At 42.1% G+C, this 72,089-nt stretch overlaps 1 protein-coding gene and 1 long non-coding RNA gene across 6 annotated transcripts; one reads left to right on the plus strand and one right to left on the minus strand.

Moving 5' to 3' along the window:
• Nucleotides 1-408: 408 nt before the first annotated feature.
• On the minus strand, nt 409-21,335 carry LOC133081639 (uncharacterized). 3 transcript variants are annotated; one of them, XR_009698884.1, is made up of 8 exons: nt 20,822-21,069; nt 19,997-20,100; nt 18,776-18,869; nt 16,798-16,838; nt 12,474-12,541; nt 5,597-5,642; nt 1,733-1,847; nt 409-1,236 (listed from the first exon to the last, which is right to left on the minus strand). It is a non-coding gene; the product is annotated as an uncharacterized LOC133081639 (long non-coding RNA). The 3 variants fall into 3 exon arrangements; XR_009698885.1 differs by lacking the exons at nt 5,597-5,642; nt 20,822-21,069 and adding an exon at nt 21,216-21,335; XR_009698883.1 differs by lacking the exon at nt 5,597-5,642.
• Nucleotides 21,324-47,949, plus strand: GNL3L (G protein nucleolar 3 like). Of its 3 annotated transcripts, none has more exons than XM_061177927.1 (16): nt 21,324-21,417; nt 23,663-23,731; nt 30,343-30,404; nt 31,218-31,325; nt 32,066-32,182; nt 32,926-33,009; nt 33,566-33,701; nt 34,627-34,730; nt 36,772-36,916; nt 38,918-39,005; nt 39,492-39,666; nt 39,753-39,895; nt 40,180-40,316; nt 42,133-42,260; nt 45,795-46,014; nt 47,631-47,949. In XM_061177927.1, exons 2-16 carry the CDS (start codon nt 23,713-23,715, stop codon nt 47,711-47,713), a joined length of 1,749 nt encoding a protein of 582 aa, XP_061033910.1. In that variant the 5' UTR covers nt 21,324-21,417; nt 23,663-23,712; the 3' UTR covers nt 47,714-47,949. The 3 variants fall into 3 exon arrangements, with proteins under 3 accessions (XP_061033910.1, XP_061033911.1, XP_061033913.1); XM_061177928.1 differs by lacking the exon at nt 21,324-21,417 and adding an exon at nt 21,420-21,490; XM_061177930.1 differs by lacking the exons at nt 21,324-21,417; nt 30,343-30,404 and having other exon boundaries at nt 23,676-23,731.
• Nucleotides 47,950-72,089: the final 24,140 nt, after the last annotated feature.

Below are 72,089 nucleotides of genomic sequence, written 5' to 3' on the forward strand. Positions count from 1 at the left end.
TAAAAATGTTACTTTTGTTAAATGTAACTGGCTTATTATTTTAAAATTAATATATTTAAGCTTTCTCAGTTTTAATTTCTAATACAGCAAGTATCAGTTGGTATAACCCACATACGCCAAAGCTTTTTAGGGTCTGCAGTGATTTTTAAGAATGTAAAGGAAGTCCTGAGACCAGAAAGTTTGAGAATCGCTCCCCTAGAGAAATCCTCACATGTGTGTACTGGGAGACACTACAAGAGTGTTCACCAAAGCCTGTTTGAAACAGCAAGAAACAGAAACAAGAAAATAAGATGAATAAATTGAGACATATTTATACAATGGAATACTATAATTAAATAAATGAATGAACTCCAGCTACACGTATCAACATGGATAAAACTCAGGAAACCTAATACTGATTCAAAAAAGTCATGAAAGAATATGTTTATATAAAGTTGAACATTCAAAATTATACAATATATGGATGCAGTAATACGTTGTAAAACCATACAAAAAAGCAAGGCATGAAAAATGACACTGGTTACCTCAGGGAGGGGAAGGAGATGTGACTGGGGAGGGCTACATGGCAGGTTTTGTCATTCAGAAATGATTTGTTTTTGAAGCTGGGTGATGGGTACAGGTACATAGGTATTTGTTTTATAATTTATTCAAACTGTACAGATATGTATATTATAAAATTTATAATGTATTATCATGAAAAATAAAATTTGAAAAGCAGGAATAATTGGATAGAGTGCTGGTGGGAGGGTAGATTGTTACAGGACCCTCCCTGAGGTCAGAGGGAATAAAACACTGCCCCCTATCCTGCTAAAGTGGAGCTAGGTGTGTAGGCAATTTCCTTGTGAAACATGGCTGTGAATGGGAACAGAGCCCAGAGAGCTAAGGTGATGGTAGGAGGTGGGGCAAAGAATGATTTTTCTAAGATTGGAGATACTAGACTTTGCTTGTTTGCTGCTGGGAAAGACCCAGAGACCATAGAGAGGGACTGGACGGGAACACAGAAGAGAAAGGGAATAATGGAAGGGAAAGGAGGGGCTGGGGTCTGGGGCACTGGGCCTCAGAGAGAAGGAGAGGTCCTCAGGCCCTTCATTGTAACAGGAAGGAATGAAACAAAAGATCAACACAGATACTGGGAGGTTTAGGGATTCAGTGGTGGGAAGATGAAGGTCCTGGAACAATTCTCCCATGTCTGATGGCTTTTATTTTGTCACTGAAGCATGAGATAAGATCATTTTTCTGTAGAGAGAATAGAAATATTAGTCAGTCTTTCTTAATAGCATGGTTGATAGAAATTTTTTACTATTGATAGTTTAGAAAAGTTTCAGCTTTACAATAATGTACATTTTTAGGACTATCGTCAAATTTGGGAAAACCTGTTTAGTTTCTTTCATATATGAGCTGTAAGATGTCAGGGCATTTCAATTTTCTTATAGAGTGAAGAATACACATCTTCAGTACTCTTTGATTTTTCGCTGATTGTTAAGCAGGGCCTTGCAAGAGACAAATGAGGGACCCTGAAGCTTCACTGACCTCTCTGTAAATCTGTCTTTGGCCTCTTTGAACTACTTTCTCCTCCAGGAAGCATTCTCTGATTTTCCCTGGCTGAGGTTCTCCCACAGGGCTTTATTCCTGTCACTCACAGGACTTTTCTCACTCTCTCTGAGGTAGCCAGGTCATCCTCCTTCGCTAGATAGAGGGAGCTCCAGAGTGTAAGGAGTCAGGACACACTTACCTTGGTTCAGCAGTCTTCCATCAGTCTGTGAGTGAGTCTTCACTGGAGCAGTGTGGCATGGTGGTCAAACATGTAGGCCTTGGAGGCAGGCAGACTGGAATTTGATTTTTTGCACCTTGGGTGTACAGAAAGAACAGGGTTCATCCTAATCCTTGGTTCATGACATACTCTCACCATTGGTCCAGGCTGGGGCTTCACTCCTAGCTCCTCTGTGTGACCCTGGGTAAGTTACTCATTGCTCTAAGTCTGTTTCCCCATCTGTAAACTGGGGATGATAATAATACCTACTACATCAGAGTTGTGAGGATTCAATAACATAATCCATGAAACGCATGCACAGTCCCCAGTACCTAATGTTTAATAAATGGTAGCCCTCCACATGATTGGGAGTATACTGTAGGTGGAGGATACAGTATTGCATAACAAAGGCCCAGTCCCTGCCTTCCTGAGCTCACAGCCTATTGGGTACCACACAGCCCAGTGCCAGCCCTGATATATCCGAGACTTGTGAGTGGTTGCTGAATCAAAATTACTTCATACTGTGCCTCTATTTCTTTTATTTTTTACTGTCACCCCAGTTCACCATCACTGTCACCACCTTTCAGATGTCTCCCATTTCTCTTATTTTGCTCTCTCTTGTCTTTTTGTTTACATCTCTCTGGTGGTTTCTCTTTCCTATCTCTCCTATTCTCTCTCAATCTCTCCCCTTCTTGCTCTTGCCCTCACTCTCTCTCCATTGCCTCTGTTGGGGGTTGCCTTGTCTCCATCCTGTCCCCATCTAACTTATGGTTCTCCTCTTGGTCTGTGTCTCCATCCTCACATATATAATACCATATTACCCTACCTCATCTGTTTCTGAATTTGTGTTCCAAAATTTCTGTCTTTTCTGTTTCTCTTTCAATTTCCTTTGGCTCCTTGGCCTCTCTTCTGTCTACCCCTCTGTCTCTATCACTCTGTACCTATTTATCTTATCTCTGGCTGTCTCCCAGTTCTCATCTTTCTGTTTATGTTGCTGCATTCATCTGTCTCTGTTCCCCACCTATCTTTCTCTATTTCTATTCTCACCTTTCTGTTCCAGTCTCTGTCTTCACCCCAGCCTCACACCCCCTCACAACTAACATTTACATTCTCTTTGTTTCTCTCTCACACACATACCCCTATGTTGGTCTTCTTGCCCTTGTTTCCCTCTTTGAGTCTCTCCTCATCTATCACCCCTTTTCTACCTCTGTTACCATCTCTCTTGCTGGGTGGCTCTCCTCATGTGCCTGCCTCTTGTTTCCATCTTTCTGTCCCTATGTGTGTTTCATCTGTTTGCTATATTGTCCCCAGATCCCTGTCTGTCTCTATCTCTCTGTCACTGACAGAGTAGTCAAGAGTATGGCCTCTGGTGTTAGATTGTTTGGATTCCAATCCTAGTTGTGCTGCTGACTTGCTGTGCCTCAGTGTCCTCATCTGTAAAACAGGGCTGATAACAGTACCTGCTGCAGTGTTACCAAGAGCATTAAATGAACTAACACATGTACAGCTTGTAGAACCATGCCTCAAATATAACAAATGCTCAAAAATATTAGCTCCTATAAATAAATAACAAGGACCTACTATAGCACAGGGAATTGTATTCAATATCTTGTAATAACCTATAATGGAAAAGAATATGAAAAAGACTATATATACCTATATATTTACATATATATATATAATTGAATCACTTTGCTGTACACCTGAAACATTGTAAATCAACTATACTTCAATTAAAAAAATATTAGCTTCTATATCATCAACCTCTTCCTCCTCCTCCTCAACACCAACTCCGTTTCTATCTTTGTCTATCTAATCCCAGTCACTCTCTTTATCTACCTGGCTGTTATCATCTCTGTGTCTCTCTCTATCCACCTGGCTGTTATCATCTCTGTGTCTCTGTCCTCATGTTTTATGTAACTGCCTTTCTGACCCCAATCTCTGTGTCTCTGTCCCCATCTCTCTCTCTCCCTACATCCCAGCCTCATTTCTGTCAGACCCTCTTTTTCTACCCTGCCCATTCCATCTGTCTGTACATCTCTCTGTCCCCAACCTTCTTTGCTTCTTTATCACCATTTCTGACTATCTGTTCCTACCATTCAGGCCCTATTTCTTGGTCTCTGTCTCTTTATCTCCTTGTTCTCATTTCTCTATCCCCCTGTTCCCATATCTATCTTTGTTTATCTATTTCTTTATAAAAATCTTATTCTGTTTCTTTCTCCTCATCTCCCTGTGTCTTCTTCTGGCCTCTCTGGACAATTTAGATTGGAATTGGTCTGGTAGATAATGTGGAGCTATAAAAGGGTTTAGGAGGAAGCAGTAGGCCTGGCAAGAGGCAAGTGGCAGGGTGTGGAATTTCATGGCTCTGCCAAATCCTCCTGAAAGACGTGGCCTCTGAGGTCAAGGTTAGCATAAACCCCCTCAACTCAGCCTCTTCAAGAAAGACAAAGAATGCTGCAGTTATTGGGAGGACCAGGAAGGGGTATTTTTCTGAGTGAAATTCCATCCGGAAGCTGGAATCCAGAGCATTTCCTGTTGTAATGTTTCTTCCAGACTTGGAGAGTCTGAACTTGCCACGTAGCATGTGCACTGCATGCATATATTTCTACAGTAAAACACAGAGATGCATACATAATCCCCCACCCTCAGAGATGAAGACATGTGCAGACACATAAAGATACACATAGAATCAAGAACCCTCACAGTTGCAGACACTCCAAGACATGGAAAAGCACACAGAATGAATTACCAGCTGGCAGAGATGCTGATGTACACAGGGACATTGAGAGAACCATGGAAATACCCCATCACAGCTCACGGACCCATGCAAACAGATACAGAAAAATAACTACACAGAAAAATTGTTCTTTTTCAGCCTGACATTTTCATATAAACAGAAACACACCAGAGCATCATGTATAAAAACACACATTTATAGAAGTGTGCACATTCATACATAATCACAAATATCCAAAGCAACAGAGAATCACATATAGCCATTGATTTGCTGAAAGTGTAGAGGTAGCCAAACTTCCTCTGGCCCCCAAATGACAGACATGCTGCTCCTCTTGTGCCCCCCTCTCTGTGAAGGCACCACCAAGTACTCAAGCCAGAAACCTGACTGCTAGGAACTATACAGAAATAATTGGAAAGATCTAGGTAAAGTTTTTTTCCTAGAAAAATATAAAATGATAAAAATGGCATAGGAAGTAGAGAACTTGAATAGACCACTAGGCATTAATGAAACTGAAATGGTAGGTAAGGACATCCCTTCCCCCCAAATCCAGGCCCAGATGGATTTACAGGTATAGTGTGCGGGACTCTCAGGAGTTACTTCTCTTCTTATATAAGTTATTCCAGAAAATAGAAAAGGAGAGAAAGCTGCCTAGCTCATTTTATTTGTCTAGTAAAATCCTGAAGTCTTGATTTTAAAAACAGATAAGGACAATTAAAGAAAATTATAGGCTCATTTCACTTATGAATATAGATGCATAAATCTTAAATAAAATATTAGCTAATGGAATTCAACAGTATTTAAAAAATACATCACAATCAAATGGAGTTAATTCCAAGAATGCAAGGAGAATGCATTCAAACTCAGAAAAATCAATGTAATTTACCATATGAATAGACTAAGGGAGAATAATCGTATGAGTATCTCAATTAATGTAGAAAAAGTATGTTACATGCCTACTTATGATGAAAACTCTTTAAAAAATACGAATAGAAGGCAAATTTCTTAACTTGGTGAAGGTTACATACCAAAATTTTACAGCATATTTTGCAGTAAATGGAGAAACTTAAGATGCATTTCCTTGAAGATTAAGACTAAGACTAGATACTTACTCTCACCAACTACTGTTTAACATAGAACTGGAAGTCTTGTTTAATACTATAAAGGGAGAAAAAGAAATGAGACGTGTAAGGACTGGAAGAGAAGAGATAAAACCAACAGATTCAACTGACATACTATTAGAATTAAAAAGAGTTCAGCAAGGTTGCCAGGTACAAAATCAACTTATAAAAATCAATAACATTTCTATACATTAGCAATAAACAACTAGAAAAAATAAGACACCTAAAATTAATCACTAGACCAAAGTATAAACTTTTCTAAATGTCAGGACAACTAAAAAAAAATGAGAAAAAAAACCACATTCACAGAAAGACAGACAAGATGAAAAGGCAGAGGGCTATGCACCAGATGAAGGAACAAGATAAAACCTCAGAAAAACAACTAAATGAAGTGGAGGTAGGAAACCTTCCAGAAAAAGAATTCAGAATAATGATAGTGAAGATGATCGAGGAACTCGGAAAAAGAACAGAGGCAAAGATCGAGAAGATGCAAGAAATGTTTAACAAAGACCTAGAAGAATTAAAGAACAAACACCTAGAAGAATTAAAGAACAAACAGAGATGAACAATACAATAACTGAAATGAAAAATACACTAGAAGGAATCAATAGCAGAATAACTGAGGCAGAAGAACGGATAAGTGACCTGGAAGACAGAACGGTGGAATTCACTGCTGTGGAACAGAATAAAGAAAAAAGAATGAAAAGAAATGAAGACAGCCTAAGAGACCTCTGGGACAACAATAAACGCAACAACATTCGCATTATAGGGGTCCCCAGAAGAAGAGAGAGAGAAAGGACCAGAGAAAATATTTGAAGGGATTATAGTCGAAAACTTCCCTAACACGGGAAAGGAAAGAGCCACCCAAGTCCAGGAAGCACAGAGAGTCCCATACAGGATAAACCCAAGGAGAAACACGCCGAGACACATAGTAATCAAAGTGGCAAAAATTAAAGACAAAGAAAAATTATTGAAAGCAGCAAGGGAAAAACGACAAATAACATACAAGGGAACTCCCATAAGGTTAACAGCTGATTTCTCAGCAGAAACTCTACAAGCCACAAGGGAGTGGCATGATATACTTAAAGTGATGAAAGGGAAGAACCTACAACCAAGATTACTCTACCCGGCAAGGATCTCATTTAGATTTGATGGAGAAATCAAAAGCTTTACAGACAAGCAAAAGCTAAGAGAATTCAGCACCACCAAACCAGCTCTACAACAAATGCTAAAGGAACTTCTCTAAGTGGGAAACACAAGAGAAGAAAAGGACCTACAAAAACAAACCCAAAACAATTAAGAAAATGGTCATAGGAACATACATATCGATAATTACCTTAAACGTGAATGGATTAAATGCTCCAACCAAAAGACACAGGCTTGCTGAATGGATACAAAAACAAGACCCATATATATGCTGTCTACAAGAGACCCACTTTAGACCTAGGGACACATACAGACTGAAAGTGAGGGGATGGAAAAAGATATTCCATGCAAATGGAAATCAAAAGAAAGCTGGAGTAGCTATACTCATATCAGATAAAATAGACTTTAAAATAAAGAATGTTACAAGAGACAAGGAAGGACACTACATAATGATCAAGGGATCAATCCAAGAAGAAGATATAACAATTATAAATATATATGCACCCAACATAGGAGCACCTCAATACATAAGGCAATTGCTAACAGCTCTAAAAGAGGAAATCGACAGTAACACAATAATAGTGGGGGACTTTAACACCTCACTTACACCAATGGACAGATCATCCAAATAGAAAATTAATAAGGAAACACAAGCTTTAAATGACACAATAGACCAGATAGATTTAATTGATATTTATAGGACATTCCATCCAAAAACAGCAGATTACACTTTCTTTTCAAGTGCACACGGAACATTCTCCAGGATAGATCACATCTTGGGTCACAAATCAAGCCTCAGTAAATATAAGAAAATTGAAATCATATCAAGCATCTTTTCTGACCACAACGCTATGAGATTAGAAATCAATTAGAGGGGAAAAAAACGTAAAAAACACAAACAATGGAGGCTAAACACTACGTTACTAAATAACCAAGAGATCACTGAAGAAATCAAAGAGGAAATCAAAAAATAGCTAGAGACAAATTACAATGAAAACATGACAATCCAACACCTATGGGATGCAGCAAAAGCAGTTCTAAGAGGGAAGTTTATAACAATACAAGCCTACCTCAGGAAACAAGAAAAATCTCAAATAAACAACCTAACCTTACAGCTAAAGGAACTAGAGAAAGAAGAACAAACAAAACCCAAAGTTAGTAGAAGGAAAGAAATCATAAAGAACAGAGCAGAAATAAATGAAATAGAAACAAAGAAAACAATAGCAAAGATCAATAAAACTAAAAGCTGGTTCTTTGAGAAGATTAACAAAACTGATACACCATTAGCCAGACTCATCAAGAAAAAAAGGGAGAGGACTCAAATCAATAAAATTAGAAAGGAAAAAGAAGTTACAACAGACACTGCAGAAATACAAAGCATCCTAAGAGACTACTACAAGCAACTCTATGCCAATAAAATGGACAACTTGGAAGAAATGCAGAAATTCTTAGAAAGGTATAACCTTCCAAGACTGAACCAGGAAGAAATAGAAAATATGAACACACCAATCACAAGTACTAAAATTGAAACTGTGATTAACAATCTTCCAACAAACGAAAGTCCAGGACCAGATGGCTTCACAGGTGAAGTCTATCAAACATTTAGAGAAGAGCTAACACCTATCCTTCTCAAACTCTTCCAAAAAAACTGCAGAGGAAGGAACACTCCCAAACTCATTCTACGAGGCCACCATCACCCTGATACCAAAACCAGACAAAGACACTACAAAAAAAGAAAATTACAGACCAATATCACTAATGAATATAGATGCAAAAATCCTCCACAAAATACTAGCAAACAGAATCCAACAACACATTAAAAGGATCATACACCATGATCAAGTGGGATTTATCCCAGGGATGCAAGGATTCTTCAGTATATGCAAATCAATCTATGTGATACACCATATTAACAAATCGAAGAATAAAAACCATATGATCATCTCAATAGATGCAGAAAAAGCTTTTGATAAAATTCAACACTCATTTATGGTAAAAACTCTCCAGAAAGTGGGCATAGAGGGAACCTACCTCAACATAATAAAGACCATATATGACAAACCCACAGCAAACATCATTCTCAATGGTGAAAAACTGAAAGCATTTCCTCTAAGATCAGGAACAAGACAAGGATGTCCACTCTCACCACTAGTATTCAACATAGTTTTGGAAGTCCTAGCCATGGCAATCAGAGAAGAAAAAGAAATAAAAGGAATACAAATTAGAAAAGAAGAAGTAAAACTGTCACTGTTTGCAGATGACATGATAGTATACATAGAGGATCATAAAGATGCCACCAGAAAACTACTAGAGTTAATCAATGAATCTGGTAAAGTTGCAGGATACAAAATTAATGCACAGAAATCTTTTGCATTCCTATACACTAATGATGAAAAATCTGAAAGAGAAATTAAGGAAACACTCCCATTTACCACTGCAACAAAAAGAATAAAATAGAGGCTTCCCTGGTGGCGCAGTGGTTAAGAATCTGCCTGCCAATGCAGGGGACACGGGTTCGAGCCCTGGTCTGGGAAGATCCCACATGCCGCGGAGCAGCTGGGCCCGTGAGCCACAATTACTGAGCCTGCGCGTCTGGAGCCTGTGCTCCGCAACAAGAGAGGCCGCGATAGTGAGAGGCCCGCGCACTGCGATGAAGAGTGGCCCCCACTTGCCACAACTAGACAAAACCCTCGCACAGAAACGAAGACCCAACACAGCCATAAATAAATAAATAAATAAAATTAAAAAAAAAAAAAAAAAAAAAAGAATAAAATACCTAGGAATAAACCCACCTAGGGAGACAAAAGACCTGTATGCAGAAAACTATAAGACACTGATGAAAGAAATTAAAGATGATACCAACAGATGGAGAGATATACCATGTTCTTGGATTGGAAGAATTAATACTGTGAAAATGACTACCCAAAGCAATCTACAGATTCAATACAATCCCTATCAAATTACCAATGGCAGTTTTTACAGAACTAGAACAAAAAATCTTAAAATTTGTATGGAGACACAAAAGACCCCGAATAGCCAAAGCAGTCTGTTTTTTTTAAAAATTTATTTATTTTATTTATTTTATTTTTGGCTGCGTTGGGTCTTTGTTGCTGCGCGCAGGCTTTTCTGTAGTTGCAGCAAGCGGGGGTTACTCTTCCTTGCGGTGCACAGGGTTCTCATTGCGGTGGTGTATCCTGTTGTGGAGCACGGGCTCTAGGCGCGTGGGCTTCCGTAGTTGCAGCACGCGGGCTCAGTAGTTGTGGCTCGCGGCTCTAGGGCACAGGCTCGGTAGTTGTGGTGCACGGGCTTAGTTGCTCTGCGGCATGTGGGATCTTCCCGGACCAGGGCTTGAACCTGTGTCCCCTGCATTGGCAGGTGGATTCTTAACCACTGCGCCACCAGGGAAGCCCTAGCCAAAGCAGTCTTGAGGGAAAAAAATGGAGCTGGAGGAATCAGACTCCCTGACTTCAGACTATACTACAAAGCTACAGTAATCAAGACAATATGGTACTGGCACAAAAACAGAAACATAGATCAATGGAACAGGATAGAAAGCCCAAAGATAAAGCCACGCACCTATGGTCAACTAATCTATGACAAAGGAGGCAAGGATATACAATGTTGAAAAGACAGTCTCTTCAATAAGTGGTGCTGGGAAAACTGGACAGCTACATGTAAAAGAATGAAATTAGAACACTCCCTAACATCATACACAAAAATAAACTCAAAATGGATTAGAGACCTAAATGTAAGACTGGACACTATAAAACTGTTAGAGGAAAACATAGGAAGAACACTCTTTGACATAAATCACAGCACGATCTTTTTTGATCCACCTCCTAGAGTAATGGAAATAAAAACAAAAATAAACAAATGGGACCTATGAAACTTAAAAGCTTTTGCAAAGCAAAGGACACTACAAACAAGACGAAAAGACAACCCTCAGAATGGGAGAAAATATTTGCAAACGAATCAACTGACAAAGGATTAATCTCCAAAATATATAAACAGCTCATGCAGCTCAATATTAAAAAAAAAACAACCGAATCCAAAAATGGGCAGAAGACCTAAATAGACGTTTCTCCAAAGAAGACATACAGATGGCCAAGAAGCGCATGAAAAGATGCTCAACATCAGTAATTATTAGAGAAATGCAAATCAAAACTACAATGAGGTATCATCTCACACCAGTTAGAATGGGCATCATCAGAAAATCTACAAACAACAAATGCTGGAGAGGGTGTAGAGAAAAGGGAACCCTCTTGCACTGCTGTGGGAATGTAAATTGATATAGCCAGTATGGAGAACAGTATGGAGGTTCCTTAAAAAACTAAAAATAGAATTACCATATGACCCAGCAATCCCACTACTAGGCATATACCCAGAGAAAACCATAATTCAAAAAGACACATGCACCCGAATGTTCATTGCAGCACTATTTACAATAGCCAGGTCATGGAAGCAACCTAAATGCCCATCGACATACAAATGGATAAAGAAGATGTGGTACATATATACAAGGGATTATTACTCAGCCATAAAAAGGAACGAAATTGGGTCATTTGTAGAGACGTGGATGGATCTAGAGACTGTCATACAGAGTGAAGTAAGTCAGAAAGAGAAAAACAAATATCATATATTAACACATATGTGTGGAACGTAGAAAAATGGTACAGATGAACCGGTTTGCAGGGCAGAAATAGAGACACAGATGTAGAGAACAAACATATGGACACCAAGGGGGGAAAGTGCCGGGGGTGTGGTGTTGTTGTGATGAATAGGGAGATGGGGATTGACATATATACACTAGTATGTATAAAATGGATAACTAATAAGAACCTGCTGTATAAAAAAAATAAATAAAATTCATAAATTCAAAAAATAAAAGAAAACAAAAAAAATTGAGTGTTAACTGATAAAAAAGTCAAACAAAATAGACTACATAGTAACATGATTTTAATATATAAAAATATAGCTAAAAAAGAAAATGAAACTTAAAATAATGTGACAATATTAACACCAAACATCTTTTGTATCAATAAATATAAATGGTCTTAGCTCATCTATTTAAAGAAAAACATTTTTCTATTGGATCCCTGAGCAAAACCCAACTACTGTATTAAAGAGTCAACTAAAACAAATAGATTCAGAGAGGTTAAAAATACAAGAAGGGCAAAGGTGTACCAGTCAAATGCAAATCAAGAAAGCAGAGGTTGTAATCTTAATTATCAGCCAAGTTAGAAAGTCAGAATGAAAGGCATTAGTTGACTGTCAATGTCATGAAAAGGAAAGACTAAGGAACTGTCCACAGGTTGGAGGAGATATGATGACTAAATGCAATGTGGGATTCTGGTTTGGAGCCTGGAACAGAAAAAGGATATTAGTGGAAAAACTGGTGAAATCTGAATAAAGTCAGGAGTTTAGTTAATAGCAATGTAGTAATGCTAATCTCTTAGTTTTCACAGATGTAGTCATATAAGATATTAACATGAGGGGCAACTAGATGAAGGGTTCTATAAAACTAAAATTATTCTGAAATAAAAAGCTTACTACAAAAAAGCATTGAGACAAAAAAGGCCACAATTCACAATGAAAATATAAAGTTATGAGTATTTTTGTATCAAATAACATAGCAACTTTCACAAAGCTGAAATATTAAGAGATACAAGGAGAAATAGATAATAGATTGAAACACACTAAAAACAGGAGAAATTTAACTCACCTTTCTTATTCCAGGACAGATCAAATGAACAACAACAGCAACAAAAACCCAGTAAGAATACAGAAAACCTAAACAACAAAATCAATATTAGGCCAAGAAGAAAATCTCAATAAATTCCAAAATGTAGAACTAATACTGACAATGTTCTCTGATCACAACTGGATAAAAGTAGAAATCAATGTAAAAAAGATCTTCCATCTGAATATACAAAAACTCTCTGTCAAACAATTCTTGGGTCAAAGGGCAAACTCAAACCAAAATTGCTGAATTTCTAGACAATAATAATAATGAAAACATTACATATCAGAATCTATGGGTACAGATAAAGCAGCAGTCAGAGAAAAGTTCATTGCCTCAAAATACTTATACTAAAAACAAGGGAAAAAATTAAATGAACCCAACTCAGAAAGTTAGTGAAAGAGAAACAGAACAAACTTAAGGGGAACAGAAGGAAAGAATTAACAAAGAGAAAAGTTCAAATAAAGGAGTTAGAAAACAGGTAACAGAACTAATAAATAAATAGATTAACCAATTCTGTGAAAAAGAAATATATAAGCCATTAAATAATAATCAAGAAAAGGAGAAAGCACAAAGACACAAACCAGGAAATGAAAAGTTGGACATAACCATAGTAAGAGGACATTTTAAACATTATAAAGGACTTCCTCATGCAACTCTATGCAAATCGTTTTAAAGACCTTGAAGAAATGGAAAACATCCTAGGAAAATATAATTTACCAAAACTCTAAAAGAGAAAAGTCCATATAGACCAATTTCCATGGAAGAAATAGAAAAAGTTATAAAGAGCTACTTTCCACCAAAAGCACTGGGCCATGATGATTTCACAGGGGAAGTCTGCTAACACTGAAAAGCAGATCATCTGAATGCTATTTTTATTTTCCTGATCCTAGATAAAGAAGGAACACCTTCATATTCTTTTTATGAAGTGAGTATAACATTGATATCAAGATCTAACAAAGATTTCACAAGAAAAAGAAAATGATATAAACCAATCTTCACTTATGAATATCGATGCAAAATCCTAAATAAAATATTAGCAAACAGAATCCATGACTATGTGGAGTTTATTTCCAAGAATGCAAAAATCATTCAATATTAGGAAATCCATTAATACAATCTAACATATTGTTGAATCTAAGGAGAAAAATCATATCATCATTTTCAGAGATGCCAAAGAACCATTTGACAAAATTCAATACCCATCCTTTACAAAAAATTCTTTATAAAAATTTCTTCCTTAATATAATTATGTCTGCCTATCTATCTATCTATCTATCCATCCATCCATCCCCAAATCCAGCAATCCAGCACTTCACTTAACCAGGAAACACTAGCAGCATTTATATGCTAAACTCACAAGGGTATCTACTCTCTCCACTATAATTTAACATTATATTGGAGGTAGTAAAAGCATTGTGATTAGAAAAGAAAAAGAAATTAGAAATTACAATTGGAATGGAGGAGGTAAAGCTATCATTACTTATAGATAAGACTGTAGAGCCAGAAAACCCAAGCAAACCAATAGAAAACTATTACAAACAAGAGAACTCAGCAAGGTAGCAGGATATAAAATTAATATATAGAAATCATTCAGTTAGAAGATATATGGAAGAGAAGGCTCCATTTATCATAGCAACAAAAAAGATAAAATACTGTCTTAGTCTGTTGGGGCTGCTATAACAGAATACCACAGACTGGTTGGCTTATAAACAACCGAAATTTATTATTCACAGTTCTAGAGGCTGGGAAGTCCAAGATCAAGACACTCAAAGATTTTATGTCTGGGGAGGGCCCACGTCCTGGTTCATAGACAGCCATCTTCTCACTGTGTTCTCACATGGCAGGAGTGGCAAGGGAGCTCTCCTGGGTCTCTTTTATAAGGGCACTAATCCCAGTCATGAGGGCTCCAATCTCACGATCTAATCACCTGCCAAAGGTTCTACCTCCAAACACTATCACATTGGGGGTTAGGTTTCAACGTAAAATTCGGGGGGTGGGGGCAGACACAAACATTCAGTCTACAGCAAACACCTAGAAACAAACTTAACAAGAAATGTCTAAATCCTTCAAGAGAAAACATCTGTAACACTCTGAAGAAACAAATAGAAAGGCACCCCATTTTCTTAAATAGGAAGACTCAAAATCATAAAGATGTAAAATTAATTTATAAATTTAGTATAAGCTAATTAAAAATACCATATTTTTTCTTTTTCTGAAACTAGACAAGCTGAATTAAAGATCAAATGGAAAAATAACAAACAAGCACAGCCAGAATATCTCTGAAAAGGAAGAACAATGATGGGGGACTACTGCTACAATAATTCTCTATAAAAAACCAAAATGAATATTTAGATACCCAAACTTAGACAGAGTCTATGGTCAGCTGAGAGGCTCTACGCGCTGGATCAGGCTCTGTTGATCTCAACTCTGCCAGCTCATGTGTCTGCACTAAGTTGGTGGCTTGGCTGGAGGTTGGCTGCTATAGGATGCCTTGGCTGGGAGGACCAGGCTCATTTCTATATGTCTCTCACATCCCTCCAGCAGACTAGCCTGGGTATGTTCTCATAGCAGTGGCAGGGGTCCAAGAGAGGAAGCAGAATATGCAAGAGCTTTCTCAGGTCTCTGCTTATATCAAATTTGCTACTATCCTGTTGGTTGAAGTAAATTATATGGCCAAACTCAGTCAGTATGGGAGGGCACTACCAAAGGGTGTGGAGACACATAAAAAATTGGGGTCATTAATGCAATCTATCACAAAAGTACAAAGCAAAATCTAGAATCCATAAAAGAAAACATAGATAAATTTGTTTACATAAAAATAAAGTAAAATTTGCTTGGAAAAAAAATCCATTAGCAAAGTCAAAAGAACAACAAACTGGGAAAAAAATATTGACAACTGATATCATTTACAAAGGTCTAATTTCTCTAATTATATAACAAGCTTGTAGAAATCGAGAAAATAAACAGAGCATATAAATAGACAACTCACAGGAAAAGACAAAAATGACCCTTAAACATATGAAAAGATGCTCAACCTCACTCATCATAAGAGAAATGTCAATTAAAACTACAGTGAGATACTGTTTCTCACCTATCACATTGTCAAAAATCCGAAAGTCTTTAATGATACACTTTCTGAGTGAGGTGGTGGTGAAACACATGAACTCATACATGGGTGGTAAGTGCAAAATGGTACACCTATGGAGGGAAATTTTGGCAATATCTACCAAAGTTACAAATGTGATTCTTAGAATTTATCCTATAGAAATATCTGCATACATATGAAATGTCTATTCATTATGGCACCATTTGTAATACCAAAGGACTGAAAATACCCTGAACATCCATCAGTAGGGTATTGCAGTCATTAAATAAACTATTACACATCCACATAATGTAACACTTTCTCAGCTTTCAACAGTTTCAAGTCATACTACACGACTTTCTATATAGTGGAAACTTTCTAATGCTCTGATATGTAAGGACCTGCAGGATGTATCACGTGAAAAAAGCAACATGTATAACTGTATGTATAGTATGTTACCTTTTGTGTAAGAAAGAGGGAGATGGAATAGGATATACATTTATACTTGTTTGTATCTGCATAAAGAAACACTGGAAGAATAAAAAAATAAATGAATAAAACTGGTAACTGTGGGCGGTGTGTATGGTGGCAACTGGGTAGAATGGACAAAGATGAGTGACAATTCTCAAAGTATAATTTTTATATAGTTTTGCTATTCAAAATGCGTGTATATTATCTATTCAAAAAATAAAAATATTCAGAATAGTAACAAAAACTGTAAAGCCACTAGGAATTAAATTAGTAAAAACACACAAAAATTCTAAAGAGAAAACTTTAAACTCTTAATAAAGAGCACAGATAGAAGGTGAACTGAACAAATGAGAAGATATTCCATGATCTTGGATGGGACAAGTTAATATTTTGATGGTGTCAACTCCCCCAAATTAATCTATAAATTCAGTGCAATCCTAATCAAAATTACAGTTGGTTTTTTGAAGAGCTTGATAAAATCTTTTTAAAATTTATGCAGAGATATAGTTAAGACAACCCAAAAGAAGACTAAAGAGGAGGGGACTTGCCCTATCAGATTTAAGATGCGTTACAAAATATTAAAAACAAGGTGGTATTAGTACAAGAACAGAAACAGACCTATGTGTGTATGTTTCATAATATATGACAAAGGTGGCATGGTAAATCAATGAAAAAGGAAGGATTGTTTAGTATTTGGTGGTGGGAAATGTGGCTCACTATGTGGAAAAAATAAAATTGCATACTTACCTATCACCACATATGAGCATGGATTCTAAATGGATTAAAACCTAAAGGTGAAAGGTAAAACTATAAAGTTAATAGAAAAAAACCAGAATATCTTTTTTTTTACTACTTTTTAAGTAAAACCCCCCAAACCAAAAACCATAAAGCAAAAATGTGATGCATTTGACTACATTAAAATTAACAGTTTCTGTTCAAAGATGGCTATCATGGGCAAAGTTAAAACAGGGGGAGAATCCTGTTGGTTTCAGGGAACTGAAACCAACAGGGGACTAATAGCTAGACTATATAAGGAACTCTAGCAAATCAACAGGAAAGATAGGAACCCTAATAGAAAAAATGGCCCAACTATACAAGCAGGCAATTTACAGAAGAGGCGTTTGACACACATCTAAAGAGATGCTCAAAAATTAATTAGTGGGAATTCCCTGGTGGTCCGGTGGTTAGGACTCTGTGCTTTCACTGCTGAGGGCACAGGTTCAATCCCTGGTCGGGGGACTCAGATCCCACAAGCTGCGAGACATGGCCAAAAATAAAAATTAATTAATAATCAGAGAAATGTAAACTAAAGCAAGGTAAGATATAGTAATACCTATTAAACCTATTAGACCAGTAAAAACTAGAAAGCTGGAAAATGTCAAGTGTCAGTGAGGATGTAGGGATCCAGGAATCTTTGTACACTGGTGGTAAAACTGGACTGGTGTAGCCATCCCAGAGAACCATTTAGCAGTATTAGTATTCTTAGTCAAACTAAGTATATGCACACTTTATGATGCAATCATTCTGTTCCTGGGTATATGTTTCAAAAGAAATTCTCATACAGGCCAATAAGGAGACATGCACAAGGATGTTCGTCACAGTATTACTTGTGTTGTCATGGAGCTGGAGGCAATCTTGCTGTCCATTATCGGGGGACTATTCAGGGAAAATGTGGTGAAGGCACACTGGTTAGCATGAGCAGTTAGAAGCAATGGATTAGATGTATACACAGCAATATGGATAGACTTTAAAAACAAAAGGTTGAATGAAAAAAAGTAAGAAACAGATTGAGATACCATTTATATAAAACAAAAATGCACAGACACAAAACATTCTCCACAGTGGGACAACCTGGTGTTATGTGCCTCCTGAGGAGATACAATATGAAGTAAGCGGTATCCTCTATGTACTGTTATTGCTGAAATTATTTAACCTGAATCTAATCATGTGGAAAGAGCAGATGAATACAGATATTCTGTGGGACATTCTACAAGAAACTGGCCTGGACTCTTGAAAAGTATCAGTGTAATATCAAACACACAAAAAATCTAGGGGTACTATTTTAGACTAAAAGAGGTTAAAGTGCTACAACAACCAAACGTAATACACAAACCTTAATTAGATACTGGGATCAAAAAATCAGAGCAGGTCTAAGAACATTTTGGGCTCAATTGGAAAATTTGAATATAGGGTATCTTTAATGGTATTATTGAATTAGTAAGTTTTCTTAGGTGTGTAATGGTATTGTGGTTATGCAGGAGAATGTCCTTATTCTAGTAGATGTGTGCTTAAGTTTTTAGGGGTGAGCTGTTATACTGCCTGCAAGAAGATGTATACATATACATATAAAGAGAAGTAGAACAAATTTGGCAAACTATTAAGAGTATATGGGCTTTCATTGTACTATTTTTTCAACTGTTCTGAATTTTGAAAAATGGAAAAATGAAAATTTGGGGGAAATACATGCATGTAAAACAACAGTACATGTTTTGCAAGAACACATATAAACAAAAAGATATGCATAAAACACTTTAAAATGCTTGCCTACATGAAGGAAATGAGAGTGGGAAGTAGAGATGAAAGAGAATTTAAAAAACAACAAAAACCTCTCCCTAAGGTAACACTCACTCATTGAATACATGGAAAACAAAGAAAAGCACGATGAAGAAAACTAAATTCATTGATAATTTCATTTTCTCTGTCAGCAGTTCTCAAAATGTGGTACCTGGACTAGCAGCAGCAGCAGCTTCATCATCATCATCATCATCTTCTTCTTCTTCATCATCATCATCATCATCATCACCACCACCACCTGGGAACTTGTTAGAAATGCAAATTCCTGGGCTCTACTACAGACTTAACTAAAACACAATTCTGGGTGTGGGGCCCAGCATCTGGTATTTTAACAAGCTCTCCCAAGTGATTCTGCTGCAGTCCAAGTTTGAGAACCACTGATCTAGATTTAGACACCATTAATTTTGTTATAGATCCTCATAGTCTTTCTAAAAAAAATATGAAATACTTCAGGCATACAAATAAGTATGAAGAATAATACAGCACACACCCATGTACCTATTACCCAGATAAAATATTACACAAACAGTCAAAGTCCCCTGTGTATTTCTCTCTCATTTTGTTCCCCAGAGGTAATCACCATTCTGCATTTGGTGTTTAATTCCTTGTTTAAAAAATATTGTTTACATATCTACGTAATTGATAAACAACATAGTGCATTGTTTTCTAGTTTTAAAAAAACTATATAAATGGTCTCACACATCATGTATCCTTCCACAACTTGCATTTTATCACAGCATTATGTTTCTGAAATTTATCTGGATTGATATACCCAATTCTGGTTCATTTTTTTCACTGTTGTATATAGTATTCTGTTGTGTGGCTATACCACTATTTATTTATTCTCCTTCTGGTGAACTTTTAGATTGTTCAGATTTTTTTCTCTATTACTAACAGTTCTGCAATGAATATTCTTTTCTTGATTGTTTTCTTTTTATGTTTATTTTGCAATGAATATTCTTGCACATGCCTCCTTGTGCATATGTTTAAGAAGTTCTCTAGGACTTAACATATATATATATATATATATATATATATATATATATATATGCACATCTCTAACAGAATTGCTGGGTCCCAGGGCCATCTTTAACTATTCTGATTACTTCTTAATTGTTTTCCAAAGTAGTAATACCAATTTTCATTCCTATCAAAGACTTCATCACAAATTTTTTCCTCATGGTTTGTGCATTTGTGACTGTTTAAAAAGTCCTTCCACAGTCCTAGGTCACAAAGATATTCTCCACCCTCTCATGTGGAAAAAAATAGGGATCCAGTTTTATTTTTCTCATTATGGTGAGCCAAATTTCCCAGCGCTATCTACTAAAATGTCCATTTCCCATTGATTTGTGGTGTAGGCCTGTAAACTTACCCATTTAACAAACATTTGCTGAAGCGTGCCTTGTACCAGTCTTGTGCTGGGTCCTGCTGAGGGCGCGAAGATATATGGCCCCTAGTCTCAGGGAGTTCACTCTCCTGTGGAGATACAGCCACATAAATGATTACAGTACTAAGTGATAAATGCAACAAGGTGCTCTGAGTTTCTCACTCAGCTGGGAAAGTTCATAGAAGCGACAAGACTTAGGTCTTAAAGAAAAAGGAAGAATTTGCTAATGCAAGGGGGAAGGTGAAGGTGGCCAGGGCTGGTTTGGGGTCCAGAGGAGTTGTGTTTCTCTAGGGTAAGAGTTTAGAAGCCTTCCATGGATGTAGGGGCAGTGAGTCCTTCGTATGTAAGACGTAGGAGTAGGCAGAGGGAGTCATTTTCTGCCTGGATATGCTAGAGGTTGATATCCTTGGGGTAGAGGGGCTCGGCCTCACCCCAAAGCTTAGGCTAGAGGAAGAGGAGTGGCTGGAACTAAATTATCAGGAAGAAGACATTTTCAGACTAATAATTACTTTTTTAAGGGGGAGACCTCATTCTCCAGCTAGGTCAGGAGCTCCCTGAGATGGCTTCTGAAGAAACCCTTACTTGCCCCCACTCCAGAGGTAAATCCATTCCCTCCAGCAGACGCTGCTCTGGGGCCTGAGGGAGGGAGGGAGGAGGAGGGGAAGAAGGCAAATGGGTGGGAGAGGCTTCCAGTTGTTCGGTTTGTAGGCCTGGCCGTGGATCTGCGCTGCTGCAGAAAGAGCTCTGAGCGGCTCCCTCAGGGTTTCTCTGGGACCCCGCAAGCCGGGACGGTTGCTGGGAGCAGCTAACCTAGTCATTTCAGGTGGGTATACTCAGCAAAACATGTGACCCTGGCGGCCATCTTCTCACACCCTGCCCGTCGCCATCTTCCGTTGTAGACAAAGGCACCGACCCCCCACCCTTGTCTGATGCGGCCTTGGCGATCACTTGGTCACTAAGATTCGAGAACACATATTTAGGGCCAGGCAGAGGCCCGCAGACAAGAACTTGGCTTACAAGTAGGTTATATGGCCACACCAGCCAACGAACCGCTGCCGCCTCCCCGCCTCCCCGCCTCCCCGCCTCCCCGCCTCCCCGCCTCCCCGCCTCCCCGCCTCCCCGCCTCCCCGCCTCCCCGCCTCCCCGCCTCCCCGCCTCCCCGCCTCCCCGCCTCCCCGCCTCCCCGCCTCTGCTATTTCCTTACCTTACGGAGCGGCCGGGAGGCGGGGCCAGCGCAGCCCCGGGGAAGGGACGGGAGGGCGCGAGCCGTCAATCCTAAGCCCCGCCCCCGGGTACGCTCCCAGCGAGGCTGGGATCCGGAAGTCGAACCCTAACTCCGCCAGCGCAGCCTGTGGGCCGATAGTGTTCTGCCGTCTTCTCTTCTCAGATCTCCGCCGGAAGTGGAGGTAAGACACGACTCTCTTTTTTCGTGGTGAGCGCTCACCCAGCCGGCCGCGCGGAAAGGATCAACTATTTCAGGTGAAACCCGAGGCGCCCTCTGCCCTGGAATAGAGAGGTGAAGAGTCGGGTTCCTTCCAGGGTAGAAGGGCCCGGATGAGAGGCAGGGATTGCTCGGCCTGTGGACATGCGCCCAGACACATTCTTGCGGGGTAGAGGGGCACGGACGCACCTCATCTGGACAGGTGTAGACCCCTGGACACACTGTATGGAGAGTTACAGACCCCACTTGTGTGGAGAAGCGTCGAGTGCCCTCCTCCTTTTAGGGTAGTGAGGTTCCATTCCGTATTTTCCCGGTGTAGACAGGCGTGGACACGCCGAAAGTGTGGCGACATCGACCCCACCCGTAAAGAGACACATCTCCCTCCTCACGAGGCTGAACGGCGCAGATTTCTACCGGCGCTAAGGCACACAGATCCGCCTCGGCGCGCACCTTTTCCCTTAGGACAGAGGCTTTGATGTATTTACCCCCACCCCCGCCCGACCACCAGAATAGAGGAGCTCCGAAATTTTAATATACAGAGGAGTGAGCCTCCTTCCCTTAGCGCCAAGACCTAGAGACCTCCCTACCTCGCCCCCGTGTAACTAATTGACCGATGCCCCGCCTCCGCTCCTGCAGAGGTGGTAGACCACCCCTCTCTAAGTGTTTGGAGGCACAAGGCTCATCCCACAGAGAAGCATGCAGATTTACCCCTTCTAGGCTAGAGTGAGTCCCCATTATGGAAAATCAGATCTCACCACCTCCTCCCCAGGCGCTGGCTTACTGAATTTGTAAAGGCTTGACCCACCAAAAATGCCCCGCAGCAAACAACAGCAGACCTTAACCCACGAAGAGACAGTCAGAACTGCCTATCCTGGGGCCCCGGGGGAAGAAGGGCTCAGATTTATTCTCTTTTTTAGGTAGACACAGATCATCCCTCTTCTCCCCCCTTCTCCAAGGATTTAGAATCACCAACTGTAGGAAAGGAGAGACCCCAAGGGAGCAGAGAGGTGCCCTCCAACGTTGAGAAGCAGTGACATCACTGATCACCCCATAGTGCGTGCATATGGGCTCCCCCCTTATCCGAGGTAGAGGAGCTCAGATCTTTTTCTCCCTATCCAGGAAAAAAAAACACAGGAACCCCACCACCACCACCTACTGTAAGGGCCGTTCCATTGAATGTATAGCTGCATTCCCCCCTCACCCGTGCAGAGAACCAGAGGTCCTTTTCCTTCAATATTAACACACTGCTGACTTCAACCCGTACACAAGATAAACAGATCGTGCCCCATCCCATCTCCCATGGAAGGGGCTAGAGTAACCCACTGCAGGCAAGGTGCAGACCCCATTCACGCAAAGCTGCATAATTCCCCCCTTTGTTAGCATGGCACTAATGTCACCTTGTAGTGGAGATCGGTATATCAGTCCCATCTCATGGCCCTCCCTAGGGTAAAGCGACTCAGAGTACCCCCCCACCCCCGGTCCCTGCACAACTTACAGATGTACAGACTTGTGCTCCTCTCCCATGCAGCGGAGATGCACACAGCCACTGTGCCGGTTTATCTAGTTCCTCTGTATCCTGGAGTAGAGTGACAAAAGGCATCCTGCCCTCCTCCCCCCTGTCACCAAGGAACAGACCCCAGCCACACATACAGGTGCACATTTTTCCCCCGTCCCCCAAGATTTTGCACTGACCTCAGTCCACATAGACATACAGATAAAAAGCCCTATTCTGAGGTCCCTTTTCCCCAGGGTAGACTCCTGGGATATGTCTTTCCCTCCCACTTCCAGGGTAAATGAGACATAGAACCCTCTATTTGGGGAAAAGAGGTGCAGTTAATACCCTATGTAGAAACAGATTGTCCTTGCATACCCCTCTCCACTTAGAGAGGTTTAGTGCTAGTCCCTTACCTAGGGTATCCTATCTGATGCATTGAGGCACTGACTCCACCCAGGAAGAGAGGTTTAGACCTAATTTCCCTTTGGGTAGTGTGACAGTACCTTCCCTGTAATATTATTATTATAATTAACTATACTCAGCCATACCGGGCGCCAGCTCCAGTATAACGCCTTCTCTCAGATTCCTCTAATTGTTAGGGCTTCCTTATCATGTTCTTTAACATTTTATTTTGCCTTCAGGGGGCTCAGAAGGGGCTTATAGCATTGTGGTTCCTCTCTCTGTCTTCAAATTGGTTCTTCTCCCATTCCAACAGGAAAAAAAAAGCCTGCAGATTTGAATCTACCTGCTTTCAAGCTAGTCATCATGATGAAACTTAGACACAGTGAGTTTCTTTTACCACTCCTTCCCAATCCTAAGCTTTAATGAATATTCATAGTATTTTTAAAAATTGCCCAGTATGAACCAGATCATTCAGTCTGTCTTTTACGTATGGTATTATTGTTGTCTTCCCAACTTCCTTCTGAGGTACAGCTCCCCTTATCCCCCATACCCATTTTACAGATAAGGAAACTGAGGCTCAGCAAGGTTAAGTGACTTGACAAAGAGACTGCAGGTGAATAGCAGTAAATACCATATTATACTGCCTATAACCCCAACACAGCCTAGCATTTTTCTTTATAAGTTGTACCTTTAAGTTGGTATCATAGGTAGTACTAGTGGTTAAGAGCATGGACTCTGGAGCCAGACTGAGTTTGAATCTCAGCTCTTCCACTTATTACTTGTGTGGCCTTGGGCAAGTTACTTACCTTCAGTCTAGTGGGGGAAGAGGAGGGTAAAAATAGTTCCTACTTAATAACGTAATAGTATTTGCCTAACAGTGTTGTTGTGAGGATTTAATGAATTAAAATAGGTAGAACACTTAGAACAGTGCCTGGCACATAATAAGCACTCTGTAAGTATTAGCTTTAAAGATTCAGCCTTCATTTCTCTTTGGAGTTTAGCCCCTCAGAGGATGCATACACTGTCTGCCACTGAATTATTGTCTGACCTGTCTTGAGCTTTGGATTTTTCTTACCTATAAAACAGACAGTGTGGATAAATTGCTGTTCTTTCTGCCTTCAGGACTCTTTCCCTTTCCTTCTCATCCTTTAACGGGATAACTCTTGCTTGTTTTTCAGATTTCAACTTATACATCATTTCCTCTGGGAATCCCTCCTGTTAACCTCATCCCTTGGTTTCCACTTGTCTGTGTACCCACAGGAACCAGGGCTGTTGACTCTATGATTGGGTCTGTCTCTTTCACAACACTGTTAACTTCTCACTGACATCTGGTTCATCTTTGTGTCCCAAGGGCCCAGCATGACCAGGCATAGCTATTTGGCACTTACTGTATGCCAGGCAATAGAATGTCTCAATTAGTAGTGCTAACTCAATCCCCCCCTCCTCCCACCAGGATGCTTACAGCCTAGAGGAAGAAGACAAATGTGATACATGGACTCTTCCTTATAAGAGGGAAGGCAAAGGCAGTAGGACAGGTCTGGTTCTGTGCTTCCCTGCCTTTATCCTGCTATAGCCCAAGCAGAAAATGATAACATTTGGATAGCACACTGGATAGACTGGATGAGAATTGTGCAACCCAGTGGCCTTGTATTCTGTGTGAATTGTGGCCCTGCCTATGTAGGGCTTGGTGAAAAAAAAAATCACTTACTTTATATAATCATAAAAATTTCATCAAGAATCAGACTTTGGTTATGTTAATACCAAAAGCAAATAATCATTTTTTCACGCAACACGAGAAAAGTGAAAAAAATTAGTTATACTCTATTTAAGAATATCAAATACAAGATAATAATAGAATTATTTTTTTAATTAATTTTTATTGGTAATAGAATTATTAATAGTGATGAAAAACACAATAATTACCTGGTGAAATAGAGTATATGCATACAAAGGAACCCTGGCAGTTTAAAAAAATGAGGAAGTAGTATATGGAAAGACTATTATATGGAAAAACTGTTAGATGGAAGGATCTCCAGGATTTGTTAAGTGAAAAAAGCAAGTTGCTGACAGGAGTACATAGTATGTTACCTTCCCTGGGAGAAAATGGAGGGAAATAAGAATATATGTTTGTATTTGCATAAAGAAACTGAATGATGCATGACAAACTAATGAAGTGGTTTCTTGTGGTGAGGGGACTGCAGTGGCTAGGGACAAGTGTGGGAGGGAGACGTCTCAGAATACATGGTTTTATTTTTATTTATTTTTCATAATTTTTATTGGAGTATAGTTGATTTACAATGTTGTGTTAGTTTCAGGTGTACAGCAAAGTAAATCAGTTATACATATATCCACTCTTTTTTAGATTCTTTTCCGACATAGGCCATTACAGAGTATTGAGTAGAGTTCTCTATGCTATACGGTAGGTTGTTATTAGTTATCTATTTTATATATAGTAGTGTGTATATGTCAGTCCCAGTCTCCCAGTTTATCTCCCCCCCCTTCCCACACTGGTGACCATAAGTTTGTTTTCTACATCTGACATGGTTTTACTTTGGAACCATATGGCTGTATTACCTGTTAAAGAACAATCATACATATCTGCACTAGTGGGAAAATGGTGAACATTAAATTAAATAGAAAAACTTTACATGTGCACACAAAACAAAGACTTTCACTGTTAAATTGCAACTGAAGTCTTGATCAGACTAACTAGGATGATTGCAGTGGAAGATGGGGGAGGTGCTTCATGGTGCAGCTCCCTACACCCTGGGCTAGAGATACCTTGGACGCAAATGGTAATGATAATGATTAAATCTGGGAAGGTTATTGAGAAACCCTAGAAAGAGTGTTCAGATACAGTTTCAACTGTTGTACATTTTTGAATGGCTATTAAAAAGGAGGGTATGTTTTATCATTTAAAAGATTTACAACCATCAATGACTGGTGGCACAGGTATGTAATCCATCGTAATGACAGACTGGAATGTAAGCTGCACAGGGAGGGAAATGGGGTGGCCGTTGAATAAAGAATCGAGTGGCACCAGTGTTTTGGAAGTCTCTAGGAGGTTGAACAAATGTGCTTGAAGATAGTTGAGAGAGGTGTCTGAGATTGCTTTCTGAAGTACAAGCAGTCATAGATGATGATCATAGATGTCACCATAGCAATGGGTGGGCAGGTGGCTACATGGAATGGGGATGTCAAGGAAGTGGGAAACCTGAGCGTTGGAAGGGACCCAGTGATCACCAAAGTTGCCCAGGTTGATGATGGCAGGAGTTCAGTTGAAAGTAAAGCTATGGACTTCCCTGGTGGCGCAGTGGTTAAGAATCCGCCTGCCAGTGCAGGAGACACGGGTTCAATCCCTGGTCCGGGGAGATCCCACATGCCACGGAGCAACTAAGCCCGTGCACCACAACTACTGAGCCTGCACTCTAGAGTCCGCGTGCCACAACTACCGAAGCCTGTGCGCTCTAAGGCCCGCGTGCCCCAACTGCTGAGCCCACATGCTGCAACTACTGAAGTCCGTGCACCTAGAGCCCATGCTCTGCAACAAGAGGAGCCACTGCAATGAGAAGCCTGTACACCACAGCGAAGAGTAGCCTCTGCTCACCGCAACTAGAGAAAGCCCACGTGCAGCAACGAAGACCCAATGCAGCCAAAAATTAAAAAAAATAATTAAGAAAAAAAAAGTAAAGCTATGAGCTAGGTGCTTCAATAAAAGAGGAAAAGTGACTCATAGGTGACAGGCATAGCAGCAGTCTCAAAAAAAGCAGGATTCCCCCCCTCCCCCCTCTTTTTTAACAAGAGGGAGAAATTGGTTTGGCAGTGGTGAGTCTGCAAGATGCCTCCTGTACCTACTGGCTCCAAGGTATTCATGTTCATGTAAACTAATAGCCACCTTTCAGGCCTGCAGGTGAAGCAGTGTCCTCAGGGGAGAGCTGAGTCTTTATTAAGGCAGGAGGTTGAGGAATTGTTCCCAAGAAAAGATGGAAGAATTAGGGGAGTGCTGATCTCCCAAGTGGGAGTTTCAGAGGGCATAGTGGGAAGTCGGATGCAGGGGTAGATGGAGGATGGGGGCAGAGTCACTGCCAGGCTGGGGATACAGGGATGTAGTGGGGTGAGAGTATGGGAGATGATGGATGAATGGAGAGATCCACCTTTGATTATTGATATGAGAGTTGGTGGATGGAGATACTGGTGGTCAGAGAGATTTAAGGAAATTCTTCAAGGTCATATAGCTAGGTAGTTATTGAGCCAGAACAGGAACCTAGGTATGGCTGGCTAAAAAATGGTAGCTGTTTTCTCTCTGAAGCTATTAAAAAACAGTAACAGCAGCTCCTGGGTGTTGCAGTGTTGTGAGTGGTGACTGCACCCCTACCCTCTTCCTCGCTTCTCCTCCCCCCTCCTTCTCCTCTCTGAAGCAGATGTTTTTCCCCACTTTTAGTGATGTATTTTCTTTCATCGTGTGCCTGTATCCAGTGCAGGCCCTCATTTTCCAGGGAAGTTAGGCCGATGCAAATTGTTGAGTAAAATGGCCAGACCTGGTTCCTTCCAAACCTCACATTCTTTTCATTGCAACATGAGTACTTTGGAAGAAAAGGAGACTTGGGATCTGATTTTTTTTTGTTACGGGGAAATTCGGTCCATTCACATTCATTATGATAACTAATATGTTTGGTCTGATTTTTACCATCTTATTTTATATTTTTTGTTTGTTTCTTCTTATTCCCTTATTTTAAAAAGTTTAACAAGTTAAAAAAATTCTCCACCAGGACTTAAAATTATGTTGGTAATTGCATTCATATTTATATCAAGCATAACTAAATTTTTCTATCACTTTACCAAAGTTAAATAACTATTTTTGCTCTACTCTTCCAAAGTGAGACCTTTAGCATGATTTTATGCTTATTTTTGCTGGTATACTTCCTCAAGTAGTTTTACCAGAAAGGGAACACAGGTGGTAATCTTTGCATGTCTGTCTTTTACCTTCACGTAAGAGTGATATATTGATCAGTTATAAGAATTTAGCTTGGAACACGGTCCCTTGTCTCAGTACTTTGTAATGGTTATTCTTCTGTCTTAAGTGTTCAGAATTGTGGATTTGAGAAGGCTGTCTGCTTCTCTCACCTTTGTTGGGAATGCCTTCTATTTGGAAGTTTACAAGATTTTCTCTTTATACTTGGAGTTCAGAAATTTCATCAGTGTATGCCCAGGGCATATGTCTTTTTTGTTAATCTTGATGCTCTATGCGCCTTTCTAGTCTGAAGCCTCAATCCTGTTTTCAACTTGGGAAACTTTCATTTATTATTTTAAAAAATAATTGCTTCTCCATTTGTATCTTTTCTCTTTCCAGAACTCCTTTTAATTTAGATACTAGCTCTCCTGAGTCCATTCTCCTTATTCTGTTTTTACTTTTTTTTTTTTTTAAGTTGTGGCGCGCGGGCCCAGCAGTTGTGGCTCGCGGGCTCAGCCTCTCCGGGCCATGTGGGATCCTCCCGGACCAGGGCCTGAACCCGAGTGCCCCGCACCGGCAGGAGGACTCCCAACCACTGCGCCACCAGGGAAGCCCCTGTTTTTACTTTTCTTTGGATTTTTGTCCTGTTTTAAGCAAGCTCTTCCCTTGACCTTCTAGCTCATTAATTTGGTTATTAGTGATGTCTGTTCTGTTTTTCACTACATCAATTGAATTTTTATTCAATATCAAATTTTGGGAATCTTTTTCTCACACAGTTCATTTGAAGTATCTTCTTGAATCTCTTTAAGAACTTGCAGTAGTATTTATTTATTTATTTAATTTATTAAAAAAATTTTTTTTTGGCTGTGTTGGGTCTTTGTTGCCTCGCACGGGCTTTTCTCTGGTTGCAGCAAGTGGGGACTACTCTTCGTTGTGGTGCGTGGGCTTCTCATTGCGGTGGCTTCTCTTGTTGCAGAGCATGGGCTCTAGGCACGCGGGCTTCAGTAGTTGTGGCGCATGGGCTCAGTAGTTGTGGCTCACGGGCTCTAGGGCACAGGCTTAGTAGTTGTGGCACACGGCCTCAGTTGCTCCGCAGCATGTGGGATCTTCCCAGACCAGGGCTCGAACCCGTGTCCCCTGCGTTGGCAGGCAGATTCTTAACCACTGTGCCACCAGGGAAGTCCTGCAGTAGTATTTAAATCCTCTGTTTCCTACATTAACTCTGCTTTGGTGTGAACCACCTAGTGTGATTGGGGAGCCTGTTCTCTGATAATCTCAAGCTGCTCCTATATTTGTTTGTAGCATATATCCTGACCTTCCAGAACCTCCCCCTGTAAGAATTCCTTTAGCCCCCTTGCAAATGGTGAGAATTAAGGGAAGCCATTCTTTCTGAGAGGCCAGCTGTGAAGGAGATGACAGACGGGACTCCTCATTGAAGTGGGAAGAGGCCCCTTAAGTTCCTGGGCTTTGTTAAGGCGTGATTGTAGAAGGTGAACTCTTTCCTCCTTAAATCAAAGGGAGGTTGCAGTTTAGCTGTGTAGTGCAATTCCCTTTGGAGGCAATGACATGAGCAGGGTTAGCAGGAAGGGACAGTTCTCTCCCCATGTGCTGAGGGCATCTACTCTGGCTTAGCTGGCTGGGACTCCTCAGAGTCCCTAACCAGGGACTAACCAGGGTCCCTAACTCTAACCCTAACCGTCAGATCACTTTCCCATGCTACCAGCCCCCCACCTCAGCCTGGTGCCAAAATTGTTGAGCTGCCCCAGCTAGAAGTTGGGAGAGAGAAAGAGGAGTCAGAAGCGCACATTCAAGTTGCTCTCTTCACAGGATTCCCTTAAGAATTGTTTCAGTTTGCACTGAATACCCCAAACATTTATATCCAGTACCTCCTCTGACACTGTTGCTGCCAGCTCCGTGTCTGTCTTGTGCGCCTAGACAGACATGGTGTCTGAGGCTTCCTTAGGTTCCCAGTGTGGCCTGACCTCCATTAAGGTTCAACAAATGTTGGGTAGGTGGATGATGGCTTTTTTTTTTTTCTTTAGAAAATAAAAAGCCAGGTAAAAGTTCCAAAGGCCGCAAGAAGATAAGTTGGTTCCACGCTCAGGTAAGGTATACCCGTTGTTGGCGACAAGGTCAGGAACAGGTTGCCCACCCTAGAAGAGGCCCACAAAACCAGGTAGATATTGGGTGACTCCAAACAGAGCACTGCATTGGAATCAGTAGATCTGGCTTTCCCTCCCTCTCTGGGTGGCTTCAGCAGAAAAGTAGCAGCATTTATTAAGTTCCCACCACAAGCCATACACTGCTTTGTGCTTGGTTTACCTTGGTTAGGGATTGTCATCATCCTATTTTTTAGATGAAGAAACTGAGCCTCAGTGAGAAAGTTCTTAGGTTCAAGGTAGCACAGCTAGGACTTGAGTCTGTCTAATTCCCAAGTCCCTATTGCTCATGGAGAGGAGGGAGGTTCAAACAGTCTTTGGCCCCAGCTCCTGGATCTCCTGGTCCTGCTGGGAAAGTTGTGGACAAGTAGGACTTGGGTCAGAGCAACAGTTCTCAAACTTTAACTAGCCCTCCAGAATCACCTGGAGGGCTGGTTAAACCACAGATTGCTGGGCTCTACCCTTGTGTTTCTGATTTGGTAGGTCTGTCTTGGCATCTGATAATTGGTATTTCTAACAAGTGCCTAGGTGATGCTGCTACTGTTGTTCCAAGGGCTGCACGTCCCTGCCTGGCTAGGGGAAGAAGGGTCTCTCTCTAGTCAGATGGGCAGACCTCTGGGGACAGAGCCCTTTTTGTTTGCTTCTCTCCTCTTTCCCCCAACAACTACACTTCTGAGCAGCTTTAACACCCCCTGGGAAGGGTGATTTCCATGGGTTCATTAGGTCTGTTCATTTTTTCCCTGTTGTGTGGTGACCAGCCTGCAAAGCAGAATGGGAAGAAAGCAGCCACCAAAGTGGCCTCCGCTCCCCAGTTTGTTCACTCCAATGATCATGCCAGTCGGGAGGCTGAATTAAAGAAGAAGAGGGTAAGCCCTTTCCCTTGGAGAGAGAGGGCCTGGCTTGACTGCCAGGTCCACAGAAATGTTGAAAGGCAAAGGCCAGAACTGTTAGGGTTGTTGAGGCTGTTTGTGGAAAGGGGAAGAGAGGGCGGTTGCCTTGATACTTGATTTAGTGTCTCCATTTGCTCACCTCCCAGTCCATGGCTGTCTGGTTTATGTTCTCATTGCTCCACTGGAATGACCCCTGCCAGCCTCACCAGCATGTTCTCTGATATCAGACTCATGGATAGCTTTCTTCCCTCATCTTATTCAAATTCTCAGCATTTGAGACCATGATTTTTTTTTGAAACACTCTCACTTTGGCTTTCCCGTCATCTCACTCTCCTGGATGTCCTTCTTTCTTTTCTACAGTCTCTTTTGCTGCTCTGTAAATAATGGAGCATCCCAGGACCTTGTTTTCTTTTCCTCTCTGGTCTTAAGTGCTTCCCGCTGCCTAGAACACATTCTCTCTCAGCTTCACATACCTTCCTTGTATTAGTGTCTGCCATGCTTTCCCTTCCTTCATCTCTTTGTCTTTTTCTTTCTCTCAAACCCCTTATCTCTTGCTGTCATATCTTCTCCCTTCCTGTATCCCTGCTCCTCCCACCTGTGCCATGTCACACTGTTTTCTCCCTCTGTCACCTGCTCTGTGTTACTCTTGGTCTTCCATCCCTCCCTTAGACTGCAGACCTAGTCAGCTACAGCCCTGGTGTGCGTTCACTTGTTAGGTTGAGGACATGAGGGAGAAGCAGCAGGCTGCCCGGGAGCAAGAGAGACACCGACGCAGGACCATTGAAAGCTATTGTCAGGATGTCCTGCGACGCCAGAAGGAGTTTGAGCGCAAGGTAAGAGAGCAGTCTTTGCCCCTGGGTAGGACTGGTGTGGGTTCGCTCAAAAGCATCTTTTGCCATTGATCTGTGAAAAGGAAAGAGGAAGGGTGTGAGATTGTTGGAGGGGGAGTAGGGAATCAGTTCAGAGAGGACGGGCGGCAGTAGGGACATGGAGGGAGGGTGAGAGGGAGGTGAAGAGCCTTATCTGTGACTGGACAACCCTGGTTAGGTCCTTTCTCCCAAGCTGGAACCCAAAGACTGGGGTTTGGGAGTGGGGAGGCGCTGGACTAGGGGACAGGGGGAGAGAAGGAGTGAGAACGTGAGGGGAAAGTTAAGAGAAGAGTCATCTTCTTTCTAGGACTTCTTACTGCCTTTCTGGAATATATTCTCATCTCACAGAATATATACTTTCCAACTCAAAGTTCCTTTTCTAATATAAAGTACACATTTTGCTTCCTCCATCCCACATTCCCCATAGATTGTTTTTCTCACTTATACCTCCCTCTTACATTCCTCCCTTATACACTCAGGTCCAATCCCAGGCCTCTAGCTGGTGCTCGAACACACACTTAACAAACAGGCACACACATGGACCATGTGGGTCTATCCTTTCTTCTTCTAGTTTCTGGCTTTGTTGGCTGATACAAGCTGCTCTTTGGTGGGCTGGGACTCACATGGCTCTCCCAGCCTCCCATGGTTGCCAAAGACAGCTCTCACTCTCTTTCCTCCCCTGGACCATTGTCTTTTTTTCCCTTTAGGAGGAAGTTTTGGAGGAATTAAATATGTTTCCTCAGTTGGATGATGAGGCCACAAGGAAGGCTTATTACAAGGAGTTCCGTAAGGTATGGAGGCCCATTTCTTTTTTTTTTTTTAATTTTTATTCATTTATTTATTTTTTGGCTGCATTGGGTCTTTGTTGCTGTGCACGGGCTTTCTCTAGTTGTAGCGAGCGGGGGCTGCTCTTCGTGCGTGGGCTTCTCACTTCTCTGCAGTGTGTGGGCTTCTCATTGTGGTGGCTTCTCTTATTGCGGAGCACAGGCTCTAGGCATGCGGGCTTCAGTAGTTGTGGCACACGGGCTCAGTAGTTGTGGCTTGTGGGCTCTAGAGCGCAGGCTCAGTAGTTGTGGCACTCGGGCTTAGTTGCTCTGCGGCATGTGGGATCTTCCCGGACCAGGGCTTGAACCCGTGTCCCCTGCACTGGCAGGTGGATTCTTAACCACTGTGCCACCAGGGAAGTCCCGGGGGCGCATTTCTTAAGGTCCTTTAGGGAGGGCATCAATCCAGTCCTGTCTCCTTTCTGCTTCTGTTTTTCCTAAGATGGAGACCTCTTCTTTCATGGGCCTGTTGATTGCTACCCAGTTCTTTCCCTGCCTTCATCCCTCATTCCCTGCCCTACAGGTGGTGGAATACTCTGATGTGATTCTAGAAGTCCTGGATGCCAGGGACCCATTGGGCTGCCGCTGCTTCCGAATGGAGGAGACTGTACTGCGGGCAGAAGGCAACAAGAAGCTGGTCTTGATCTTGAACAAGATTGGTGGGTGTTGGGCAGTATTGGGTAGGGCAAGGCAGGGGCCAGGCCTTGTTGAAAAACTAGCTTGGACCAGACCCTGACACCCAGCAACTCAGTGGTATCCATAACAGTTGTGTGAGGTAGGAATTCTTGTTCGAGTTTTTAAAGCCAGGGATTTGAGAGGTGAAGTCACTTGTCTAAACACACACACACCACACACACAGTACAGCAGAAGTTGGGAGTGGAGTTAAAGCCTGTCTGCCTTTCAGTCCCCTGTTTTTGCCATTTTGAGCTTTATCTGTGACTGGCCAACCATGGAGAGTTCCTCTTCTCTCCCAAGCTGGAACCCAGACACTGGGGCAGAAGAGCACATCGGCTCACGAGTCACTCAGGTCTGGATCTTATCCTAGTTTTGCTGTCTGTTTTCTCTGGGATCTTGGACAAGTCATGTCACCTGAGAGCTTCTGTTTCTCTAGGTGTAAAATGAGCTGTGATTGTCTCAGTCTCACAGGATTGTTGGAGAATTAATGATAAAGTGCTTGGTACATACATGTTCAGTTCTTCATAAATGGTAGCCATTTTTGTCAAGGTTATTCTTGACATTTGGCCCAACCTAGAATGATCCAGGGAGAGGATGGGAAGCACAGTCTTTGGGAGGCCTCTGGTACCCTGGGCCCCCTGGTCTGGAAGGAAGGCATCTAGGACCATACAGCTGGTTACCCATTCTCCTTGAGGAAACAGAGGTCTCCTCAGGGAGGGCCAACTGGTCCCCTAGACTAGACTGTCCTTTCTAACTCTAACCTGGGGACTGGACAGGGACTGTCAGTGCTAGAGAGATATCTGTTAGCAGGAGGTGGGCCAAGTCTTAGATGTGGGTGGCTGCATCTTTGGAGTGAGCCATCGAGGTGATGTTCTCCTTTCCAGTCCTCTCTGTTCTTATTTTCCCCAGACCTGGTCCCCAAGGAGGTTGTGGAGAAGTGGCTGGAATACCTTCGGAATGAGCTGCCAGTCGTGGCTTTCAAGGCCAGCACCCAGCATCAGGTCAAAAACCTGGTAAGCTGGGGCCAGGGACATCTAGCCTCTTTCAGGGTAGCCTGGGGCTACACTGTTTTCTAATTATATCATTAACATGGAAATGTGTTTTCAATGTAAAATATTAAAGTATACAGAAACATTTGTTGCTGCAATGGAGAGAAACTGGGTCCTGGGGGACATTTTTTTTTTAAAATTAATTAATTAATTAATTAATTTTTTGTGGCTGTGTTGGGTCTTCGTTTCTGTGCGAGGGCTTTCTCTAGTTGCGGCAAGTGGGAGCCACTCTTCATCACGGTGCGCGGGCCTCTCATTATCGCGGCCTCTCTTGTTGCGGAGCACAGGCTCCAGACGCGCAGGCTCAGTAGTTGTGGCTCACGGGCCTAGTTGCTCCGCGGCATGTGGGATCTTCCCAGACCAGGGCTCGAACCCGTGTCCCCTGCATTGGCAGGCAGATTCTCAACCACTGCGCCACCAGGGAAGCCCCCTGGGGGACATTTTTTTTTCAGTTTTGCACCAGGTATAAAACTTATTTATTTAAAAAAATAAAGTAGAAAAAATAAAAACAATTACAGTTGACCCTTGAACTAAACAGGGGTTAGGGACATCCACCTTCTGCACAATGGAAAATCCGTGTATAACTTATAGTTGGCCCTTCATATCTGCAGTTCTGTATCTGCAGATGCAACCAACTGCGAATCATGTAGTACTGTAGTATTTACTAGTGAAAAAAATTTGCGTATAAATGGACCTCTGCTGTTCAAACCCGTGTTGTTCAAGGGCCAACTGTATAGATGAAGCTTGAATATCCTTACGCTGGTACCTCTAATTCCAATCTCTTTTATCCATACCGAGAAGTAACCACCATTGTTAGTTTGGTGTGTATCCTTCCAGATGTTTTTCTGTGCTTTATATTATATGTGGATGTGTTTATAAAGAGAAAATAGTGTTTGCGGGTATCATATATGTCATCCTGCGTTTTTTTTTTCCTTGAAGATCTTTCTATAGAGTTCTACCTTTTTGATGCTAAATAAAATTAGTTTCCAATTTTTTTTATCATTATAACCAGTACTACAACATGTACCCTTACAAGTCTTGGCTAGTGGGCAAGTGTTTGTGTAGGTTGGGCACTGAGAGGTAGAGTGGCTGGGTCATAGGCTTTTTGCATTTTACATTTTCCTAGTCACTGACAAATTGCTCCCCAGCACCCCACCTCCTCCACCCCCACCCCTCAGTGGCTGTACCAATTTATCTTCCCACTAATGGGATAGATGAATGTGTGAGAGGGCTTTTTTCCCTACACCCTTGCCAACATTTGATATCATTAAACATTTAAATCTTTGTTCATCTGGGAGAAACATGATATCTCCTTTATAATTTTTTGGCCTTTTTCATGGCAAAAATGTGATAAGCATCCTTTTTTAACAGCTTTCTTTCATTTGTGTTCCACTTCAAGGATATAGCTACTTAATCTGTTTCTTATTAATAGATATTTAAGTCAGTTCCTATTTTGAAGTATTGTGGTGGGTAAGTAAGGACAGAAGAAGAGCTGAAAGGGCATTCTAGGCAGAGGAGGTAGCATCAGGAGTAAGGAGATGGAGGCCGAAATGGCCTTGTCCTGTGTGAGGAATCAAGGGAAGGTAGACTTTATGTGGGCCAGGCACTATCTCTTCTCTCCACAGACAGGGAGGCAAACGTCCCCATTGTGTAGGTGAGGTTAACTGAGGCCCAGAGAATGGAATCAGAATTTGCCAGGCACACGCCTGTGAGAGGCAGAGCTGAACTTAAACCTGGCCTGCCTAGAGGCAAGGATGCTATCCTGCCCCTGCTGAGGGAGGCAAGAGACAGGCAGGGACAGAGAAGACTGGAGATGCAAAGACAGTGGAAAAATAGGCCTTGTGGAAGCAGGGAAATGGCAGGTATTCAGGGCCTGTGTGAGAAGCCCTCTGCTTCAGGCTGGGGGTCTCAGTGATCACAGGGAGGCGGCCCTGAAAGTTGGAAATCTGAGCTGAGACCACATCTCCCACCTGATGCCTCTTCTATAATACCCCTCATTTTCCAGAACCGCTGCAGTGTGCCAGTGGATCAAGCCTCTGAGTCACTGCTGAAAAGCAAAGCCTGCTTTGGAGCTGAAAATCTCATGAGGGTTCTGGGGAACTATTGCCGCCTGGGTGAAGTACGCACCCATATCCGTGTGGGTGTTGTGGGTAAGGCCTTGGGGGAGGTCATGGGACCCAGGCTTCTTCCTTGTGCAGGGGCTTCATTGGGGCAAAGGATTCTGGGAACTTCATGTTACTTTTGTGGGGGGAGGAGAGGAGCTGTTCAGGAAGGGTCTTGTGATGTGTAATTTGGATAGGTGGATGTGGGAAGGCATACTCAGGATCACCACCGTGGTCTGAGTGTTAGAACCATGGACCAAATGTGCGGGGCCAGGCTTGGAGTTGGCCCCATCTCATTCTACCAGAGCTGTGGGAGGGAGGGGTGAACATCTCCCTTTCATAGATAAGAACACTGGGGCTCAGAGGAGGGAAAGGGACTTGTAGGGCTCAGCCCTGGGTGAGACAAGGCAGAGCTGAGGCTCAAACCTGGAACCCAGGGTACTGAGGGAAGGCTGGTGGGAAGGGAACAGGGAAATTGAGAGAGGCAGAGATAGACCCGCAGGGAGAGGAAGTGAGGCTGGACACTGAGAAAAAGGTGTAGATTTGCATACCTGAATAGACACAGAAGATTTGGGAAGCCAAATGGTGGGATTGGTGGGGAGTGGAAAGGGAAGACATGTGAATGACAGAGGCATGCAGAGAGAGGGAGATATGATCACAAAGACTTGTGCACAGAGACTTGCAGAGAAACATAAGAGGGCTAGAGACCCTCCCATGTAAGTAGAGAGACAGACATGCATACCCAAGGAAAGAATGAGTGAGTCAAACACAGGGATAGAGAGAGATTCAGAGGGAGAGACACATAGAAAGAGGCAGGAACAAAGATGCAGACACAGAGGAATGCACCCCCAGACCTATGCACACATACAGATCCACATGTATGGAGACATGTACAGGTTCAGAGGCAAAATACATGCAGACCAAGCTCTTCCCATACACTCACCCAACTCCGCTTCCCCTCCCCAATCAAATAGAGCCACGGAGAGACACGTGCCTGGATACACTCGACCCTCAGACATAGTCACGCCCCAGAGTCACAGAGACAGACACACGTCTATGATGAGACGGATATATATATAGAGAGAGAGAGAAATAGAGACAGAGCATTAGGGAGGCACAGAGAAAAAGAGACACAGTGGAACACGTACGGAAGGACATACATGTAGAGAGACAAGCCCATGGAGAGAAGGAACATGTACAGAAAGAGCTGAGAGGAGTTGGCATAGAGGGAGTTACAAAGAGGCAGAATTGGTGGGGTGGGGAGAATTAGAAAGGACAATGGCCAGAATGAGATACAGTGAGACAAACCAGCAGAGAAAGAGGTGCTTAGATACACAGACAAAGAAAGATATGATAGAGAAAAAGATGGAGTGGGAAAGACAGAAATGGGAAAAGCAGCGGTATTTAGAATGAGAACAACCAAGAGACAGAAGATATACAGAGACTTCTATACACGAGGGATATATATACACAAGCACATCTGTGAGGGAGCAGTACGTGTGTAAGTTCTAGCACACAGAGAAAGAGAGTGGTGGGAATGAGAGACCCAGTGAGGAAGAAATAGACAAGGACATCCATAGGCTGAGAGGTGCTCACAGATGCCCAAACAAAAAAACATGCACCACAGGCAGAAAGCTGCTCAGAGACTGACATCTGGAGATGAGCTCCCCCCGCCCCCTGCCAGGTGAATTATACACCAGGATGGATGGTTCTGTCTTACAACATTTCCCAGTGTCCACCCTCCACTGGATTTTGTCACAGAGGCCTTGCATTGAGCGTCTTTCCCAGGCTGTTTGTAGGTAGGAGGTGGGTGTCACATCTAGAGAGAGGGACACGTCTAGCCAGGGTGCTCACATATGGAGGAGAGGGGTAGAAAGGCCATGGAGGGGGTTGGTCAGGACCTTGGATGGGAAGGCAGGAGGCCAGGCTCTGTTTTTGGCTTCCCCATGGCCTGGTCACACTGCCCCTGCCTGAGCCTCCCACACACAGGCTGTCCCAGATATTCCTGAGGACCCTTCCTGCCCTGAGCCATCTGCTGCTCCTTTGTAGGCCTTCCCAATGTTGGGAAGAGCAGCCTGATCAATAGCCTGAAGCGCAGCCGTGCGTGCAGTGTGGGAGCCGTTCCTGGGGTCACCAAGTAAGCACCTGCCTGCTCCCCCACTTCACAGATCCTTCACCCTACCATTCCCCCAACTCCCACGCCTTCAGCCCCTGTCCCTTATCTTGGACTAGCCTTTGATTCTTCCCTGGGCATGGGAGTCTCACTAATAGCCCTCATTTACCTGGCACACCCTGGCTGTGGGCCAGGCACCCAGCTGAGTGTTTCCCCCACTTAGCTCCTTGAAGCCTCCCCGACACCATGCAAGATTGGGCTCTGAATAAGCAGCTCCACTTCCTCGGTGAAGCAACAGGCTTAGAGAGTCAGAAGCTTGCCTGTGGTCCTGCAGCTCAGTCCCTGGTGGTGGAGGCTAGACTAGAATCAGACCCCACATCTCTCCACCTTCATCTGTGTGCCATCTGTCCCACCCCTTCTCTCAACTGGGTGCTTGGAGCCTAGAGGATGCCAGGCACATCTGGGCTTATCACCGTCCTGTGTCCTCCTATCTCCCCTCTCCCGCCCCAGGTTCATGCAGGAGGTCTACCTGGACAAATTCATCAGGCTGCTGGATGCCCCGGGCATTGTCCCAGGACCCAACTCGGAGGTGGGCACCATCCTGTGCAACTGCATTCATGTGCAGAAGCTGGCGGATCCTGTGACCCCAGTGGAGACCATTCTGCAGCGCTGCAACCTGGAGGAGGTATGCGGGCCTCTTGCTTATGCCCTACCCTGCTCCAAGGGCCCTTCGTTCTTCCTCATGATTTCTCTTCTTCCTCTCTTCACCAGATTTCCAGCTATTACGGTGTCTCTGGGTTCCAGACCACTGAGCACTTTCTGACTGCAGTGGCCCACCGCTTGGGGAAGAAGAAGAAGGGGGGCATATACAGTCAGGAGCAGGCAGCCAAAGCTGTCCTGGCTGACTGGGTGAGGTGAGGAGGGGGCTAGGCGTAAGGGTGAAGCCTGCTGGGAGTCAGACTCCACAAAGGGGATCATCTGTGTTCACTGCAGTGGCGGGGCAGCCTAACTTCTTGGGTAGGGAAGTCCAAGGCACCAGGTCACATCCTGCTTGGCAACTTATGCCTCTTGTTCAGAAGCAACTGTCTGGGTTTTCTAGTTGACCCTCACTGTTTCTGACCTGAGAACTCATTCTCTCTTTGATTGGTCATTTGTTGTCTTAATGAGATCACCAATTTCTTCCCACCTCCCAATTCAGTGGGAAGATCAGCTTCTATACACTCCCACCTTCCACCCACACTCTGCCTGCCCATCTCAGTGCTGAGATTGTTAAGGAGATGACTGAGGTCTTCGACATTGAGGATACCGAGCAGGCCAATGAGGACACCATGGAATGTAAGTAAGGGCGAGTAGGTTGGCCTGCCTGGCACCTGGTCCTGCCCTAGTGGAGCCACACAGACCTGACAACAGGTCCCACATTTGACCTCCCCCTGCTCTGGCTCTACTCTGGCTTGGGGAAAACTGTTTAACTAGCTTTAACCTTAATGTCTTTTCCCACAAGGTGGAGAATTGTAATCTGGGTCACGGGAATATGGGGGTGGGGTGGGGTAGGGAGGCAGCTGGTTGTGGGCTCTTGGTAGATAGGAAAAAAATCAGCAAAGTACCTGGAACATGGTGAGGTATTTACGAAGTGTGAGGTTCCTTTCCCCATCTCTTGAGGCCTGGAGTGGACTGAGATACTCCTCTCAAAAACCCCTTCTCTCATTTTGCTCCAGGTTTTGTCACAGCCATTGCATGTCCATTTCTAGATTTTTACTTTTATCCGTATTGGCAGGTGAGGCATCTGAGACACAGAAAGGTGATATTTGCTAAATGGTGCATGGTCATTGACAGGCAGACGTGGCATTCAAACTAGCTCTCTTGCCTTGTTTTGAAGATTCTCCCAACTCAGTATCTAAGTGGTTAAAAGAATGGACTGCCTGGATTAAAATCTGAGTTTTGTTAGTTGTGTGGTGCTGTACAAGTTCTTAAGCTCTCCATGTCCAATGATGTCATCTGTAAAATGGGGGCAATAGCACCCACCTGAAAAGATAGTTGTGAAGACTTATTTGTTATGTAAAAACACAGTGCCTGGCATATAGTACATGCTTGGTAAATATTAGCAGTTATTAAGATGGTTATTTGTTGAGGTACAGAGGTATGACTTTCAGAAACTCCTGTAGGAAGTTTGTTCTCTTCAGATACTCTACCATCTGCAGCTCTGGTTGATGGCTCCTTTCTTCTCTACCCCACCCAAGAAAGGTGCCCGGTGCTCTCTGGGCCTGTCTGTGGACACTCTGGGGTAGTGGAGAAAGCCTTGGCTGGCCTGGCTTCTAGTTACCCTGTTTCTCTTGAGGGCCAATAGCTTTCCTTCTCTGGGCCTTTTAGTGTGCTTGGATTACAAATGAGGACAAGAGGCTGCCTACCCCCATGTGGCTTTAGGCAAGTCAGCCCTCTTTCTGAACTTTGCTTTTCTATCAAGTGGGTAGTTGGGAGGAATTAATGCTCACATTTTTATGATGATGCTTGACTGTGGCTGTGTGTGAGGGCAAGCGGGGCTCTGGCAGTGAGAATGTACTTTGGCAAAAGATTGAGGTCCCGGAAATTGAGAAGAGGGAGTGGTTAATAGTGAGAATTTCCTAGTTGCCCTAGTGTTGAATCTTGAAGAGTGATTAGGGATTAGAGGCCCAGGGAAGGGGATGGGGCAAAGTTTAGAAGAGGTGGGAAGGTAGTGTGGGCCCAGGGCAATGGACACATTTGTGGTTTGCAGTGGAGGCCAGCTCTAGGCAAGGCACCAGAGAGAGAGGGAGAGAGGCCCGGTCCTGGGGAGGGAATCCCAGTAGCTGCCATTTACAGAGCAGTGTCTCAGGCCAGTGCATTTCAGGCACCCTCTGCTGTGATTCACAGCAGCCCTTTGTTATAGGGCTTTGTGGCATTCTCATTTTCCAGATGAGGAAGCTGAGGCTCCAAGACCAGCTCCCAGCAGGCGAGTACCCTACTGCAAAACCCACATCTTGAATCCTTTGTCATGTGGCCTCCCAGCAGGAATAAAAGAGCCTTCCCTCCTGACTCTGCTGGGCAGCGTCCACATATCCTTTCCACTGAGGCCTGACCAGGAGGCTAGTAGCAGGGAGGAGCCAGGGCCCTGACTGTGGTATTTATTGTGTTAAAGGCTTGGCCACTGGAGAATCTGATGAGCTGTTGGGTGACATGGACCCGCTCAAAATGGAGATCAAGTGGCTCCATTCTCCGATGGTGAAAATAGCAGATGCCATGGAAAATAAAACCACGGTGTATAAGGTACCTGTTCTCTTTCTTCATGGCAACACTCTCCTCTACCCCGGGCTCTGGGAAATGGTCAGTCCCTTCCACCTGGCTCCCACAAGGTCCGCCTATAATACTGGGGAGATGCGGGTTGTTCATTCACACCCTGTGGGCTCCCTGGGTGCTAGGCAGGGTGCATCCTTTGCCAACCAATGGCAGGTCCAAGGAGGAGGCATGCTCTCTCAAGCAGCTTTCCCAGCCCAGCTCCAGCCTAGAGAACAGGATCCCCATCTATCCACCCGCTTGTTCAAGTTACAAACCTGGGCAACCCTGATTTTTCCTTCCTTCTAACTAGTATCCTGGATCCTATATACAGTCAGTCACCAAGTCTGTGGCTTCTCCCTCCTAAATCTTAAGAAATGCTCTTGGCCTCTTTCTATTCCTACCATTCCTGTAACCCTAGCCTAAGCTTCCAGTTGTCTCCCACCTGGACATTTGTTCCATATGGCAGGTCCCAAAGGTCACCTGCCCTTTCATGGCTCCCCAGCACCTACAGGATCAAGTTGATATGCTGTGCTATGATCTCTGGAGGCTTTTTCAGCCTCTACGTCTGCCAGTCCCCCATTGCTGCCCTTCGAGAGGTCACAGTTTAGTGGTTTCAACCGCAGATATCTACACTGTGATGGGAGACACACAGGCTGGGGTTGGGGGCAGAGGTTGGGAAAGCATGGATCTAAGGGCCCTAACCTATACTACTTGTGGGTCAGGGAAGTATTCCAGGGGGCCTTGATGCTTGTGCCACGTCTTGAAGGTTGAGGAATTCTCTGGGCAAGGGGGGCAGCAGCTGTGGTCAGGGGCTCAGCCTGTGCGCGTGCCAAGACCCAAAAGGGTGAGAGCGTGTTATTTTGCAGAAATCACTAGTGGTCTGAGGTGGCTGGAGTGAGGGTAGAGGCGGGGAAAGATGAATCTGGTGTCAGATCATTGAAGGCCTTGAGTTTGACTTTAAACCATGGGTAATAGGTAAACACTGAAAGTTGGTTATGTTTTGTGGGGGAGGGGAGGCAAAGGGTTTAAAATTTTTTTCCCATTTTGTTTATTTAAGATATTTTTTTGACTAGGTACATGGTATAAAATTGAAAAGGTAGGATATTCCCTGGCGGTCCAGTGGTTAGGACTCCACGCTTTCACTGCTGAGGGCCTGGGTTCAATCTCTGGTCAGGGAACTAAGATCCCACAAGCCGTGCGGTGTGGCCAAAAAAAAAAAAAGTATGAAAAGGTAAAGGTTATACAGTAAAAGTAAATCTCTCTCCTGCTTCTCTCTCCCAGCCACCCTGCCCACTCCTGAGTGTCCTTTCAGAGCTATTCCATCTTTATACACACATATACATAAAAGCAGATAACAGATCTATTTCAATGCTTTTTAAAAAAATTTTTATTTATTTATTAATTTATTTATGTCTGTGTTGGGTCTTCATTGCTGTGCGCGGGCTTTCTCTAGTTGTGGTGAGTGGGGGCTACTCTTCGTTGCGGTACATGGGCTTCTCATTGTAGTGGCTTCTCTTGTTGTGGAGCACGGGCTCTAAGTGTGCAGGCTTCAGTAGTTGTGGCTTGTGGGCTGTAGAGCGCAGGCTCAGTAGTTGTGGCACACAGGCTTAGTTGCTCCGCGGCATGTGGGATCTTCCCGGACCAGGGCTCGAACCCGTGCCCCCTGCATTGGCAGGCGGATTCTTAACCACTGAGCCACGAGGGAAGTCCCAACAGATCTATTTCAATTCAAATAGTCGTATGCTGTTTTTATTGTTCTGCACATTGCTTATTTCACTTACAAATTCATCTTGTAGATTGTTCCACGTGATTACTTAAAGAACAGTCCTTCATTTTTAAAAAAGAAAATTATTTATTTGGCTGCATCGGGTCTTAGTTGTGGCACGCGGGATCCTCACTGCGGTATGCGGGCTCTTCGTTGCAGCGCGAGGGCTTCTCTCTAGTTGTGGCATGCGGGGGCTCAGTAGTTGTGGCGCGTGGGCTTAGTTGCCCCGCGGCATGTGAGATCTCAGTTCCCCGACCAGGGATCGAACCCACGTCCCCTGCATTGGAAGGCGGATTCTCAACCACTGGACCACCAGGGAAATCCTCTGTCCTTCATTTTTGATGGCTATATAATATCTGGAAGGGTTTCTTAAGCAGGGAAGCAACATGGTCAAGTTTATGTATTAGAACTATCACTCCAGTGGCTGGGGTAAAAATCCAGTTGGAAAGAAAGGAGCCAGAGTGGAGGTAAGAAGTCCAGGAAGGAAACTGTTGCCTGAGCTCTGTAAGAGATGATGAGGCCTGCATTAGGGCAGTGGTAGGAATCACGCCATTCCCATCTTCACATAGTTTCAAAAGTCCCCCCAGTGCTTATAGGAAAATCAGTTTAAAGTTGTGAGTTTAAGGCCATCCTCTGATATTTCTCACTGAGCCCATAAGCCCCAGAACATACCATTTTTCCTCAAGGACCAGCAGTAGTTCCCTACTCCATACTGCAAATTCCAGGCTCAGGTTCAGGGCCCTGAGTAGGGCCACTCCATTGCACAACTCCATTTAGGTGTGCTATATTGTAAATGGTGCCCCCTCCCACCCCCGCAACCCCATAGTTGTACAGTGTGGTAGCCTTGCCTTTTACCCACTGTAGTGTAGCAGGTAGTCATACATACAGAATCCTGACTGCTTGGGTTCTAATTTATTCTACTGCTTACTAGCCGTGTGACCTTACATGCCTTGTTTGTCAAAGACATTGTTGTAAGGATTAAATGAGTTAATACACAGATGTGTGTGAGTACATGTATACATATACGTATGTATGTATATGTATGACACACACATATATGTATATGCTTAGAAAGGTACCTGGCACATAGTGAGCTTCCTGTCAATATTACCTTTTACTGACCACATGTACCTTCTATTACAGCCAAATAGACACCCTTTTGGGTGCCCAGGTATGCTCTCTGCTTTTCCAGTGTTCAGTCAGGAATGACCCTCCCATCAGCAGAAGTATGTTGACCACCACCATCCCTTCAGCCTCTGTCACTTATGCTGCATTTCTTTGGTGGGCACTTACCACATTCTAACTTGTGGTGTGGTTGGGTTTTTTCCTCTTTAGCCTGGTTGCTTCCCGAAGGTGGGACTGCATCCGAGTCATTTCTCCAACATTTCCCCATACAGAGCTAGGCACAAAATAGGTGTCAGAACATGTTTGTTAAATTGAGTAAGACCTTGAAGGGTCACTTGAACAAAGAATCATTGTAATACCAATTGTCATTGACAAGTAATTCTGCTTTTTCATTTTATTCTTGTAAAAGCCATGCAAGCTACCCACTGTCCACCCTTATTTGACGGATGAGCAAATTGTGGCTGAAGGGATAACTAAGCACCTGCTAGTCTGTGGTGGAGCCAGACTTGAAGCTTATTAGTTCTGTGTGGCTCCAAGCTTCCTGTTCTTAATGCAAGCCTGTCCCTGCCTCCTCTGCAGAAGTCTTTGGAGGTACTCTGGGGCCCAGACCTCACTGTTGTCCTCTCTTTCCCCAGATTGGAGATCTCACTGGGTATTGCACCAATCCAAACCGTCATCAGATGGGGTGGGCTAAGCGCAACGTGGACCTTCACCCCAGGAACAATAGCTCAGTGGATGTCTGCCCAGTGGACCGCCGCCCGATGCTACAGAGGATCATGGAGACAGACCCCCTGCAGCAGGGCCAGGCTCTGGCATCTGCCCTGAAGAATAAGAAGAAGCTCCAGAAGCGTACAGGTGGGGGCACCTGACCACCCCCCTGTACTCCAAAAAGAACCCACCTGAGGCCTTAATTAGGGGCTCCTGAATGAGCATCTCCATGTGTCTAGCCCCAGGCCAGGGTTAGGGGTCAGGGATGGGTTAGGAGGCTTACCTGCTAGCACAGTGGTTCTCAAACTTTAGCTTGTATTAGAATTGCCTGGAGGGCTTATTAAAACACAGGTTTCTGGGACCCACCCCCAGAGTTTCTAATTAAGTAGTTGGACCTTGGGTGGGTGGGTGGCGGGGCGCTGAGAATTTGTGTTTCTAACTGGTTGCCAGTTAGTGGTGATGTTGCTCCTCTGGGGACCACACTTGGAGAACCACTGGCCTAGTTTTATGTATCAAATACCCACCATTTATTTATCACCTGCTTTCTATGTGTTAAGAAGCTTTCAGGCTATATATGTTTACTTTATCAATAGGCGATATACTCAAAATCCAAAGGTTACAAAAGAATATACAATAAAATGTCTCCTTCCAATCCCCCAGTCTTCCAGGCGTCCCTCCAGAGGCAACCAGTTAATTTCTTGTATCTCATTCCTGAGATAGGTACACAGGCAAATATCTATATATTCTTTGTTCTCTTTTTGTAGACAGAGGCTAGTCTCGTGAACATATAGTTTTGCCACATCATTTTTCCACTCAATATATATTATAGATATTTCCCCATCAATTCACAAAAGAACTTCTCCCTTCATTTTAATGGTTGTCTGTTGTATGGCTGGTCCGTTTAGGTCTTCATGCTTTGCTAATTTTCACTAACTCATTGCAAAAGTCTTATTCTCATTTGGTAAGTGAGGAAACGGGGGCCCAGAGACATTAAGTGACACACTCAAAGTATTTGATGGGGCCAAAATCCAAACCTAGATTTGACTGATCCCATGAGCCCTGTTCTTTGAACTAGACTGTGTTCATAACCATTCGCTCTTGGCCTGGTTGCACGCTGAGTCCTGGGAATACAGAGATGAATTGCCCTTGAACTGCTGGTCTTATTGGGGGAGTGGGGAGGAGACAAGAAAACAGACATTGGCAACACAAAGTGATCACTGTGAAGACATAGAAAGCACAGTGAGGGAACCTAACCCAGCCTGGAGGTCGTGGTGGGGTAGGGGTGATCAGAGAAGGCTTCCAGAAGGAGGTGATGTCTGAGGGGAATCCTGAGGAACAATAGGGTGTGGCTGGAGGATGGAGGTGAGCATGCAGGCCCGAAGTCCCTACTGCCATCCTGCCCCTTTGCTGTGAGAGCTTTGAGGGTCATGGCAGAGTGCTAATAAGTTCAACACACTAAAAGAAAACAGCTGTTTTGATACTAGGAAGAGATAAAAATACTTGAAGCTCAGTAGTCTGACACTCTGAGATACAAGTTATTTTGGGGTGATCATTTCATAGGTAGACAAATGGGTCTTCCTGTGAGGCTGAGCAGTGGCTGCCAGTAGTCACCAGTTGTTTTGTTTAGTGTTGGGTGGGGAGGGGGCGGTTAGGGAGCCAGTTTGGGAGTTTGGTGCAGACCAAGGTAAATGTAGGCTAGCTCCTGCAGGCCTCCTGTTGGCAAGCCAGCCACCAAGTGACTGCCTGTTTTTCTCCATCTGCAGATAAACTCGCCAGCAAGCTGTCTGATTCCATGATGTCCGCCCTTGACCTCTCTGGCAACGCTGATGACAGTGCTGGTGACTGATCCACTGATCTCATCTCCTTCCCCCACTCCAAGCATCAGTTCCAGTGGAAATAACAGATAAAATGGTTTGCTTCTCCCTGAAGCACCTACATATTAAAAGAGCCCCTTCCCCCAACCCCCCTTCCCTCCATTCTCCAGGAAAAAAAAAGTCCCAAGTGTCTGAAACTGACAAACCCAAATACCCTTATTTAATCCATACTCTGTTTTCAAGAGAAATAAAAAAAAAATTATCAGCAGATCCCTTATGCTAACAGTTTATCCCCCACCTTATAGGTTGGGCTGGTTGGAGGGCTGACCCCTCACAAAACCCTCTTGGAGAGCTAAACATGCAACTGGAGGCTAGGCTGCTCGTAGATCTGGGGCTTCCTCGGTGGTGGTGGGGATGATGATTTCTTTACCAGTCCACAACAGAGCTCAGCAGCAAGACATCCCTGCAATGGGCTGCAGGTCACACATCTTCCTCCCGCCCAAGCCCACAGATCCTCGCTTGGGTGGCAGCAGGAGTAGGGGGAACAGTGATGAGCCTTCTGAGTCTCTGGAAGGGTCTAGGGATAGAATAGAGGAAAGAAGACAACACACAAGCCTGGCTGGTGCTGAGGTGTGGTAAGCACTGCCTGTTCACACAAAGGGAAAGTAAGGTACCTCTTGGTAGGTTGCTGCTGTGGGGCATTTCTGGGCAGACTGTGAGTTGGAATCCCTTGAACTGAAGCACTCTGGCTGGGACCCGTCATTGTGTGACCATGTCTCACCCAGCACCAGCATTTGAATTCCATGATTCAAAAGAGTTCTGGTATCATTTATTCATAGGCTGCATCCTCAAGAGCTGCTATATCAGGGGTATACCAGCAAACTCCTTTTCTGCTGTCTAGAAGACATTATACCCCATAAAAATATTAGCCACCTCTTCTGGGGGAGCATACTCCATCAGACAAAGGCCCAGGCAGTGTCAGGGCCCCTCAGAAAGGGACCAGGGTAAATGATGGCAACAGAAACACAGTATCTTACTTTACCAGGGGTTGTTTGGGTTATGCATAGGACCTCAGTTCCAAGCAGTCTACCTGAGACTGGACATGTTTGAAGGGAATGGGTGTTAGATTGCAGGCTTTGCCCCCCACCCCAAACTTCCACATCATCTATGGATCCACAGCCACATCTTAGCCTTGCCTCTCTTGCTGTCACCCTATTCAAATCCTGAGACTGGAACCATGTGATGGCCTGATAGGCCCTTGGTTGCAGGATGGTTGGCAGGGAAGTGCAGACCACTTCTGCATTCTGTGGCAGCCAGAGGAGAGAATTACATACTGCTTGAGCACAAACTGTACCAGACCCTGGAAACCTGTTACCTCCTTTAGCCTTCAATACAGCTCTGCCAGTAAGAGGTTAGTCTCCCCATATGAAAGATAAGTAGGCTCAAAGTTGTCAGGAAGTACCCAAGACAACATATTAAGTGGTGGTGCCAGGATTGGAACCCAGGTGTGATAAAAACATTATGCAGGCCCTTTCCTCTGCATTGTACTGCCTCCTTAACATTAAGCACCTACGGTGTGCCAGCCTCTGTTATCAAGTCTTTTAAATACATTCTCTTTTTTTGGCTTTAAAAAATAGGGCCTTGATAAAATTCCACTCCAAATACTCTTTAATGGGGTCCAACTTACTTCACACTATCCTATCAAAGTCTCCTGATAGATAATAGTGCTACAGTGAAAAATTGCATACCAGGACAGCTACTGCCATTTTATAACCATAGGGCAATTCATAATTTAACTTTAAAAATATTTTCTAGTACTCCTAAGAGATACTGGTAACTACTAGGAATAAGAGGTATCTCGTTGAGTAAGAAACATCATGGGAACAAAATTTGGCCCAAGTCAAACATAAGAACTAAAGTAGTCATGTCAGGATAAGAATTTGGGATTCCAGATTTTCTACAGCATATCACAAGTTTTTTTTCCTGCTTTTTAAAAAAAAAAATCATTTATTTATTTATTTATGGCTGAGTTGGGTCTGTTGCTGCGTGTGGGCTTTCTCTAGTTGCGGTGAGCAGGGGCTACTCTTCGTTGTGGTGTGTGGGCTTCTCATTGCAGTGGCTTCTCTTGTTGCAGAGCACGGGCTGCAGGTGCGCGGGCTTCAGTAGCTGTGGCATGCGAGCTCAGTAGTTGTGGCCCGTGGGCTCTAGAGCGCAGGCTCAGTAGTTGCAGCGCACAGGCTTAGTTGCTCCGCGGCATGTGGGATCTTCCTGGACCAGGGCTCGAACCTGTGTCCCCTGCATTGGCAGTCGGATTCTTAACCACTGCGCCACCAGGGAAGCCCTATCACAAGTTTTTTACAATGCTATTTTTCGAGTCTTTTCCCTCTTGCCTTTTTTTTTTTAAAGTATAATTTATATACAATAAAGTTCACCCTTTATAGTGTAAGTTCTGTGAATTTGGACAAATGTATACAGTAGTGAACTACCATCACTATCAAGGTATAGTTTACATCACCCCCAAAACTCTTGGAACTCTTTGTAGTCAACCCCTACCCCCACCCTCAGATTCCGGGAGCCCCCGATCTTTTTTCTGTCCCTATAGTTTTGCCTTCATGTGAATGTCATGTAAAAAGAATCATACAGCATGTAGGCTTATTTTATGCCTATAGGCATAGAATAAAATAACCTCTGGTGTATTTAGAATAAGATAACCTCTGGTGTACAGTTCTATAAGCTTTGACAAATGCATAGAGTTGTGTAACCAACACAATCAAGGTAAAGAACAGTTCCATTACCCTCTGCCCTCCCCCATCAAATTCATCCCTGCTACTTTATAGTAAAAACCTCCCTACCTCTTAACTCCTGGCAACCCTGATTTGTTCTTTGTCCCTATAGTTTTATCTTTTGGAGAATGTCATATAGATGGAATTATACAATATGTAGCCTTTGGAGACTGGCTTCTTTCTCTAAGCATATTTGAGATTCATCTACATTATTGGGTTTATCAATAGTTCCTTATCTGAGTTACACTCCATTGTATGGATGTACCACCATTAGTTTATCCATTCCCCAGTTGAAGGGACATTGGGTTGTTTCCAGGTTTGGGTGATTACAAATAAACCTGCTGTAAACATTTGCATGGATTTTTTTGTGTTTTCATTTCTTTAAATACTTAGAGTTGGTTTGCTGGGATATATGGTAAGTATATGTTTAACAGTCTCAGAAACTGCTAAACTTTCTCAAAGTAGCTCTACCATTTGGCATTCCCATCAGTGTGTGAAAATTCTCCACACCTTTTCCAGCAGCTGGCATTGTCAGTTTTTTGACATTAGCTAATCTAGTAGGATATAGTGGTATCTCATTGTAGTTTTGATTTGCATTTTTCTACTGACTAATGATTTGAGAGTACTTTCATGTGCCATCCAAATATCTTCTTTGGTAAAATGTTCAACTCTCTTGCACATTTTGTATTGGGTTGCTCATTTTATTGTTGAGTTTTGAGAATTATACATATAATTGGATAAAAATTCTTTATCAGATATATGTATGTTTTGTAACATTTTTTCCTCAGTCTGTGGCTTGTCTTTTCATTCTTTAAAAAGTGTCTTTTTTTCATTCTGAAAAAGCTTTTCATTTATGGCCACACAGCATGCGGGATCCTAGCTCGCCAACCAGGGATTGAACCTGTGACCCCTGCAGTGGAAGCCCGGAGTCTTAACCACTGGACTACCAGGGAAGTCCCCTGAAAAAGCTTTTAAAACATTTAAAATTTTAAAAAATATTGTGGTAAAATACATATAAAATTTACCATCTTAACCATTTTTAAGTATGGAGTGGCATTAAATACATTCACATTTGTGCAACCATCACCACAATCCATCTTCAGAACTCTTTTCATCTTGCATAACTGAAAGTCTACCATCTAAACACTAATTCATCCTCCCCCCAGCCCCTGACAACCACCATTCTACTTTCTGCCTCTGAATTTGATTACTCTTGGTACCTCATATAAGTGGAATCATACAGTATTTGTCCTTTTGTGACTAGCTTATTTCACTTAGCATAATGTCTTCAAGGTTCATACATGTTGTAGCATGTGGCAGAATTTCCTTTTTAAGGCTAAATAATATTCCATTGTAGTGTACACCATATTTTGTTTATCCATTTACCCATTGATGGACACTTGGGTTGCTTTTACCTTTTGGCTATTGTGAATAATGCTGCTTTAAGTATGGGTAAACAAATATCTATTTGAGCCCCTGCTTTTAATTCTTTAGGGTATATGCCCAAGAATGGGATTGCTGGATCATATGGTAACTCATTTTTAATTTTTTGAGGAACTGCCATACTATTTTCTGTAGAGACTGCACCATCTTATGTTCCCAACAACAGTGCTCTAGGATTCCAGTTTCCCCTCATCCTCACTAACACTTTTTCTTTTCTTCCTTTCTCTTTCTTTCCCTTCCTTTCCTCCCTCCTTCCCTCCCTTCCTTCTTTTTCTTTCATCACCCTAAAGGGTGTGAAGTGATAATGTGATTTTGATTTGCATTTCCCTAATGATTAGTGATGTTGAGCATCTTTTCTTGTGCTTATTGGTCATCTGTATATCTTCTTCACCCATTAAAAAAATTTTTTTTTATTGTTGAGTTGTAGAAGTTCTTATATATTCTGCATATTAACTCCTTATCAGATATGATTTGCAAATATTTACTCCCACCTCCTGGATTGCCTTTTCATTCTGTTGATTGTGTCCTTCAATGCATAGTTTTAAATTTGGATATAGTTCAGTTTTTTCTTTTGTTGCCTGTACTTTTGGTGTCATACACAAAAAATCATTGCCAAATCCAATGTCGTGAAGCTTTCTGCCTATGTTTATTTCTAAGAGTTTTGTAGTTTTAGCTCTTACATTTAGATCTTTGATCTATTTTGAGTTTTTATATATGGTATAAGGAAAGGGTCCAACTTCATTCTTTTGCATGTGGATATCCAGTTTTCTCAATTCTATTCTTTATCTAAACAGTGTCTTTTGAGGAGAAGACATTTTAAATTTTGATGAAGCTTAAAAAAAATTTTTATTGGCATATAGTTGCTTTAAAATGTTGTGTTAGTTTCTGAGGTACAGCAAAGTGAATCAGTTATATGTATACATATATCCACTCTTTTGTAGATTTCCTTCCCATTTAGGTCACCACAGAGCATTGAATAGAGTTCCCTGTGCTATACAGTAGGTTCTCATTAGTTATCTATTTTATACATAGTAGTGTATATATGTGAATCCCAAGCCCCCAATTCATCCCATCCCCCCTTCCCTTTGATGAAGTTTAATTTATTATTTTATTCTTCTATGGAATATGCTTTTGGTGTCATATCTAAGGAATCTTCGTCTAACATAAGATTACAAAGGTTCTCTCCTATGTTTCCTTTTATGAGTTTTATAGTTTTAGGCTTTACATTTAAGTCCGTGAGCCATTTGGGGTTAATTTTTGTATATGGCACCACGTTCATTTTTTTTTTTTTTTAGCATATAGTTACCCAATTGTTCTAGCAGTGTGTGTTGAGAAGGCTATCCTTTCTCCATTGCATTGCTTTTGTACTTTTGTCAAAAATCAATTGTCTATATATGCGTGGGTTTTTTTCTGGACCCTCTGTTATGTTCCATTGATGTATTTGTCTACCTTTATGCCAGTATTACACTGTTTTGATTACTGTAGCTGTATAATAATTTGGGAGATCAGATAGTCTTAGGCCTTCAATTTTGTTCTTTTTCAGGATTGTTTTGGCTCTTTGGGGGTCTTTTGCATTTCCACATGAATTTTAGAATCAGCTTGTCTATTTCTACAAAAGAGCCTGCTGGGATTTGGTTGGGATTGCATTGAATCTATAGATTAATGTGGGGGAAGAATTGACCTCTTAACAATATTGAGTCTTTGGCTCATGAACAAGATGTATTCCTCCATTTATTTAGGCCTTTAATTTTTCTCAGCAATATTTTTTATAGTTTTCAGTGTACAGGTCTATCACATTTTTTCAGATTTATCCCCACTTATTTCATATTTTTGGATGCTATTATAAATGGTATTTTAAAATTTTCAATTCCCAGTCATTCACGGCTAGTATATAAAAATACAATTGTAGCAGTGAATTTCCAGTCATTCACTGTTAGTATATAAAGATACAATTGTGGGAGGGAGGGGCAAGATGGCGGAAGAGTAAGACGCGGAGATCACCTTCCTCCCCACAGATCCATGAGAAATACATCTACACGTGGAACTGCTCCTACAGAACACCCACTGAACGCTGGCAGAAGACGTCAGACCTCCCAAAAGGCAAGAAAATCCCCACGTACTTGGGTAGGGCAAAAGAAAAAAGAAATAACAGAGACAAAAGAATAGGGACGGGACCTGCACCAGTGGGAGGGAGCTGTGAAGGAGGAAAGGTTTCCACACACTAGGAAGCCCCTTCGTGGGCAGAGACTGCGGGTAGCAGAGGGGGGAAGCTTCGGAGCCACGGAGGAGAGCGCAGCCACATTGGTGCGGAGGGCAAAGCGGAGATTCCCGCACAGAGGAGCGGTGCCGACCAGCACTCACCAGCCCGAGAGGCTTGTCTGCTCAGCCGCCGGGGCGGGCGGGGCCTGGGAGCTGGGGCTCGGGCTTCGGTGCTAGCCGGGAGGGAGTCCGGGAAAAAGACTGCAGCTGCCAAAGAGGCAAGAGAATTTTTCTTGCCTCTTTGTTTCGCGGCGCGCAAGGAGAGGGGATTCAGAGCGCCGCCTAAACGAGCTCCAGAGACGGGCGCGAGCCGCGGCTATCAGCGCGGATCCCACAGCAACAGGGACGCAGAGGGAAAAACGGAGAGATTCCCGCACAGAGGCTCGGCGCCGAGCAGCACTCACCAGCCCGAGAGGCTTGTCTGCTCACCCGCCGGGGCGGGCGGGGGCTGGGAGCTGAGGCGCGGGCTTCGGTCGGATCCCAGGGAGAGGACTGGGGTTGGCTGCGTGAACACAGCCTGAAGGGTCTAGCGCACCACAACTAGCCGGGAGGGTGCACGAGAAAAGGTCTGCAGCTGCCGAAGAGTCAGGAGACTTTTTCTTGCCTCTTTGTTTCGCGGCGTGCAAGGAGAGGGGATTCAGAGCGCCACTTAAACGAACTCCAGAGACGGGCGCGAGCCGCGGCTATCAGCGCGGACCACAGAGACGGGCATGAGACGCTAAGGCTGCTGCTGCCGCCACCAAACAGCCTGTGGGCGAGCACAGGTCATTCTCCACACCGCCCCTCCCGGGAGCCTGTGCAGCCCGCCATGGCCAGGCTCCCGTAATCCGGGGACAACTTCCCCGGGAGAGCGCACGGCGCGCCTCAGGCTGCTGCAACGTCACGCCGGCTTCTGCCGCCGCAGGCTCGCCCCGCCTCCTCCGTACCGCTCCCTCCCCCCGGCCTGACTGAGCCAGAGCCCCCGAATCAGCTGCTCCTTTAACCCCGTTCTGTCTGGGCGGGGAACAGACGCCCTCAGGGGACCTACATGCAGAGGCGGGTCCAAATCCAAAGCTGAACCCCGGGAGCTGTACGAACAAAGAAGAGAAAGGGAAATCTCTCCCAGCAGCCTCAGAAGCAGCGGATTAAAGCTCCACAAACAACTTGATGTGCCTGCATCTGTTGAATACCTGAATAGACAACCAATCATCCCAAATATAGGAGATGGACTTTGGGAGCAGGATATATTAACTTTTCCCCTTTTCCTTTTTTTTGTGAGTGTAGATGTGTATGCTTCTGGGTGAGATTTTGTCTGTATAGCTTTGCTCTCACCGTTAGTCCTAGGGTTAGGTCCGTCCGTTTTTTTTTTTTTTTTTTTTTTTTTTTTTTTTTTTGGCTTAAAAATTTTTTTTTCCCTAATAAATGTTTTCTTAATAATTTTTTCCTTATTTTCTATTTTAAAAAAATTTTTAATAAGTTTTTTCATATTTTTTATTTTAAAAAATTAAAAAATTTTTTTTCTTAATAAATTTTTTCTAAATAATTTTTTCTTATTTTTAGTATAAAAAATTAATAAATCTATTTTTAAAAATTAAAAAAAAATTTTTTTTCTTAATAAATTTACTCTTAATAATTTTTTTTCTTATTTTTTATTATAATTGCTTTATTTTATTTTATTTTATCCTCTTTTTTTCTTTCTTTCCATTTTTTCTCCCTTTTATTCTGAGCCGTGTGGATGAAAGGCTCTTGGTGCTCCAGCCAGGCATCAGGGCTGTGCCTCTGAGGTGGGAGAGCCAACTTCAGGACACTGGTCCACAAGAGACCTCCCAGCTCCACGTAATACCAAACGGCGAAAATCTCTCACAGATCTCCATCTCAACATCAAGACCCAGCTTCACTCAACGACCAGCAAGCTACAGTGCTGGACACCCTATGCCAAACAACTAGCAAGAGAGGAACACAGCCCCATCCATTAACAGAGAAGCTGCCTAAAATCATAATAAGGCCACAGACACCCCAAAACACACCACCAGACGTGGACGAACCCACCAGAAAGACAACATCCAGCCTCATCCACCAGAACACAGGCACTAGTTCCCTCCACCAGGAAACCTACACAACCCACTGAACCAACCTTAGCCACTGGAGACAGATACCAAAAACAACGGGAACTACGAACCTGCAGCCTGTGAAAAGGAGACCCCAAACACAGTAAGATAAGCAAAATGAGAAGACAGAAAAACACACAGCAGATGAAGGAGCAGGGTCAAAACACACCAGACCTAACAAATGAAGAGGAAATAGGTAGTCTACCTGAAAAAGAATTCCGAATAATGATAGTAAGGATGATCCAAAGTCTTGGAAATAGAATAGACAAAATGCAAGAAACATTTAACAAGGACGTAGAAGAACTAAAGAGGAACCAAGAAACGATGACAAGCACAATAAATGAAATTAAAAATACTCTAGATGGGATCAATAGCAGAATAACTGAGGCAGAAGAACGGATAAGTGACCTGGAAGATAAAATGGTGGAAATAACTACTGCAGAGCAGAATAAAGAAAAAAGAATGAAAAGAACTGAGGACAGTCTCAGAGACCTCTGGGACAACATTAAACGCACCAACATTCGAATTATAGGGGTCCCAGAAGAAGAAGAGAAAAAGAAAGGGACTGAGAAAATATTTGAAGAGATTATAGTTGAAAACTTCCCTAATATGGGAAAGGAAATAGTTAATCAAGTCCTGGAAGCACAGAGAGTCCCATACAGGATAAATCCAAGGAGAAACACACCAAGACACATATTAATCAAACTATCAAAAATTAAATATAAAGAAAACATATTAAAAGCAGCAAGGGAAAAACAACAGATAACACACAAGGGCATCCCCATAAGGTTAACAGCTGATCTTTCAGCAGAAACTCTGCAAGCCAGAAGGGAGTGGCAGGATATACTTAAAGTGATGAAGGAGAAAAACCTACAACCAAGATTACTCTACCCAGCAAGGATCTCATTCAGATTTGATGGAGAAATTAAAACCTTTACAGACAAGCAAAAGCTGAGAGAGTTCAGCACCACCAAACCAGCTTTACAACAAATGCTAAAGGAACTTCTCTAGGCAAGAAACACAAGAGAAGGAAAACACCTACAATAACAAACCCAAAACATTTAAGAAAATGGGAATAGGAACATACATATCGATAATTACCTTAAATGTAAATGGATTAAATGCTCCCACCAAAAGACACAGACTGGCTGAATGGATACAAAAACAAGACCCGTATATATGCTGTCTACAAGAGACCCACTTCAGACCTAGAGACACATACAGACTGAAAGTGAGGGGATGGAAAAAGATATTCCATGCAAATGGAAATCAAAAGAAAGCTGGAGTAGCAATTCTCATATCAGACAAAATAGACTTTAAAATAAAGACTATTACAAGAGACAAAGAAGGACACTATATAATGATCAAGGGATCGATCCAAGAGGAAGGTATAACAATTGTAAATATTTATGCACCCAACATAGGAGCACCTCAATATATATGGCAAATACTAACAGCCATAAAAGGGGAAATCGACAGTAACACAATAATAGTAGGGGACATTAACACCCCACTTTCACCAATGGACAGATCATCCAAAATGAAAATAAGTAAGGAAACACAAGCTTTAAATGATACATTAAACAAGATGGACTTAATTGATATTTATAGGACATTCCACCCATAAACAACAGAATACACATTTTTCTCAAGTGCTCATGGAACATTCTCCAGGATAGATCATATCTTGGGTCACAAAACAAGCCTTGGTAAATTTAAAAAAATTGAAATCGTATCAAGTATCTTTTCTGACCACAACGCTATGAGACTAGATATCAATTACAGGAAAAGATCTGTAAAAAATACAAACACATGGAGGCTACACAATACACTACTTAATAACGAAGTGATCACTGAAGAAATCAAAGGGGAAATCAAAAAATACCTAGAAACAAATGACAATGGAGACACGACGATCCAAAACCTATGGGATGCAGCAAAAGCAGTTCTAAGAGGGAAGTTTATAGCAATACAAGCCTACATTAAGAAACAGGAAACATCTCGAATAAACAACCTAACCTTGCACCTAAAGCAATTAGAGAAAGAAGAACAAAAAAACCCCAAAGCTAGCAGAAGGAAAGAAATCATAAAGATCAGATCAGAAATAAATGAAAAAGAAATGAAGGAAACAATAGCAAAAATCAATGAAACTAAAAGCTGGTTCTTTGAGAAGATAAAGAAAATTGATAAACCATTAGCCAGACTCATCAAGAGAAAAAAGGAGAAGACTCAAATTAATAGAATTAGAAATGAAAAAGGAGAAGTAACCACTGACACTGCAGAAATACAAACGATCATAAGAGATTACTACAAGCAACTCTATGCTAATAAAATGGACAACCTGGAAGAAATGGACAGATTCTTAGAAATGCACAACCTGCCGAGACTGAACCAGGAAGAAATAGAAAATATGAACAGACCAATCACAAGCACTGAAATTGAAACTGTGATTAAAAATCTTCCAACACACAAAAGCCCAGGACCAGATGGCTTCACAGGCGAATTCTATCAAACATTTAGAGAAGAGCTAACACCTATCCTTCTCAAACTCTTCCAAAATATTGCAGAGGGAGGAACACTCCCCAACTCATTCTACGAGGCCACCATCACCCTGATACCAAAACCAGGCAAAGAGGTCACAAAGAAAGAAAACTACAGGCCAATATCACTGATGAACATAGATGCAAAAATCCTCAACAAAATACTAGCAAACAGAATCCAACAGCACATTAAAAGGATCATACACCATGATCAAGTGGGGTTTATTCCAGGAATGCAAGGATTCTTCAATATACGCAAATCAATCAACGTGATACATCATATTAACAAATTGAAGGAGAAAAACCATATGATCATCTCAATAGATGCAGAGAAAGCTTTCGACAAAATTCAACACCCATTTATGATAAAAGTCCTGCAGAAAGTAGGCATAGAGGGAACTTTCCTCAACATAATAAAGGCCGTATATGACAAACCCACAGCCAACATTGTCCTCAATGGTGAAAAACTGAAACCATTTCCACTAAGATCAGGAACAAGACAAGGTTGCCCACTCTCACCACTATTATTCAACATAGTTTTGGAAGTGTTAGCCACAGCAATCAGAGAAGAAAAAGAAATAAAAGGAATCCAAATCGGAAAAGAAGAAGTAAAGCTGTCACTGTTTGCAGATGACATGATACTATACATAGAGAATCCAAAAGATGCTACCAGAAAACTACTAGAGCTAATCAATGAATTTGGTAAAGTAGCAGGATACAAAATTAATGCACAGAAATCTCTTGCATTCCTGTATACTAATGATGAAAAATCTGAAAGTGAAATTAAGAAAACACTCCCGTTTACCATTGCAACAAAAAGAATAAAATACCTAGGAATAAACCTACCTAAGGAGACAAAAGACCTGTATGCAGAAAATTATAGGACACTGATGAAAGAAATTAAAGATGATACAAATAGATGGAGAGATATACCATGTTCTTGGATTGGAAGAATAAACATTGTGAAAATGACTCTGCTACCCAAAGCAATCTACAGATTCAATGCAATCCCTATTAAACTACCACTGGCATTTTTCACAGAACTAGAACAAAAAATTTCACAATTTGTATGGAAACACAAAAGACCCCGAATAGCCAAAGCAATCTTGAGAACGAAAAATGGAGCTGGAGGAATCAGGCTCCCTGACTTCAGACTATATTACAAAGCTACAGTAATCAAGACAGTTTGGTACTGGCACAAAAACAGAAACATAGATCAATGGAACAGGATAGAAAGCCCAGAGATAAGCCCACGCACATATGGTCACCTTATCTTTGATAAAGGAGGCATGCATATACAGTGGAGAAAAGACAGCCTCTTCAATAAGTGGTGCTGGGAAAATTGGACAGGTACATGTAAAAGTATGAAATTAGAACACTCCCTAACACCATACACAAAAATAAACTCAAAATGGATTAAAGACCTAAATGTAAGGCCAGACACTATCAAACTCTTAGAGGAAAACATAGGCAGAACACTGTATGACATAAGTCACAGCAAGATCCTTTTTGACCCAGGTCCTAGAGAAATGGAAATAAAAACACAAATAAACAAATGGGACCTAATGAAACTTAAAAGCTTTTGCACAGCAAAGGAAACCATAAACAAGACCAAAAGACAACCCTCAGAATGGGAGAAAATATTTGCAAATGAAGCAACGGACAAAGGATTAATCTCCAAGATTTACAAGCAGCTCATGCAGCTCAATAACAAAAAAACAAACAACCCAATCCACAAATGGGCAGAAGACCTAAATAGCCATTTCTCCAAAGAAGAGATACAGATTGCCAACAGACACATGAAAGAATGCTCAACATCATTAATCATTAGAGAAATGCAAATCAAAACTACAATGAGGTATCATCTCACACCGGTCAGAATGGCCATCATCAAAAAATCTAGAAACAATAAATGCTGGAGAGGGTGTGGAGAAAAGGGAACACTCTTGCACTGTTGGTGGGAATGTAAATTGATACAGCCACTATGGAGAACAGTATGGAGGTTCCTTAAAAAACTAAAAATAGAACTACCATATGACCCAGCAATCCCACTACTGGGCATATACCCTGAGAAAACCATAATTCAGAAAGAGTCATGTACCAAAATATTCATTGCAGCTCTGTTTACAATAGCCAGGACATGGAAGCAACCTAGGTGTCCATCATCGGATGAATGGATAAAGAAGATGTGGCACATATATACAATGGAATATTACTCAGCCATAAAAAGAAATGAAATGGAGGTGTTTGTAATGAGGTGGATGGAGTTAGAGTCTGTCATACAGAGTGAAGTAAGTCAGAAAGAGAAAAACAAATACAGTATGCTAACACATATATATGGAATCTAAGGGAAAAAAAAAAAAAAAAAAAAAAAAAGAGGTCATGAAGAACCTAGTGGCAAGATGGGAATAAAGACACAGACCTACTAGAGAATGGACTTGAGGATATGGGGAGGGGGAGGGGTGAGATGTGACAGGGTGAGAGAGTGTCATGGACATATATACACTACCAAATGTAAAATAGATAACTAGTGGGAAGCAGCCGCATAGCACAGGGAGATCAGCTCGGTGCTTTGTGACCACCTAGAGGGGTGGGATAGGGAGGGTGGGAGGGAGGGAGATGTAAGAGGGAAGAGATATGGCAACATATGTATATGTGTAACTGATTCACTTTGTTGTAAAGCAGAGGCTAGCACACCGTTGTAAAGCAATTATACTTCAATAAAGATGTTTAAAAAAAAAAAAAAAAAAAAAAGATACAATTGTGGGACTTCCCTGGCGGTCCAGTGGTTAAGACTGTGCGCTCCCAATGCAGAGAGGACACGGGTTCAATCCCTGGGTGGGGAAATAAGATACTACATGCCTCACGGCACGGCGAAAAATGTATATACATATACAATTGGTTTCTGTATATAGATATTATATCCTGAAACCTTGCTAAACCTACTTAGTTCTAGTAGCTTTTTTCTAGATTTCATTATACTTTCTACATAGATAATCATGTTCTCTGTGAATAAAGATTGTTTTACTTTTTCTTTTTTGTTGTTGTTCTCTTTTTAAATTTGTTCCTATCTTCAAGATTTTTTTAAGGTTTTCTTTTTTAAAAATTTAAATACAGTTAATTTACAATATTGTGTTAGTTTCAGGTGTACAGCAAAGTGATTCAGTTATACATATATATATATATATTCTTTTTCAGATTCTTTTCTATCGTAGGTTATTACAAGGTATTGAATATAGTTCCCTGTGCTATACAGTAGGTCCTTGTTTTTTACCTATTTTATATAGTACTGTGTATATGTTAATCCCAAACTCCTAATTTATCTCCCCCGCCCCACTATCCCCTCTGGTAACCATAAGTTTGTTTTCTACGTCTATTTCTGTTTTGTAAATAAGTTTGTTTTTATGATTTCTTTAGATTCCACAGATAAGTGATATCACATGATATTTGTCTTACTCTGACTGACTTACTTCACTTAATATAATAATCTCTAGGTCCATCCATGTTGCTGCAAATGGCATTAATTTATTCTTTTTTAAAAATTTATTTATTTTTTTGGCTGCGTTGGGTCTTCGTTGCTGCGCACGGGCTTTCTCTAGTTGTGGTGAGCGGGGGCTACTCTTCGTTGCAGTGTGCGGGCTTCTCATTGCAGTGGCTTCTCTTGTTGCGGAGCATGGGCTCTAGGTGCGCGGGCTTCAGTAGTTGTGGCACACGGGCTCAGTAGTTGTGGCTACCGGGCTCTAGAGCACAGGCTCAGTAGTAGTGGCACACAGGCTTAGTTGCTCCGCGGTATGTGAGATCTGCCCGGACCAGGTATTGAACCCGTGTCCCCTGCATTGGCAGGCGGACTCTTAACCACTGCGCCACCAGGGAAGTCCCTATTTTATTCTTTTAATGGTGGAGTAATATTCCATTGTATATATATACCACATCTTCTTTATCCATTCATCTGTTGATGCACATTTACATTACTTCCACGTCTTGGTTATTGTAAATAGTGCTACAATGAACATAGGGGTGCATGTATCTTTTCGAGTTAGAATTTTCGCCAGATATATGCCCAGGACTGGGATTGCAGGATCATATGGTAACTCTATTTTTAATCTTTTAAGGAACTTCCATACTATTCTCCATAGTGGCTGTACCAATTTACGTTCCCGCCAAGAGTGTAGGAGGGTTCCTTTTTCTCCACCCTCTCCAGCATTTATTGTTTGTAGACTTTTTGATGATGGCCATTCTGACTGGTGTGAGGTGATACCTCATTGTAGTTTTGATTTGCATTTCTCTAATAATTAGTGATGTTGAGCATCTTTTTATGTGCTTTTTGCTCATCTGTATGTCTTCTTTGGAGAACTGTCTACTTAGATCTTCTGCCCATTTTTTGACTTGATAGTTTGTTTTCTTGATATTAAGCTGTATGAGCTGTTTGTATATTTTGGAAATTAATCACTTGTCAGTAGCATAGTTTGCAAATATTTTCTCCTGTGGGTTGTCTTTTCATTTTGTTTATGGTTTCCTTTGCTGTGCTACTTCTTCATTTCTAATATGCATACCTCTATTTTCTTTTCTTGCCTTATTGTGGTGGCTGGAACTTCCAGTACTACATTGAATAAGAATGGTGTGTTTGGAGATCCCCGGCTTTTTCCTGATCATAGGGGTAAGCATTCTGTCTTTAACCATTAAGTATGTTAGCTGTAGATTTTTTTGTATTTCCCTTTACCAGTATGAGATACAAAGTTTTTTTGTTTTTTTCAGGAACGGATTTTGGATTTTCTCAATTGTTTTTGTACATTGATTGATATAATAACACTGTTTTTCTTTTTCAGTTTGTTTTTATGGTGAATTACATTGATTGGCTTTCTAATGTCAAATCAAACCTTCAATCATGTGAATAAATCCCAGTTGGCCATGACTTTCACTGGGCCAAAATAAAAGTGTTGGCAGGGTCACACTCCCTCCAGAGATTCTAGGGGAAAATCCATTTCCTTGCTATTTCCAGCTTCTAAAGGCTGCTTAGATTACTAAGGTCATGTCCCCTTCCCCCATCGTCAAAGCAGCAATGTAGTATCTTCTCTATCTCATTCAAATCCTCCTGACTTCCACTTATAAGGACTCTTTTTTTAAAATTTTTTTTTATTTTTTAACATCTTTATTGGAGTATAATTGCTTTACCATGGAGTGTTAGTTTCTGCTTTATAACAAAGTGAATCAGTTATACATATACATATGTTCCCATATCTCTTCCCTCTTGCATCTCCCTCCCTCCCACCCTCCCTATCCCACCCCTCTAGGTGGTCACAAAGCACCGAGCTGATCTCCCTGTGCTATGCAGCTGCTTCCCACTAGCTATCTATTTTACATTTGGTAGTGTATATATGTCTTGCCACTCTCTCACCCTGTCACATCTTACCCCTCCCCCTCCCCATATCCTCAAGTCCATTCTCTAGTAGGTCTGTGTCTTTATTCCCGTCTTGCCACTAGGTTCTTCATGACCTTTTTTTCCCCCCCTTAGATTCCATATATATGTGTTAGCATACTGTATTTGTTTTTCTCTTTCTGACTTACTTCACTCTGTATGACAGACTCTAACTCCATCCAACGCACTACAAATACCTCCATTTCATTTCTTCTTATGGCTGAGTAATACTCCATTGTGTATATGTGCCACATCTTCTTTATCCATTCATCCGATGATGGACACTTAGGTTGCTTCCATGTCCTGGCTATTGTAAATAGAGCTGCAATGAACATTTTGGTACATGACTCTTTCTGAATTATGGTTTTCTCAGGGTATATGCCCAATAGTGGGATTCCTGGGTCGTATGGTAGTTCTATTTTTAGTTTTTTAAGGAACCTCCATACTGTTCTCCATAGTGGCTGTATCAATTTACATTCCCACCAGCAGTGCAAGAGTGTTCCCTTTTCTCCACACCCTCTCCAGCATTTATTGTTTTTAGATTTTTTGATGATGGCCATTCTGACCGGTGTGAGATGATATCTCATTGTAGTTTTGATTTGCATTTCTCTAATAATTAATGATGTTGAGCATTCTTTCATGTGTCTGTTGGCAATCTGTATATCTTCTTTGGAGAAATCTCTATTTAGGTCTTTTGCCCATTTTTGGATTAGGTTGTTTGTTTTTTTGATATTGAGCTGCATGAGTTGCTTGTATGTTTTGGAGATTAATCTGTTGTCAGTTGCTTCATTTACAAATATTTTCTCCCATTCTGAGGGTTGTCTTTTCATCTTGTTTATGGTTTCCTTTGCTGTGCAAAAGCTTTTAAGTTTCATTAGGTCCCATTTGTTTATTTTTGTTTTTATTTCCATTTCTCTAGGAGCTGGGTCAAAAAGGATCTTGCTGTGATTTATGTCATAGAGTGTTCTGCCTATGTTTTCCTCTAAGAGTTTGATAGTGTCTGGCCATACATTTAGGTCTTTAATCCATTTTGAGTTTATTTTTGTGTATGGTGTTAGGGAGTGTTCTAATTTCATACTTTTACATGTACCTGTCCAGTTTTCCCAGCACCACTTATTGAAGAGGCTGTCCTTTCTCCACTGTATATGCCTGCCTCCTTTATCAAAGATAAGGTGACCATATGTGTGTGGGTTTATCTCTGGGCTTTCTATCCTGTTCCATTGATCTATGTTTCTGTTTTTGTGCCAGTACCAAACTGTCTCGATTACTGTAGCTTTGTAATATAGTCTGAAGTCAGGGAGCCTGATTCCTCCAGCTCCATTTTTCGTTCTCAAGATTGCTTTGGCTATTCGGGGTCTTTTGTGTCTTCATACAAATTGTGAAATTTTTTGTTCTAGTTCTGTGAAAAATGCCATTGGTAGTTTGATAGATATTGCACTGGATCTGTAGATCGCTTTGGGTAGTAGAGTCATTTTCACAATGTTGATTCTTCCAATCCAAGAACATGGTATATCTCTCCATCTATTTGTATCATCTTTAATTTCTTTCATCAGTGTCTTATAATTTGCTGCATACAGGCCTTTTGTCTGCTTAGGTAGGTTTATTCCTAGATATTTTATTCTTTTTGTTCCAATGGTAAACGGGAGTGTTTCCTTAATTTCACTTTCAGATTTTTCATCATTAGTGTATAGGAATGCAAGAGAATTCTGTGCATTAATTTTGTATCTTGCTACTTTACCAAATTCATTGAATAGCTCTAGTAGTTTTCTGGTAGCATCTTTAGGATTCTCTATGTATAGTATCATGTCATCTGCAAACAGTGACAGCTTTACTTCTTCTTTTCCGATTTGGATTCCTTTTATTTCTTTTTCTTCTCTGATTGCTGTGGCTAACACTTCCAAAACTATGTTGAATAACAGTGGTGAGAGTGGGCAACCTTGTCTTGTTCCTGATCTTAGTGGACATGGTTTCAGTGTTTCACCATTGAGGACAATGTTGGCTGTGGGTTTGTCATATATGGCCTTTATTATGTTGAGGAAAGTTCCCTCTATGCCTACTTTCTGCAGGGCTTTTACCATAAATGGGTGTTGAATTTTGTCGAAAGCTTTCTCTGCATCTATTGAGATGATCATATGGTTTTTCTCCTTCAGTTTGTTAATATGATGTATCACATTGATTGATTTGCGTATATTGAAGAATCCTTGCATTCCTGGAATAAACCCCACTTGATCATGGTGTATGATCCTTTTAATGTGCTGTTGGATTCTGTTTGCTAGTATTTTGTTGAGGATTTTTGCATCTATGTTCATCAGTGATATTGGCCTGTAGTTTTCTTTCTTTGTGACATCTTTGTCTGGTTTTGGTATCAGGGTGATGGTGGCCTCTTAGAATGAGTTGGGGAGTGTTCCTCCCTCTGCAATATTTTGGAAGAGTTGGAGAAGGATAGGTGTTAGCTCCTCTCTAATTGTTTGATAGAATTCGCCTGTGAAGCCATCTGGTCCTGGGCTTTTGTGTGTTGGAAGATTTTTAATCACAGTTTCAATTGCAGTGCTTGTGATTGGTCTGTTCATATTTTCTATTTCTTCCTGGTTCAGTCTCGGCAGTTGTGCATTTCTAAGAATTTGTCCATTTCTTCCAGGTTGTCCATTTTATTGGCATAGAGTTGCTTGTAGTAATCTCTCATGATCGTTTGTATTTCTGCAGTGTCAGTTGTTACTTCTCCTTTTTCATTTCTGATTCTATTGATTTGAGTCTTCTCCCTTTTTCTCTCGATGAGTCTGGCTAATGGCTTATCAATTTTCTTTATCTTCTCAAAGAACCAGCTTTAATTTTATTGATCTTTGCTATTGTCTCCTTCATTTCTTTTTCATTTATTTCTGATCTGATATTTATGATTTCTTTCCTTCTGCTAGCTTTGGGGTTTTTTTGTTCTTCTTTCTCTAATTGCTTTAGGTGCAAGGTTAGGTTGTTTATTCGAGATGTTTCCTGTTTCTTAATGTAGGCTTGTATTGCTATAAACTTCCCTCTTAGAACTGCTTTTGCTGCATCCCATAGGTTTTGGGTCATTGTGTTTTCATTGTCATTTGTTTATAGGTATTTTTTGATTTCCCCTTTGATTTCTTCAGTGATCTCTTCGTTATTAAGTAGTGTATTGTGTAGCCTCCATGTGTTTGTATTTTTTACAGATCTTTTCCTGTAATTGATATCTAGTCTCATAGCATTGTGGTCAGAAAAGATACTTGATACGATTTCAACTTTCTTAAATTTACCAAGGCGTGATTTGTGACCCAAGATATGATCTATCCTGGAGAATGTTCCATGAGCACTTGAGAAAAATGTGTATTCTGTTGTTTTTGGATGGAATGTCCTATAAATATCAATTAAGTCCATCTTGTTTAATGTATCATTTAAAGCTTGTGTTTCCTTGTTTATTTTCATTTTGGATGATCTGTCCATTGGAAGACATTGGACAGATCACCCCATTGAAAGTGGGGTGTTAGAGTCCCCTACTATGATTGTGTTACTGTCGATTTCCCCTTTTATGGCTGTTAGTATTTGCCTTACGTATTGAGGTGCTCCTATGTTGGGTGCATAAATATTTACAATTGTTATACCTTCTTCTTGGATCAATCCCTTGATCATTATATAGTGTCCTTCTTTGTCTCTTGTAATAGTCTTTATTTTAAAGTGTATTTTGTCTGATATGAGAATTGCTACTCCAGCTTTCTTTTGATTTCCATTTGCATGGAATATCTTTTTCCATCCCCTCACTTTCAGTCTGTATTTGTCCCTAGGTCTGAAATGGGTCTCTTGTATACAGCATATATATGGGTCTTGTTTTTGTATCCATTCAGCCAGTCTGTGTCTTTTGCTGGGACCATTTAATCCATTTACATTTAAGGTAATTATCGATATGTATGTTCCTATTCCCATTTTCTTAAATGTTTTGGGTTTGTAATTGTAGGTGTTTTCCTTCTCTTGTGTTTCTTGCCTAGAGAAGTTCCTTTAGCATTTGTTGTAAAGCTGGTTTGGTGGTGCTGAACTCTCTCAGCTTTTGCTTGTCTGTAAAGGTTTTAATTTCTCGATCAAATCTGAATGAGATCCTTGCTGGTTAGAGTAATCTTGGTTGTAGGTTTTTCTCCTTCATCACTTTAAGTATATCCTGCCACTCCCTTCTGGCTTGCAGAATTTCTGCTGAAAGATCAGCTGTTAACCTTATGGGGATTCCCTTGTGTGTTATTTGTTGTTTTTCCCTTGCTGCTTTTAATATATTTTCTTTGTATTTAATTTTTGATAGTTTGATTAATATGTGTCTTGGCGTGTTTCTCCTTGGATTTATCCTGTATGGGACTCTCTGTGCTTCCAGGACTCGATTAACTATTTCCTTTCCCATATTAGGGAAGTTTTCAACTATAATCTCTTCAAATATTTTCTCAGTCCCTTTCTTTTTCTCTTCTTCTTCTGGGACCCCTATAATTCGAATGTTGGTGCGTTTAATGTTGTCCCAGAGGTCTCTGAGACTGTCCTCAGTTCTTTTCATTCTTTTTTCTTTATTCTGGTCTGCAGTAGTTATTTCCACTGTTTTATCTTCCAGGTCACTTACTTACCCGTTCTTTTGCCTCAGTTATTCTGCTATTGATCCCTTCTAGAGTATTTTTAATTTCATTTATTGTGCTTTTCATTGTTGCCTGGTTCCTCTTTAGTTCTTCTACGTCCTTGTTAAATGTTTCTTGCATTTTGTCTATTCTATTTCCAAGATTTTGGATCATCTTTACTATCATTATTCTGAATTCTTTTTCAGGTAGACTGCCTATTTTCTCTTCATTTGTTAGGTCTGGTGTGTTTTGACCCTGCTCCTTCATCTGCTGTGTGTTTTTCTGTCTTCTCATTTTGCTTATCTTACTGTGTTTGGGGTCTCCTTTTCACAGGCTGCAGGTTCGTAGTTCCCGTTGTTTTTGGTATCTGTCCCCAGTGGCTAGGGTTGGTTCAGTGGGTTGTGTAGGCTTCCTGGTGGAGGGGATTAGTGCCTGTGTTCTGGTGGATGAGGCTGGATCTTGTCTTTGTGGTGGGCACGTCCACGTCTGGTGGTGTGTTTTGGGGTGTCTGTGGCCTTATTATGATTTTAGGCAGCCTCTCTGCTAATGGATGGGGCTGTGTTCCTGTCTTGCTAGTTGTTTGGCATAGGGTGTCCAACACTGTAGCTTGCTGGTCGTTGAGTGAAGCTGGGTCTTGATGTTGAGATGGAGATCTCTGAGAGATTTTTGCCGTTTGGTATTACATGGAGCTGGGAGGTTTCTCTTGGACCAGTTTCCTGAAGTTGGGTCTCTCACCTCAGAGGCACAGCCCTGATGCCTGGCTGGAGCACCAAGAGCCTTTCATCCACACGGCTCGGAATAAAAGGGAGAAAAAATAGAAAGAGAGAAAGAAAGAGGATAAAATAAAATAAAACAAAGCTATTATAATAAAAAAAAGAAGAAAATTATTAAGAAAAAATTTTATTAAGAAAAGAATATTTTTAATTTTTTAAAATAAATTTATTAATTTTATATAATAAAAAATAAGAAAAAAATTATTAAGAAAAAAATTTATTAAGAAAAAAAATTTTATTTTTATAATAAAAAATAAGAAAAAAATTATTAAGAAAAAAATTTTTAAAATTTTTTAAAATAAAAAATAAGGAAAAAATTATTAAGCAAAAATTTATTTAGAAAAAAAATTTTTTAAGTAAAAAAAAAAAAAAAAAATGGATGGACCGAACCCTAGGACAAATGGTGAAAGCAAAGCTATACAGACAAAATCTTACCCAGAAGCATACACATATACCCTCACAAAAAAAGGAAAATGGGAAAAATTAATATATCCTGCCCCCAAAGTCCACCTCCTGAATTTGGGATGATTCATTGTCTATTCAGGTATTCAACAGATGCAGGTACATCAAGTTGTCTGTGGAGCTTTAATCCGCTGCTTCTGAGGCTGCTGGGAGAAATTTCCCTTTCTCTTCTTTGTTCTTACAGCTCCCCGGGTTCAGCTTTGGATTTGGACCCGCTTCTGCGTGCAGGTCGCCTGAGGGCATCTGTTCTTCGCTCAGACAGGACGGGGCTAAAGGAGCAGCTGCTTCGGGGGCTCTGGCTCACTCAGGCTGGGGGGAGGGAGGGGTACGGATGCGGGGCGAGCCTGCGGCAGCAGAGGCCAGCATGACGTTGCAGCAGCCTGAGGCGCGCCGTGCGTTCTCCCGGGGAAGTTGTCCCTGGATCACGGGCTCCCAGGAGGGGTGGTGTGGATAGTGACCTGTGCTCGCACACAGGCTTCTTGGTGGTGGCAGCAGCAGCCTTAGCGTCTCATGCCCGTCTCTGGGGTCCGCGCTGATAGCCGTGGTTCGTGCCCGTCTCTGGAGCTCGTTTAGGCGGCGCTCTGAATCCCCTCTCCTTGTGCACCGTGAAACAAAGAGGCAAGAAAAAGTCTCTTGCCTCTTCGGCAGCTGCAGACTTTTTCCCGGACTCCCTCCCGGCTAGCTGTGGTGCGCTAACCCCTTCAGGCTGTGTTCACGCCGCCAACCCCAGTCCTCTCCCTGCGATCCGACCGAAGCCCGAGCCTCAGCTCCCAGCCCCCCACCCCCCGCCCCGGCGGGGGAGCAGACAAGCCTCTCGGGCTGGTGAGTGCTGGTCGGCACCGATCCTCTGTGCGGGAATCTCTCCGCTTTGCCCTCCGCACCCCTGTGGCTGTGCTCTCCTCCGTGGCTCCGAAGCTTCCCCCCCTGCCACCCGCAGTGTCCGCCCGTGAAGGGGCTTCCTAGTGTGTGGAAACCTTTTCTCCTTCACAGCTCCCTCCCACTGGTTCAGGTCCCGTCCCTATTCTTTTTTCTCTGTTATTTCTTTTTTTTTCTTTTGCCCTACCCAGGTACGTGGGGAGTTTCTTGCCTTTTGGGAGGTCTGACGTCTTCTGCCAGCGTTCAGTGGGTGTTCTGTAGAAGCAGTTCCACGTGTAGATGTATTTCTAATGTATCTGTGGGAAGGAAGGTGATCTCCACGTCTTACTCTTCCTCCATCTTGCCCAGACCCCTCAAGGACTCTTGTGATTACACTGAATGCACTAGCATAATCCAGGATAATCTCCGTATCTCAAAATCCTTAAGGACATCTGGGAAGTCCCTTTAACCATGTAAAGTAACATGTTCAAAGGTTCTGGAAATTAGGATTGTACATTTTTTTTTTACTTTTTCATAAGAAATTTTAAAAAATTAAGGTGTAGTTGATGTATATTATTATATAATTTTCAGGTGTACAACATAGTGATTCACAATTTTTAAAGCTTATATTCTATTTATAGTTATTATAAAATATTGGCTATATTCCCTGCATTGTACTATATATCCTTGTAGCTTATTTATTTTATACATAGTACTTTGTACCTCTTAATCCCCCACCCTTCTTTTGCCCCTCTCCTCTTCCCTCTCCCAGTGGTAACCACTAATTTGTTCTCTATATCTGTGAGTCTGTTTCTTTTTTGTTATATTCACTAGTTTCTTTTTTTATTTTTTAGATTCCACATATAAATGTTATCATACAGTATTTGTCTTTCTCTGTCTGACTTATGTCACTTAGCATAATACCTTCCAAGTCCATCCATGCAAATGGCAAAATTTCATTCTTTTTTTATGGCTGAGCAGTATTCCATTGCATATATATACCACACCTTTATCCATTCATCTGCTGCTGGACACTTAGATTGCTTTCATATGTTGGCAATTGTAAATAATACTGCTATGAACCTTGGGGTGCATGTATGATTTCGAATTAATGCTTTCGTATTTTTTTGATAAATACCCACGAGTAGAATTGCTGGGTCATTTGGTAGTTCTAGTTTTAGTTTTTTGAGAAACC

Source organism: Eubalaena glacialis, chromosome X (genome assembly GCF_028564815.1).
Source record: "Eubalaena glacialis isolate mEubGla1 chromosome X, mEubGla1.1.hap2.+ XY, whole genome shotgun sequence".
Taxonomy (NCBI): Eukaryota; Metazoa; Chordata; class Mammalia; order Artiodactyla; family Balaenidae; genus Eubalaena; species Eubalaena glacialis.

What these genes read in the sequence shown, in the direction of transcription:
- GNL3L (XM_061177927.1), top strand. An exon ending in TATCCGTGTGGGTGTTGTGG is followed by an intron (nt 36,917 to 38,917) that starts GTAAGGCCTTGG and finishes GCTCCTTTGTAG; the next exon opens with GCCTTCCCAATGTTGGGAAG. An exon ending in CAATGAGGACACCATGGAAT is followed by an intron (nt 40,317 to 42,132) that starts GTAAGTAAGGGC and finishes ATTGTGTTAAAG; the next exon opens with GCTTGGCCACTGGAGAATCT.